Source organism: Hevea brasiliensis, chromosome 6 (genome assembly GCF_030052815.1).
Source record: "Hevea brasiliensis isolate MT/VB/25A 57/8 chromosome 6, ASM3005281v1, whole genome shotgun sequence".
Taxonomy (NCBI): domain Eukaryota; kingdom Viridiplantae; phylum Streptophyta; class Magnoliopsida; order Malpighiales; family Euphorbiaceae; genus Hevea; species Hevea brasiliensis.
In genome coordinates this window covers 39,701,164-39,773,252 of record NC_079498.1, presented here as the reverse complement: position 1 = coordinate 39,773,252, position 72,089 = coordinate 39,701,164, and the positions used below count along the sequence as shown (strand labels likewise).

Below are 72,089 nucleotides of genomic sequence, written 5' to 3'. Positions count from 1 at the left end.
TCACTACTTTTCCATTCTGCATCAAAACACACCCTAAGCCAACTTTGGAGGCGTCACAGTACACGGTATATCCTTCACCACTCGTTGGTAGTGTCAACATAGAGGCGGTGGTTAGACACTCCTTAAACTTCTGGAAACTCTCCTCACAATCATCTATCCAAATGAATGGAACATTCTTCCAAGTTAACTTAGTTAAGGGAGTTGCTATCCTGGAAAAATCCTGCACGAAACGCCTGTAGTAGCCAGCTAGGCCCAGAAAACTTCGCACCTTAGTGACGGTTGTAGGCCTAAGCCAATCATTTACAGCCTCAATTTTCTTGGGATCCACTTGAATGCCTTCACTAGAAATCACGTGTCCTAAGAATGAGATGCTTTCTAGCCAAAATTCACATTTTGAAAATTTGGCATATAGCTGGTGCTCCCTCAAAGTCTGCAACACCATCCTCAAGTGCCATATGCATTCTTCCTCGGTCCGAGAGTATACCAAAATGTCATCTATGAATACGATGACAAAACGGTCTAGGAATGGTCTGAAGACTCTGTTCATCAAGTCCATGAAGGCTGCTGGTGCATTAGTGAGTCCAAAAGACATCACCAAGAACTCATAATGACCATATCTTGTCCTAAATGTTGTTTTGGACACATCCTCATTCCTGATTCTCAACTGATGATGGCCTGATCGTAGGTCTATCTTGGAAAAGAATCTAGCTCCTTGGAGCTGATCAAACAGATCATCGATCCGAGGAAGTGGATGCTTGTTCTTCACAGTCACCTTGTTCAGCTGTCTATAATCAATACACAACCTCAAGGACCCATCTTTCTTTCTCACGAATAGAACAAGAGCACCCCAAGGTGAAGTGCTCAGACATATGAAACCCTTGTCCAAAAGCTCCTATAGTTGCTCCTTTAGCTCTTTCAATTTTGCTAGTGCTATCCTGTAAGGCGGCATTGATATGGGGTTTGTACTTGGTACAACATCAATGCAGAACTCTATTTCCCTTCCTGGTGGCAACCCTGGAAGCTCCTCAGGGAAGACATCCATAAATTCTCTGACAACAGGAACATTTTCCATGTTGATACCTTCTACAGATGTATCTCTCACTAATGCCAAAAACCCTTGACATCCACGCCTCAACATTTTTCTAGCACTAATTGCCGACACCAAATTATATGGAGCCACGCTCCTGTCACCATCAAAGCTAAACTCTTCCACACCAGGTATGTGGAAATACACCTTTTTATTCCTGCAGTCTAAAGTGGCAAAATGAGTTGCCAACTAATCCATTCCCAAGATTACATCGAAATCCATTACTGGTAGAGGAACCAAATCTGCTGGGAGGATCTTTCCATCCACTACTACTGGGCTATCCGGAAAAACCATATCTACATCTATGTTGTCACTAAGCAGGGTAGCTACAAACAAAGGACATTCTAAAGTTGTAGGGTTTCTACCCAATTCATGGCAAACACTGGGGAGGCAAATGAGTGCGTAGCACTCAGATTTATTAAAACACGAGCCTCATAGGAACAAACTAGAAGAATACCTGCCACAACTGCATTGGAAGCCTGAGCATCCTGGTGGGTCAGGGTGAAAACCCGAGCTTGACCCCTACCCTGAGTTGTAGAACCCTGATATTGACTTCTACCTCTTGATCTGCCTCCAAATCCACGTCCCCCTTGTCCTCGGCCATGTTGGCCACTGAACTGACTGCCTGCTACACTGGAAGCACCAAGATACAGCTGACGAGGAACATTTGCAACAGAACCCTGTGACCCCATCTGTGGCTCGCTAAACACGGGGCATTCCCTAGCAAAGTGACTTGGTTGGCCACACTTGAAGCATACTCTTGAACCCATCAGCCAAGGTCCTGAATGTCCTCTTCCACACTGTGCGCATGGTGCCAAGGAGGATTCTGAACCAAACCCAGAACTGCTGTATCCCGAACTGTGACCACTACTGGATCCGTACCCTGGTCTGAATCCTCGAGATTAGTGTCTAAAACCACTCCTCTTGTTCCTACTTTTTCCTCTGAAATTACTTTGACCTCTGTTGTTCGGAGCACCAATGTGGGGAACTGTAACACCCCTATGTTAGGTAGTGCGTTTTACTGTTCTAGTGACCAGTGTTGTCCGGACAGCTAGGATGCCTAGAACTACACTTAGATATGGATGAGGAGACATAAAATAATGAAATACAAGAAAAGAAAATACAAAAAAAATAAAGAAAAAATAATAGCAATGAAATGTAACCAAGTTAAATGAGCCGAGAACCCTGGCGATGGGTGACCGCACCGAGAAGTTGCGGCGTGGACCGTTGACTAGCCTGGACCGCAGGGAACCCTAGAAAATATTTTTAAGACATAATTAAAGACCTACTGAAGTATAAATATCATTGGAAATATTAAAGAAAAATTAATTAATTAGTACAAAGAAAAAACAGGAAATCGAGAAAACGACAAAACTCGGTGTTACCGAAAAATCAGGAATGCAATCCGAACAGGGGCATTGTGGTCATTTGACACCCCGAGTTATCTTTTGACCTAAATGTCCATTAAAAATAAATGATATTACACTTGGAAAATATCATGAAAAATTAAATTGGTGGTACATAAATTAAATAGCAAAAGATAAGAGTTAAATGTGAAAATATGGAAACTTTAGAATAAATAAACATTAAATCTTTACTTAGACCTCCACTAACCCCATTAAGTGGACCATTAAACATCATAGGACAGTAGAAATAACTCATCTTCCTCACCTTGCCAAAACCAGTCGAAACCAAGAAGAAAAGAATCCTCCATGGCCAAAGCTTCCAAGCTCCATGCAAGCACCACTCTCCCATCTTCAAGCCATGATCCTTACATTTACCTTCACTAAAGTTGTTCTACACAACTTGGGCAGTAGATAGGCAATAAGAAAATTAAGTTTTGGTGAGGTTTTGAAGAATTTCATAAGTGGTAAGTATGTAGTTTTAATTTTTGTTTCATTAAACTTTGAATGGGTGTTGTGGGTAGTTGATTTGTGGAAGGATTTTTGAAGTTTGATGAGTTAATGGAGAGGTACATTTTGGCAGCCATGGAACTTCAATAAGAAAAGTTTATACTTGCATGTAAATAGTGGTTTGAATGATGATTTATAGGTTTGATTGTATGGTACTTGAATTCCATGTGTAAGGTATGATTTTGGAAGCTTGGAAACTAATTGAAAGAGATGTACAAATCGGCAACTTTGAAGTATAGATCAAAATGTGTTGTTTCATGGTTTAGTTTATGGAATTATATTGTTGAATTATGGTGCTTGTTATGGCAGCATGTATATGTGTATAAAGGTTTGAATATGGACATTTAAATGAGCTATGTCATGTAGTTAAATTGTTTGTAATTGAACTTGAAAAATTATGTACTATAATGTGCATATTGAGAATGGTTATAAGCTGCCAAAATAACCAAAAATGAGTTGCTAAATGTGTTTATGTTATGGTACAAACCAGAAATGACATTGAAGAGTGACTTGGGAAGCATAGGATGTGTAATTGATGAGTGATGAACAATGTACAATAGGGCAGTGTATGTTTTGGCTTAGAACCTAAAGTGTGTGGCTCTAATTGGTATGAGACCAATTGGAGGTGAAATTAAGCACAAAAAGTGCCAACTTTCATGAAGGAAGCTTACCAAAATTCTGCTTGGAAGGTGACTTGAAAAATGACCAAATCCGGATTAGTGCTTTAAAAACCTGAAAATTGACCATTTGAGCAGCAGTTAGTATTTTAGCCATAACTCACTCAAAACAGGTCCAATTGACCTGAAATTTTTACCATTAATAGTTGAGACATATATCTACAATTCTTATGAAGACACCAAAGCCCAGAAATGGCCTGAACCAAGCCAAATAGCTTGCACAAATTTAGGTCCAAAAACTAGCCGAACCAAAAGTGACCTAAAAATGACCTAAACCTACCATTTTGGTACATTCTGTCCAGCATTGGTAAATTGACCATAACTTGGTCTACACAACTCAGAATGACACGAAATTTTTCCCCGCATGCAATAAGACATAGACCTATAAGTTTGTAGTTTTAACCGAAACCCGAAAATCGAGGAAACTAGGTCATCCGGCTAGGTCAAATTAGTATACCAGAATCCGAAAAATTGCAATAAAATGCAATATACATGAAAATGAATTGGGTCACATGTACCAACACTAAAAGGCTATTAAATATGACACATTGATAACATTAAAACCTAATTCACCTAGACTGCATCGAGGGTCAACATCTTAGGTTGACTAAAGAAATAATAGAATTCAATAAATTAAGTATTAAGCCTTATTTTTAGAGACGGTTTAAATGAGTACTGAAACACTTCAAATTGTGTATTTCAGTTAGCAAAGACTCAGGAAAGGGGAAGGAAACACTGAGTCAGAGCTAAGAGACAGTTATCAGAGATTTGTGCACAACAGTTATTTCTTTTAAATTTTTCAATTGAAATAAATTATGACTATTTATATATTATTGTTTTAAATTGTGAGAAATTATTTGAATGATATTTGATTGATACTTACTAATTGAAAAGCATTGTAAATGGTTTGAAACCATAGCTATCATGTATATTGATTGAATTCCTTGCTAGCTTGTCTAGTGGGATGAATTGAATTCCCTCTGTGGCTGAAGTATTGAGGTGTGTGCCTGTGAAGACGAATAGAATGAGTACTCATATTATTGCTAGCTAGCTATGTTATTCCTCACTAGCCATCGGCTTTTGGGATGAATTGAATTTCTCATTAGCCATCGGCTTTTGGGATGAATTGGACTTTGGAACATGTTAAGCTATGTGTATGATTTATTGATATTTATTGTGATATTGTGAAATGGAGTTTAAATTCTTATTGACATTCACTGTCTTTGAATTTAACTATTGTTTTAAGTATCCACTATTTATATGACTTATGATTGTGATTTAAAGTTGTATTTTGTTAATGTTGTGCACTACTGAGACATTGGCTCAGCGATAACTTTTCATTGTTGTCGCAAGTAGACAGACTGACAGGACAGCAGACTAGGCTGCTAGTACTACACTGAGAGATCATCGGGTATATTGAGTATACCGTATTTTGCATTTTGTATTGTAATGTATGTTCACTGTATGTATATAGTGTTCTTGGTTTTGAGCATTTGTAAATTAAAATTATACATTGAAGTTGTAAAATAAATTGTAAATTATTTTGGTTTGTAAATATTGTGATATAGTTCTTTTATCCTAGCCTTTGAAAACACTAAAAAATTATTGTGGATTTGAGTTGACAAATGTTGAGAAACATGTTGTGTTGATTAAATGTTGGAGTTTGAGATTGAGAAATATATTTGAAGTGCTCTTTACAGGTTTTTGAAAAACTGTTTTATTCAAAATACAGATGGCACTCCGCCAAAATTTTTACAGAAATTACTAATAATTCAAATGTGTTAGCTATTTCACTTCAATTCAAAAAAATTTTAACACCTGTAAATAGTGCTGACCACTGTAAAAAGAAGTAAGAAAAGTTTTAAAATCCCTTGTAGTGTATTTAATGAGTAATCAGTAGATGAAGTTGGTAATTCATTAGGTATACTATAGGATCATATTATGCCTTACAGAGGGGTAGTGTGTGACATGTTTTAGTGGTATCAGAGCTAGTTTTTAAATTCTATTTTAACCTGTAATTTGAATATTCTTTCTTCACAGTACAACTGCTCAATGTCATTGTTTGATGCATACAGTACATTACATTATAAATATGCACTAACAGGAGGAAATCTCCTTGTGTTATTTGTTCAGGAGGTGTAAGATCCTCGCATTGACTATGGAAGAGGGTGATCGTTCAGTCGATCAATCTATAGAGGCTAAGGTACAAGGGGATGCCCCAACCCTACACAATGTCAGTGGATTAGACGCACCAACCCTCTCAGTACCGCAGTTTTCTGCTTAGTTCGCTCAGCAGATGGCTGCAATATTCCAACAAATGGCTGGTAACATGCCTACTTAAGTCCCACTACAGACACTAGTAGTACAACTACAGTCTTCTGCTAGGCAGTATGATAAATTGATGAAATATGGGGCTATAGAGTTCAAGGGGACAGTAGATCCTCTAGAGGCAGAATAGTAGTTAGAGAAAATGGATAGGGTATTCAAGAAGCTACATTGTACAAAGGAGCTCAGATTTGAATATTCAGTGTCTCTGCTACAGGGGGATGCATATGACTGGTGGAAAACCATTCTCCATAGTCTGGTAGAACTTCAGTGCTAACATGGAATGATTTTCTACGAGAGTTCAGACAAAAATATGTCCCTGATGCTTATGTGGACCAGAAGCTGCAAGAGTTCCTAAGTCTGAAACAGGGGAGTAGATCGGTGGCTGAATATAAATGGAATTTTCCCGCCTTAGCCATTATGTAGTAAGTCTACTTGCTACCAGCAGGGAGAGATGTAAGAGGTTTGAAATCGGCTTGAAGCCCAGTATCATATTACAAGTGGTCGGATTCAAACATAACAACTTCTCTGAACTTATTTCTCAAGCACTAGAGTTAGAAAGAATTGAATCTGAAGCAGCCCTAGAGAAAAAGAAATCAAAGAAGACAAAAAAAGAAAAAGAGGGGAAGTCAGTAGAACAGAGTTTCAGTGGTCCTACTGGAAAGAGGAAGAATCCTGGGGGACACAGCAGAGGTGGTAAGAAGTTTGGTAGGGGAAGATATTCAGGACAGAAACCTCCTCTATCTGGTCAGCAGAGTACCAGAAGTTCCTACCCTCCCTGCCAATGTGAAACTTATGGAAGAAATCATGGTGGGGTATGCTACAAGGCTATTGGAGCCTGTTATAACTGTGGAGGCATAGGACACTTTGCCAAAGACTGCACCAGTACTCGCAGAGTTGGACCACCTCCTACTACTGCTGAGGGGTCAGTTCAGAGCCCTGTCACCAGAGGTACACAACCACCTAGTAGAGGTAGAGGCAGGGGTAGAGGTAACCCAGCAGGAAGCCAAGGCATAGTGAATCAATCAGAGCAAGGCAGTGCTCCAGTCAGAGTCTATGCAATGAGACAGAGAGAATGTAACACCCCTATTTGTATAGCTTGGTATATTTCACTGTTCCCGTGACTGGTGTCGGTCCGGACAATTAAGGGGATTAGAACCACACTTAAGACAAATAGATAAGCCATAAACACAAATAATTAGTAATTGTCAATTAGTTAAGTATAAATAAGAAAAACAGAACATAAGAAGTTAAACGAGCCGAGAGTCACAGCGATTGGTGACCTTCTCGGGAATGACTGCGAAGTTGATTTAAACTCAAATTTCAAACTGTAAAATGTGACGTCGCAGTCCTTAGGACCATTACAAACATAGTAGAAAAGAGAAAATCACGAAAAAGAATTGTTAAGCCAGTCAAATAATTAGGTCAGTGATCCGGAAGAAATATTGAATTATTTGCAAACCGGGTCGAACCGGCGAGGGGCAATTTGGTCAATTGACCCCGAGAGCTGACTCCTGACCTAACTATCAAATAAAATCAGAGAAAAGAAAATTTCAGGACTAAAAATTAAATTAAAGAACAAAGGAAGAATAGAAAAAAAAAGGAAAAGAAAAAAAAAAGTTAGTTACATCACTATTATGACATCAAAATGATGTCAAAATTAATTTTTAATTTCCCACAATTTATGACCCATTCAAATACATAAAGTAAGACCTAAAATACATAAAATTAAAACAAAAAAATGCTTCACTTTCTGCTCCAACCAGTTCGATAGCCCTCCTTCCCTAAGCTCCACTATTGTTTCCTCTATGAAAGCTTGAGTTCAAGCTTGTAAACAACCACATAACCCTACCTTGCCCCAAATTCTTCCATAAAAACCTGTTAACCTCACTTGAGAAGAAGATTGATCACAAAGAAAAGAAGAAAAGAAGAAAGAAATTGAAGAGCTAGCATCCAACTTGAGGTTAGTGATTTAAGTTGCAAAATTAGTTTATTAGTTGTGTTTATAGCTTAACTAACTTAGAAATAAACTTAAAATGAAATGAAATTAATTGTTGGAGGACTAATCATGGATTTTGGTTAGCTAGGGTTTGCTATGATAATGCATGAATTTGATTGGATTAAAAGTGTAGGCAAGCTTGTATGAATGTGGAAGTGAGATTGATATGCTTAGATTTGGTTAAATGCAACAATTTAGTGAGTTAGGGTTTTGGACACTTAGGGTTTAAGAGTCAAAAGTGTGAGAAATGGTGAAATGATGTGTTTGACCTAGTTTGAGGTGAGAAATGGTCATTTGTGACCAAATGAAGTGTGTTGGAGGTGTTGGAGTTGAGTTTAAATTCGGATTCAATGTCGTCATGCTGCTGGCAGCAGGACCAAGGTCCCTTTGAGGGACCAAAACTGAAAATTTACAAGCCTAATTGGTATGAGACCAATTGGGAATTAAAATGGACACAAAATGACACAATTTTCATTTAGGAATCATGCCCAAAAAGTGACCAAAACCTAGTGAACAAATTGACCAAATCCAGATTTTCTCAGTCTGACCTGTAAAAAAATGATCAAATGAATAGTATTTGTTCATTTGGCCATAACTTAAGCTAGGCAGATCTAAATGACCTAAAATTTTACCAGTGGATAGTTGAGTTATAGACCTAAAACTTTCATGAAGAACACAAGCCCAAATTATGCCATTAACTAAGTCATTTGGCCACCTAAAGTTAGTAACCAAAAACTGCCAGAACCAGAATTTGCCCAGAAATCTAGGTTAAGTCCAATTTGGCAGCCATGGTTCAATAGCTATAACTTGAGCTACAAAACTCCAATTGGAGTTATTCAAAAAGGAGAATAAATTTAAGACAATAGGGAACATTTTCTATGAATGAAGTTTTGCCAAATTCTAACAGAAAAATGACCAATGGAATAGTGCAACTTAAGACACCAAGACTGAAAATTTACAAATTTGCCTAAAAGACTTAGAATTTGAGTAAACAACCAAAACAAACAAATTTAGTGACCAAAATGTGGTATGTGAGTGCAATTGAAATTTCCATACCTATTAACCCTTAGAAAGTCAACAAATTGACTTGAATAGTGTAGTGAATAGTAACCCCGAAACACAAAATTTAAAGAATGTCAAGATTAGCACATTAGAGCTAGGTAAAAGTGAATTTAAATTTATTTTTGGATTTATGCTAAGTTATGGTACTGAAACACTGTGAAACTGTGTGTTTCAGTAGAAAAGAACACCGGGAAAGGACCCGAGGAATCGAGTCAAGGCCAAGAGGCGACTCGCTTAAGGTTTGTGCACAATGTATAATTTTTGTAAATTATCTTCGGCATATTGTTTTGAATAAATTGAGATATTGAATTGTGACATTACTATGATGAAGTATTTATGATGCTTTTGATTTAAATTGTTGAAAGTTATTTGTGTATATTTGAAATGACAATGTTTAGTAAATTGTTAAGATAAGTTTTGAAACCACAGTGTCATGACCATATATTTGAACACCTCACTAGCATGACTAGTGGGGGTAATCAGTTTCAAATTTGGATTCCTTCTCTGGCTAAAGTGTTGAGGTGTGTGCCAGTAGAAGAAGAAATTGAATGAATATCCATATATTTGAGTTAGCTAGCCTTGTGATGTGACTTCTCCTTAGCCCCTAGCTATTGAGATTATATTTGTTTCGAATGGCATGATATAACTGTGGGTTTTATGAAATGTGTTTTGATACTTCGAAATGAACTTGTTTGGATTAAAATCTCATAATTCATATTTTGTATTTAATTCTCATGTTCAGTCCAATTTTTGAATAAATGTGATTTAAATTTTGTATAAAGATTATTTTAGTATATTGTGCACCACTGAGTCCTAGTACTCAGCGATGGCTATTATTGCTGTCGCAGATTTAGAGACTAGAGGAGCAGCAGATTGAGCTACTGAGGACAGAGGAGCTACTTATCTTGAAGTTATATTGGGTATATTTTATACCCTGACTGAAGAAATTTATTTTGATGTATGTAATGTACGTAAATGTATGGACATGTAAAATTGGTCTTGAGCAGCTTGTACAAAGTTTGTATAAAGTTTGTAATAAACTTTAGTTTGGATTTTCCTAATGTAAATTTTTAGTATGATGTATATAAATTGTTTTATCTTTAAAGAAATATGAATGAAAATATTTTATTTTAATTTGAATGAAATTGATTGATAATATTTTGTTGATTACTGAATTTTTAGAAATTGAGAAATGATGATTGTTGAATTTTAAAACTTGAGAAATTGATTGGGATTGTTGTGGAGTTATTGAAATTGTTGAGATAAATTATTAGAAGTGCTTTTTACAGGTATTTGAAGAACTGTTTTCTCAAAATACAGACGGCACTCTGCCAAAATTTTTATAAAATTTGCGAAAAAATAAAATGGGCCAAAAATTTTAACTAGTTTTCAACTTTAATTAAATGTTTTAATACATATTAGAAAATGCTCACCACTTATCAAAAGTAAGAAAATTGTTTTAAAATCCCTTGTAGAGTACTTAATGAGTTATCGGTAGGTGAAGTTCGGTAGTTCATTAGGTATTCTACGGGATCATGTTATGCCTTATAGAGGGGTAAGGTATAACAGAGAAGAGGCCGAGACATCTGATGTTGTGGCTGGTACCTTCTCAACTTTTAATCAAGATGTGTTTGTATTATTTGATCCAGGTTCTACCCATTCTTATATGAGTACTAGCATCATTGATTGCATTGATGTTCCATGTACAAAAATAAACTTTGAGATGCTAGTAACAAGTCTGTTAGGACAAGAGGTCAGGGTTAATAGAATGTATAGGGATTGTCCTTTGGTGATCCAAGGACATACTTTTCTGTCTGATCTCATTGAAATGCCTTTCAGAGATTATGATATCATCTTGGGCATGGATTGGTTAGCCAGGCATCATGCCATGATTGATTGTAGACTAAAGACAGTCACTTTTGTCCTTCCTAAATACAGTGATGTGGTAATACATGGGGAGAGGCAGTTATTGCCATCAAACATCATTTCAGCTGTACCAGCTAGAAAAATGATCAGAAAGGGGTGTGAAGCATACTTGGCACATGTGGTAGACACCCAAGTGGGGAGTCCAGCATTGAGGGACATCCCTACAGTATATGACTTTCCAGATATGTTTCCTAATGAATTGCCAGGATTACCTCCGGAAAGAGAAGTGCAGTTTGAGATTAATGTTATGCTTGGTGTGGATCCAATCTCCATAACACCATATAGAATGGCACCAGCAGAGTTGAAGGTACAATTGCAAGAACTACTTGAAAAGGGCTTCATCCGCCCTAGTGTGTCACCTTGGGGAGCACCAGTATTGTTTGTTAAGAAGAAAGATGGCACCCTCCGCTTATGTATTGACTACCGACAGTTGAATAAGGTGACAATAAAGAACAGATATCCATTACCTCGCATTGATGATCTGTTTGATCAGTTGAAGGGTGCAGCTGTATTCTCCAAAATTGATTTGCGATCTGGTTATTATCAGTTGAAAGTGCAAGAGCAGAGTATTCCAAAAGCGCCGTAACTCGATATGGCCACTATGAGTTTTTGGTAATGCCATTCGGGTTAACAAATGCTCCAGCTGCTTTTATGGATCTGATGAACACTATCTTCAGACCATATCTCGACCAATTTGTGGTGGTGTTTATTGATGACATTTTGATATATTCGAGGAATGCAGAGGAGCATGATAGACATCTGTGGATTGTAATGTAGACTCTAAGGGAGAAATAGCTATACGCCAAATTATCGAAATGTGAATTTTGGCTGAAAGAAATCTCCTTCTTGGGACATGTTGTGTTAGCTGAAGGGATCAAGGTAGATTCCAGCAAGGTAGAAGCTATCCTTCATTGGAAGCCGCCCAGGAATATCACAGAAATTCGCAGTTTTCTGGGTTTAGCTGGATATTATCGCTGGTTTGTGAAAGGGTTTTCTATGTTAGCTTCTCCACTGACCAAGCTGCTTCAGAAAGATGTAAAATTTCATTGGACAGATAAATGCCAACAGAGTTTTGATGAGTTGAAGAGGTATTTGACTGAAGCTCCAGTCCTTACTTTACCTACACCGGGTAAAGAATACACAGTTTATAGTGATGCTTCTCACAATGGGTTAGGCTGTGTACTGATGCAAGATCAGAATGTCATTGCTTCTGCATCACGCCAGCTGAAACCGCATAAGAGGAATTACCCAACACATGATTTGGAGCTAGCAACTATTGTTTTTGCTCTGAAGATCTGGAGACACTATTTGTATGGGGAGAAATGCTACATTTACACAGATCACAAGAGCTTGAAGTACTTAGGCACCTAGAAGGAATTGAATTTGAGGCAGAGAAGATGGTTAAAACTGATTAAAGACTATGATTGCTTAATAGACTATTAGCCAGGGAAAGCAAATGTAGTGGCTGACACCTTAAGTCGCAAGACTATGGCAAGTCTCAAAGTTTGTAACACCCCTATTTGTATAGCCTGGTATATTTCACTGTTCCGGTGACCGGTGTCGGTCCGGACAATTAAGGAGATTAGAACCATATTTGAGACAACTAGAGAAACCATAAACACAAATAATTAGTAATGTTTAATTAGTTAATTATAAATAAGAAAAATAGAACATAAGAAGTTAAACGAGCCAAGAGTCATAGCGATGGGTGACCTCCTCGGGAACGACTGCGAAGTCATTTTAAACTCAAATTTCGAACCGCAAAATGTGACACCGCGGTCCTTAGGACCCTTATGAACACAGTGGAAAAGAGAAAATCATGAAAAAGAACTGTTAATCCAGTCAAATAATTAGGTCAGGGAGCCAGAAGAAATATGAAATTATTTACAAACCGGGATAAACTGGCGAGGGGCAATTTGATCAATTGACCCCGAGAGCTGACTCCTGACCTAACTGTCAAATAAAATCGGAGAAAAGAAAATTTCGGAATCGAGAATTAAATTAAAGAACTAATAGAAAAATAAAAAAGAAAAAAAAAGGAAAATGAAAAAGTAAAGGTGATGACATCATGCATGACATCATGCATGATGCCATAAGTGTATAATTAATAAATTAATTAATTAAATTTTTTTATGGTCTTCCATAAGCCAAAATGGATAAAAGAAAAGAAAAGAAAAAAAAAATAAAAACCTCTTCTTCTTCCCATTCTTGCCGCCTCCCTTCCCTCTCCCAAGCTCTCTCACAAAACCACCATGATAGCTCATTTTTGAGCTTGAAGAACCCAAAATCCAACCATAGAAAATTTTCCTACCATAAATAGACTTTGTTTGGGCAACTAGGAAAGAGGATTCAAGGAAAAGAAAGAAGAAAATTTTGAAGAAAAGGAGGAAGAAAATTCTGCTCAAGGTTAGTAATGCAAACTTCAATTTTTTTCTGTTTAATTAGTGTTTGTATGGCATCAAGAGCTTGTAAATAAACTTAAAATGAAATAAAAATATGGGGGGAGGACCAAACTGAATTTTCAGTCAGCTTGAAGGGGAGCATGATTTTGTGTGGTTTGATGCATTTGAATGAGTTTAAAAGCCTTATTTAGTTGAATGGTTAAGCTTGAAATTTTTAAATGTGATTGAATGCAACAATTTAGTGTGATTAGGATTTGGAGGCCTAGGGTATTGAGGCAAAATTTGGAGAAAAGAGTAAATGGTGTATTTGATCTATTGTGAAGTGAAAAATGGTCAATTGTGACCAAATAAGTTGTGTTTGAATTGTTGGAATGGAAGCTAAATTCGGAGGGTGTATGGTCATGCTACTGGCAGCATGACCAAGTCAATTTTGAAGGATCAAAACTGAAATTTTACAAGTCCAATTGATATGGCACCAATTGGGGATGAAAATAGACATAAAATGACACAATTTTCATTTAGGAACCATGCCCAAAAAGTGACTAAAACCTAGTGAACAAATTGACCAAAGTTGGATAAGTGCAGTCTGCCACTGTACAAACTGACCAAATGAACAGTATTTGTTCATTTGGTCATAACTGAAGCTAGGCAAGTCAAATTGACCTGAAATTTTACCAGTAGTTAGATGAGATATAGACCTAAAACTTTCATGAAGAACACAAGTCCAAATTCTACCAGCAGCCAAGCCATTTGGCCACCCCAAGTTGGTGACCCAAATCTGCCAGCACCAAAATTCCCCAGAAAATCTGGGTTGTTTCCAATCCGGCAGCCCTGGTTCAAATGGCCATAACTTGAGCTACAAAACTCCAATTAGGGTGATCCAAAAATGAGAATAAACTTAAGACAATAAGGAACATTTTCTATGAAGGAAGGTTTGCCAAATTCTAACAGTAGATTGACCAATGGAACAGTGCAACTAGGAGCACCAAAACTGAAAATTTGACAATTTTGCCAAAATGACTTAAGCTTTGAGAAAATGACCAAAACCAACAAATTTAATGACCCTAATTTAATGTGGTATGTGGGTGAAGTTGGAGTTCCCATACCTATTAAGCCTTAAAAAGTCAACAATTTGACTTGAATAGTGTAGTGAATAGTAACCCAAAATACAAAAACTTCGAGAACGTCGAATTTAACACAATAGAACTAGTAAAAATGAAGTGAAATTTATTTTTGAAATTATGTTAAGTTATGGTACTGAAACACTGTGAAATTGTGTGTTTCAGCTGAAAAAGACTTGGAAGCTCTGAGAGACTGAGTCAAGGCCTAGAGGCGACTCACGTTAGGTCTGTGCACAATAATTGTTGTTTAAATATATAATTCTTGAAAATTTGATTTTTCTTGAGTTAATTACGAATTGTGTTGCCATTTATGATTGTGGATATGACTTTGAAAATTTACCAGATTTCTAATAAATTGTTTTGGATTGATTTTGTGTTCACACTTAGCATGACAGTATCATATTATTCCTCCTCCATTTATGGGATTGAGATCGTTTATTTTCCTCCCTCTCTGGCTTGCTAGTAGAGGTTGAGATCGGATGAGTACTCATTAGCTAGCTAGCCACCTCCCTCATAGATTTCGATTAATGAGGTTGAGATTGCTTTGTCGTAGTGTACAACACGGCATTGATCGGAAATTTTGTGTCATGGCTTAAGTTGTGTATGATTTTGGCAACACTGTGTATAATAAATTATTTGACTAAATGGAGTTGTTATGAGCTTTGATATTTGTGAAATGTGATTGAGAAGTATTCAAATTGTGTTTCATCAATGAATGATTTATGTATTACATTTTAAATTTTTTTATTGTGCACCACTGAGTATTTTATACTCAGCGATAGCTTATTTTGTTGTCGCAAATAAGAGCAAGGAGAAAGCAGCAGAGTGAGCTGCTATCGAATTGTGGACCACATCGATCATTTTGTACGGGTATTATTTTATACCCTTGTAGATAATTTTGATGTAAATATAGAAATGTTGTATGTATCAATGTAAGTTGAGCAGTTGTAAAATAAATTGTAATAATATTATTTTTAGATTTTCTTCTGTAAATTTAATATTTGTACATATGAATTTCATGTTTTATGCCTTGTGAATGAAGTATTAAATATTTTGAGATGATGAATTTTGATTTGTATTGTGGAATTAATTTGAAGTAATTTGAATTGAGTTGATTGAGATTTATTGGAGGTTGGGAGTTGTGAAAAATTTTTGGAAGTGTTTTTCACAAGTATTTGAAGAACTGTTTTCTCTAATTACAAACGGAACTCTGTCAAAATTTTTATAAAATTTGCGGCAAAATTAAAATGGACAAAAATTTTTTATCAGTATTTAAACTTTGAATAAATGGTTTTTAATTCCTACCAAAATGCTCACCACTTCCAATTTGTAAGAAAATTATTTTAAAATCCCTTGTAGGGTACTTAATGAGTTATCGGTAGGTGAAGTTCGGTAGTTCATTAAGTATTCTACAGGATCATGTTATGCCTTACAGAGGGGTAAGGTGTTACAAAGCTTCTCCTTTGTCCATGGTACATGAGTTGAAAGCACAGTATGCCAGTTTGGAGATTGATGATAAGGGACAGACAGTAGTTGCATGGCATGTACAGCCAGTGTTAATTGATTAGATCAGAATGGCTACTCAGAATGATAATAAATATCAGAAGCTACTGAAAGAAATCCAGCAGGGCAAGAAACCTGAATTCTCTGTGAGAGATGATGGTTTACTACTACATCAGGGCAGAATGTGCGTTCTTAATAATGCTGACTTGAGACAGATCATTATGAAGGAAGCACATGAGTCTCCTTTTGCTATGCACCCTGGTGGAACTAAAATGTACAGAGGGCTGAAAGAACATTACTGGTGGATGGGTATGAAGAGGGATATAGCTGAATTTGTTTCCAAATGCCTAACGTGTTAGCAAGTAAAGGCAGAGCATCAAGTTCCAGCTGGTTTATTACATCCTTTGCCAGTACCAAAGTGGAAATGGGAACGGATAACTATGGATTTTGTTACGGGACTTCCGAGGACACAGAATAGTCATGATGCAGTATGGGTTATTGTTGATAGACTGACCAAGTCTGTTCACTTTTTGCCAGTCCGGATGGACTATAGCCTGGAGAGATTGGCTAGATTATACATAAATGAGATTATAAGACTGCATGGAGTGCCAGCATCAATTGTATCTAACAGAGATCCTAGGTTCATTTATAGATTCTGGGGTAGTCTTCAGAGAGCCCTAGGAACTAGATTGAACTTCAGCACAGCATTCCACCCACAGACAGATGGCTAGTCTGAAAGGGTAATTTAGATATTAGAGGATATGCTATGGGCTAGTGTGATTGAGTTTGAAGGTAGTTGGGATATACACTTGCCTTTGATTGAGTTTGCTTATAACAACAGCTACCAATCAAGCATTGGGATGCCTCCATATGAAGCTTTGTATGGCAAGAAGTACAGAACTCCCCTATGTTGGGATGAAGTAGGTGAAAAAAAGATGATTAGGCCAGAAATTGTTCAGCACATAGAGGAAGAGATCAGATTGATCAGAGATAGACTCAAGGCTGCATCAGACCGTCAGAAGTCCTATGTTGATCTAAAGAGAAGAGATATTGAGTATGCAGTGGGTGATAAGGTATTCCTCAAAGTTTCTCCTTGGAAGAGGATTATGAGATTTGGCAAAAAGGGGAAACTAAGTCCTCGTTTCATCGGACCATATGAGGTTCTGGAGAGAGTGGGTCCTTTGGTATATCGGTTGGCATTACCTCCGGAGCTCGAAAGGATACACAATGTCTTTCATGTGTCCATGTTAAGGAGGTAAAGATCTGACCCATCTCATGTACTATCAGTTGAAGAGATTGAGGTAAATCCAGACCTCTCATATGAGGAAGAACCCATAGAAATTCTGGCTTATGAGGTGAAGCAGCTGAGGAATAAACAGATACACCTAGTTAAAGTGCTGTGGAACCATCATTCAGGCCAGGAAGCTACTTGGGAACGTGAAGAGAACATGAGGAGACAGCACCCACAGCTGTTCAGAAACTGATGCTAGGTAAAATTTCGTGATGAAATTCATTTTAAGGGGGGGAGAATTGTAACACCCCTATGTTCGGTAGTGCGTTCTACTGTTCCAGTGACCAGTGTTGTCCGGACAGCTAGGATGCCTAGAACTACACTTAGATATGGATAAGGAGACATAAAATAATGAAATACAAGAAAAGAAAATACAAGAAAAACAAAGAAAAAATAATAGCAATGAAATGTAATCAAGTTAAACGAGCCGAGAACCCCAGCGATGGGTGACCACACTGGAAAGTTGTGGCATGGACCGTTGACTAGCCCTGGACCATGGAGAACCCTGAAAAATATTTTTAAGACATAATTAAAGACCTATTGAAGTATAAATATCATTAGAAATATCAAAGAAAAATTAATTAATTAGAATAAAGAAAAAACGGGAAATCGAGAAAAAGACAAAACTCGGTGTTACTGAAAAATCGGGAATGCAACCCGAATAGGGGCATTGTGGTCATTTGACACCCCTATTTGTCTTTTGACCTAAATTTCCATTAAAAATAAATGATATTACACTTGGAAAATGTCATGAAAAATTAAATTGGCGGTACATAAATTAAATAGCAAAAGATAGGAGTTAAATGTGGGAATATAGAAACTTTAGAATAAATAAACATTAAATCTTTACTTAGTGCTCCACTAACCCCATTAAGTGGACCATTAAACATCATAGGACAACAAAAATAACTCATCTTCCTCACCTTGCCAAAACCAGCCGAAACCAAGAAGAAAAGAATCCTCCATGGCCAAAGCTTCCAAGCTCCATGCAAGCTCTACTCTCCCATCTTCAAGCCATGATCCTTACATTTTCCTTCACTAAAGTTTTCTACATAACTTGGGCAGTAGACAGGCAACAAGAAAATTAAGTTTTGGTGAGGTTTTGAAGAATTTCAAAAGTAGTAAATATGTAGTTTTAATTTTTGTTTCATTAAACTTTGAATGGGTGTTGTGGGTAGTTGATTTGTGGAAGGATTTTTGAAGTTCGATAAGTTAATGGAGAGGTACATTTTGGTAGCCATGGAACTTCAATAAGAACAGTTTATACTTGCATGTAAATAGTGCTTTGAATGATGATTTATAGGTTTGATTATATGGTACTTGAATTCCATGTGTAAGGTATGATTTTGGAAGCTTGGAAACTAATTGAAAGAGATGTACAAATCAGCAACTTTGAAGTGTAGATCAAAATGTGTTGTTTCATGGTTTGGTTTATAGAATTATATTGTTGAATTATGGTGCTTGTTATGGCAGCTTGTATATGTGTATAAAGGTTTGAATATGGACATGTAAATGAGCTATGTCATGTGGTTAACTTGTTTGTAATTGGACTTGGAAAATTTTGTACTATAATGTGCATATTGAGAATGGTGATAAGCTGCCAAAATGACAAAAAATGAGTTGCTAAATGTGTTTATGTTATGGTACAAACCAGAAATGACATGGAAGAGTGACTTGGGAAGCATAGGATGTGTAATTGATGAGTGATGAACAATGTACAATAAGGAAGTGTATGTTTTGGCTTAGAACCTTAAATGTGTGGCTCCAATTGGTATGAGACCAATTGGAGGTGAAACTAGGCACAAAAAGTGCCAACTTTCATGAAGGAAGCTTACCAAAATTCTGCTTAGAAGGTGACTTGAAAAATGACCAAATCCGGATTAGTGCTTTGAAAACCTGAAAATTGACTATTTGGGCAGCAGTTAGTGTTTTGGCCATAACTCACTCAAAACAGGTCCAATTGACCTAAAATTTTTACCATTAATAGTTGAGACATATATCTACAATTCTTATGAAGACACCAAAGCTCAGAAATGGCCAGAACCAAGTCAAATAGCTTGCATAAGTTCAGGTCCAAAAACTGGCCGAACCAAAAGTGACCTAAAAATGACATAAACCTACCATTTTAGTACATTCTGTCTAGCATTGGTAAATTGACTATAACTTGGTCTACACAACTCAGAATGACCTAAAATTTTGCCCTGCTTGCAATAAGACATAGACCTACAAGTTTGTAGTTTTGACCAAAACCCGAAAACTGAGGGAACTAGGTCATCCGGCTTGGTCAAATTAATAAACCGGAATTCGACAAATTGCAATAAAATGCAATATACATAAAAATGAATTAGGTAACATGTACCAACACTAAAAGGCTATTAAATATGACACATTGGTAACATTAAAACCTAATTCACCTAGACTGCATCGAGGGTCAACATCTTAGGTTGACTAAAGAAATAATAGAATTCAATAAATTAAGTATTAAGCCTTATTTTTAGAGACGGTTTAAATGAGTACTGAAACACTTCAAATTGTGTGTTTCAGTAAGCAAAGACTCAGGGAAGGGGAAGGAAACACTGAATCAGAGACAAGAGACAGTTATTAGAGGTTTGTGCATAACAGTTATTTCTTTTGAATTTTTCAATTGAAATAAATTATGACTATTTGTATATTATTATTTTAAATTATGAGAGATTGTTTGAATGATATTTGATGGATATTTACTGATTGAAAAGCATTGTAAATGGTTTGAAACCACAACTATCATGTATTGATTGAATTCCTCGCTAGCTTGTCTAGTGGGATGAATTGAATTCCCTCTCTGGCTGAAGTGTTGAGGTGTGTGCCTGTTGATGACGAATAGAATGAGTACTCATATTATTGCTAGCTAGCTATGTTATTCCTCACTAGCCATCGGCTTTTGGGATGAATTGAATTCCTCATTAGCCATCTGCTTTTGAGATGAATTGGACTCTGGAACATGTTAAGCTGTGTGTATGGTTTATTGATATTTATTGTGGCACTGTGAAATAGAGTTTAAATTCTTATTAACATTCACTGTCTTTGAATTTAACTATTATTTTAAGTATCCACTATTTATATGACTTATGATTGTGATTTAAAGTTGTATTTTATTAATGTTATGTACCACTGAGACATTGGCTCAGCGACAGCTTTTCATTGCTGTCGCAGGTAGACAGACTGACAGGGCAGCAGACTAGGCTGCTGGTACTACACTGAGAGATCATCAGGTATATTGAGTATACCGTATTTTGCATTTTGTATTGTAATATATATTCACTGTATGTATATAATGTTCTTGATTTTGAGCAGTTGTAAATTAAAATTGTACATTGAAGTTGTAAAATAAATTGTAAATTATTTTGGTTTGTAAATATTATGATATATTTCTTTTATCTTAGCCTTTGAAAACACTAAAAAATTATTGTGGATTTGAGTTGACAAATGTTGAGAAACATATTGTGTTGATTAAATGTTGGAGTTTGAGATTGAGAAATATATTTGAAGTGATTTTTACAGGTTTTTGAAGAACTATTTTATTCAAAATACAGATGGCACTACGCTAAAATTTTTACAGAAATTACTAATAATTCAAATGTGTTAGCTGTTTTACTTCAGTTCAAAATTTTTTTAACATTTGTAAATAGTGCTCACCACTGTAAAAAGAAGTAGGAAAAGTTTTAAAATCCCTTGTAGTGTATTAATGGGTTATCAGTAGACGAAGTTAGTAATTCATTAGGTATACTACGGGATCTGTTATGCCTTACAGAGGGGTAGAGTGTGACAGGAACACCTGAAGAACCCTCTACTCTATTTTTCTTTGCTCTTCCATTGTCATCTTCGGTGTAGCTAATCTCAATCTATCGGGCTTGATCAACTACCACATCAAAAGACTGATCAGACATCATGACCAGGTTTGCATACCTATTGTCCAGCCCCTTTAGGCACATTTTCACCTTCATACTTTCAGTAGCCACTGCTGTAGGGGCATATCTGCTCAATTCCAAAAATTCTGTAGCATATTCATCTACAGACCTGCCATTCTATCTTAAGGCCTTAAAGGCCCACTGCTTTTGATCTTTGAAACTTTCTAGTATAAACTAGTTGATAAACAGTTCCATAAACTAGGTCCATGACAAACCTTCCATCCCAGGTAATATGTAGTCATTCATCCATTGTCTAGGCATAGGCCCCATGACATGCTGCACACACTCTATGAGCCTCCTATCAGTCAACTGCAACTCCATCGCTGCCTGTTTGCAGGAATCCAAAAACCGATAGACATCGTCTGACACATCATAAGTATCAGGCACCAATTTCTTGAAATTAATTATCTATTTGTAAGGTTCCCCCCTTCATGCAGTGGACTGCTGCTATTGGGGAGGGTGAACCATATACTGTGCCATCATATCGATGGTTCTCTGCAAACCAGCTAGAGTAGTTGCTATAGGGTCCATGGGACCTGGGGCCACAAAAGACTGTTCCTGAACTGGTGGCAGCTGCTTTTCTACTTGAGCAGCTCTAGGCCTCCTACCCCGCCTCCTCGGGGTAGGCGCCTCATCCTGTGCCGACACCTCGTCAAGCACATCTAGTTCTGGTGCAGTGGCAGCTTTCTGCTCTTACGTATTTTCCTGAAATTCAGCAGCATTAGCCCACAAAATTTCAAAACGGCATGTTACATAACTCTATAGACTCATATTTACACACAATATATGAAGCAGAAACTAGAAGTAAAGATGACAATGCAAGACGAATGTGGACCCTATTTTCTGCATGTGACTCCTATTAGACTCTTCTCAACACTTTATACAATTTTTCCCTATGAATCTGAAGCCTAAGCTCTGATACCACATTTGTCACGACCCAACCTATGGGCCGAACAGGCACTAGGACCTGGGCCAGCCTAAAGCCTCTGAGGCCCGTAGTAAGCCTAATTATTCCTCAACCCAACTCTAAGGCCCATTTGGGCCCAATTTCAAGAATTCAACCGGACAGAGTCCGGTCATAAAATGGACCTTTCAACAAGGAGTTTTTGAATCACTGGACCTGTAAACACAATATATAATCAATTAGGGAGCTCAGCTCACCCTCCACATACTCAAATGTCACAAAAATAAATGGAAGCTCAGCTCCCTCATCCAGTCCAACATACATGCATATAATAAGTTTACAGGTCCAATATGGTAATTATATTACAGACCCAAATTAAATAAATATTTCTAACACATGCGAAAATTTTAGGAGTTAATAGAATTATACAAATATTAATAAATGACCTGCGAAGAAGAAAAGCAGGTTAACCACAACAAATATCCTCCTGCAGCCTGGAAAAATAATGAATAAGAGTGAGCATTCAACTCAGAGAGTAAAATATCAGTTTTAACCATAATCTCTATAGCTATCTAAAGCTAATGCACCTGTAGAGTGAAATGCAACATCGTCAATATTTTCACATCATACAGCAAAAAGGTAATCTGGAACACTCACATACCCAATAAGTTCAAACAATACATATATGGGAGCTGATCCCCTATACAGCCCTCTTAATCCAAACTGTGCTAGCGAAGAACTCAAGCTCAGACTTTCGCTTAATAAACCAAATCGGGGTCCCAGTGAAGAACTCAAGCCATGTCTACCCCGAAGGACCGGGTCCTAGCGAAGATCTCAAGCTGTGTCTACCCATTCTGTCCATAGCCAACACCACACCACACACACGCCAACTCACGTACACTGCTCCAAATTACCACAACAATATCCATGGCACTTTAACAATTATGAATGCAACATAAAACGTGCCTAGTGTTTAACTATATAGATACATATTTATAAGTGATGCATGGGCATGCTTGAACATATAATAATATCGAAATTACAATTAAAATTAATATTTTACTCACAGACTCAACCGAAGTCACTGTGGCGACTGGGTGGAGGAGGAAGGTTGTCTCAGTTCACCTGACAATTTTTATTACAATCATTTAATAAATTTGACTTAATACAAACTAAGAAAAAGACCAAAGATATCCTAAGTCGTGTTAAAAATCCGGCAGAGTCTTCCCTATACCTAGGACCTACCAAACCTAAAAAAGGGCTTAAAACACACTTCTATATCCACAAACCATATACTCACAACTCAATCACATCACACAGCCCCTCCTGGGCCCATCCAAACAGTCATCAATCACAACATGTAAAATTACAGTTTAGTCCTCATAATTTAACCCTCTTGCAAAAACTACCCAAATGAGTTCTTAAAATTCTAAAGCTTTGCCCTGCGGTCCTTAGCAATATTACTAAGCTATTGCAAAAAGAATCATAATTTTCTGAGCTATCACGAATATTTTATGGATTTTTAATCCCATTCAAGCACTAGAAAATTAAGAAAAAGTGAGGTTCGGGTTTACCTATGCCGATTCTGATCTCGGAAACGCCCTCGGGACATCTGACAACAGTAGGGTAGCCAAAATCTTGATCCAATTCCAAGAATTTTTCGGTAGCTGATCTGTTTGGCCGAAAATTCATAGACCGAGGTAACTGTCGAATTTCCGCGAATTGAAGGTACCTATACGAAGCCCACAACACAGGGGTTAGTATATAATTTTTACGGAATTTTCTACGCTCATTTAATGTTCAGAAAAATACTATGAAGTTTAATGGGACCCACCGAAAAAAGGTGTCGAAAAATTTCCAAATTTATATTGCTGCAAAGCTCTCGACGAGTGGAGCGCTCTGGTACTCTCAATTTTCTCATTGGGTTTTGGTGTTCTTGGTGTCTATTGAAAGCTCTCGGGATGTAGATGGTGTTTGACACAAGACTCGCCCAATCGGTGGCCGGATCGGCCGGATTTCGATCGGGAAGCCGAAACAGTGTGCGCGCAGGTGAGTTTTCGTGCGCGTTTTCTAGTCGCCTGGAGCGTCTGCTGGCCGTGGGGGAAGGCTGGGGCGGCGCGCCGACGAGGTGGGGAGGAGGAAGGAGGAAGGAGGAAGGAGAGAGAAAACGGGAGAGAGGAAGAGAGGTCAGGACGTGCGGGGAAGGGAAGAAGAAAAAAAGAAAAGGACGGTCCGATTCGACTGGTTTGATCTGGTCTGGTTCGATTCAGCCGATACAATTCAGGATATAAAATTTTAAATTTTTACTCTGCTTTGGGACCGAAAACGAGGCCTAAAAATTTCAAAAAAATTCTACGAAACTCAGAAAAATTCGTAGAATCCAAATATATTTTTAGTTTTGCCACGTGGTCTTTAAATTAATTTTTAAAAATTATCAAAGTTTTATATTTTTGGGAAATCAAACCCGATTTCTAAAATCTAAAAAATTTTAAATAATTTTCTAAAATTTAAATAAAATAAAATATTAATATTACTCACAAAATAATAAATTTAAAAATTTGGGGTGTTACATTTTAAATATTACATTTAATAATAAAAGGTCTTAATTTTTAAAAATTTAATTTTAAAGAAAATAATAATAATAATAATAATAATAATAATAATAATAATAATAATAAATATTAAGATAGTATTGTAAATAATAATGATAATTAAAAGAGAAATTAGAAATTAAATAATAATTAGTATTTATAAAATAATATAAATAATTTTAAATATTACATTTAATTATAAACTGTCTTTAATTTTTAAAAATTAAATTTTAAAAAAAATAATAATGATGATGATGAAAGAACATTGATTAATTTAAAGATAATAATAATATTTAAAAATCATAATTTTAAAGATAATAATAACAATAATGATGATGAAAGATTATTGATAGCAATTAATTTTGAAAAATGAATCATTAATTTATGAACTCATAATTAACTATTATATAATTTAATGGATTTTAAATTATTTCATATTATTAATAAATAATTTTATTATATTGTTATATTTTCTATAATTTTTATCATGAAATATTTATTAAAAAATTTGAAAGACAAAAAATATAGTCTAGATTAAAGTTTTAAAAATAAAATAAAGAGATTTGACTTATTTATAATTAGTATGTATTATTTTTTACGTTAATAATTTAATATTCTTTTTATTTCATTTTTCTAAGATTAATTAATACTTATTATTATTATTATTATTATTATGATCAATTTATGACCATTTAATTGAAACGGCTGAATAAACGGGAAACATTTTACTGTTATAATAATTAAATTTAAATACTTTTATTACAGTTTTTTAATTAAATAATATTTAATTATAAATTAAATTTTTATGTAAATAGTTTTTATTTGTTTGTCTATGTATGATATATTATATGAAATATTTGATACACATTAAGCGCTCTCCATTCATCAAGTATTTTCATTTTAACTAAATGCTCTTAAATTTTTTTTTAATTTACACTAATTTTTTATTATTTCTTTTAAAAAATTATTAATTATCATTCTCAAAATTTATTTATTTAAATATATTTAATTAATATTTATTTAATTATTAATTTTTTACAAATTTTTTATTTAATATTTTTTAAACATTTGAATTTTTTATTTCATTATAATTAATTACAAATAAAGATGATTAAAAAAAAGAATTAAAATTTCAATATTAAAATTATGGAATATATCTTTGAAAGAATAATATGTATTTTTAATATTTATTATATTAATAGAAAATGTTGATATTTTAAAATTTTAATATTTATGAAATATATTTATTTTATATTATAAATTTATATAAATTAATAACATTTTTGACAAATAATTATTTTATAAAAAATATATCAAATTAATAAAAAAATTTACACAATATAATATTCTTTTTTAAAAAATAATATAATAAAATATTATTTTTAACTAATAATAATGCTATATATTTTTTTATTATTAAAATTAAATAATTCAATTCACTATTAGTAATTTAATATTTTTTTATTATATTGATAATAAAAAATATTATATTTATATATTTTTAAAATAATATTATTTTTTATTAATATAATATATTTTTTATAATTTACAAAAAATAATATTAATTTATAAAATTATGAGATAAAATATAAATATTTTGTGAAATTTAAATTATTTTTTTAGTAAAATACTTTTATTACATTTTAAACCAAATAATCATAAAAATTTTTATTAATATATTTATAAAAATAATTAATAAATATTTTAGTTAATTATATTATAAATTAATTAAAAATTTATTATTATAATAGATAAAAATTTATTCAAATTAAAATAAATAAAAAAATTTTAATTTAAAATTAATATAAAAATAATAATTTATTTTATTTAAAATATAATTAAAAATTAAATTAAAAAATAAAAATTATAAATTATCTATATATACCATGAGCATTATATTAATGGTATATAAACCTTTAAAAGATGAGGTTTAAGTTTAACATTAAATTATGTCATTCTCTTTATATATATTATTAAATTTAGATAAATGCTTTCATAATTATTATCTTACTTATTATTATTTATTTATCCTATATGAATTAATTTGTTCATATATTAAATAGAGAAACACATGAAACTTGATTTATTAATTAACAACAATAAAATATAATTTGATAAATTAAATAATTAAATATTCTTAATCATTTTAAACTTATTTAAATAAACTAAATATAAAATAATAAAAATACTCAAGTTATAATATATTTATACAAATAAATTAATACATTAATTATATAAATTAATTAATAATTTAAAAAGTAATACATTTTATTAGAATAATATTAACAAAAATAAAATAATAAATTTCAATTATAATCAAATAAAGTTAATACAGTTATTACAAAACTACGTAGTTTAGATCAAAACTACGTAGTTTTGCATTAAAAAAGGAAAAGTAGCCCTAAAATCATAACCCTGCCATCTCTCTCTCTCTCCTCTCTCTCTCTCTCTCTCATTTTATGTTTTTTCACTCTTTAGCATGTGGCCCTAGCCGCAGCCCACTTCGTCTTCCATTCTCGCATTTCTTCGGTTCCATCGACTTGCTGTTTTGATTTATCTTCTCCTCGACTTTGTCTGTGATGGAAAGAGGAAGAGCTTGAAAGCAAAAGCAGACCTCACTTGAGCAATTTTCAGGTAATGGTAAATAACGCCCTTGTAGCTGCTCTTCTCTTAATAGATCCTCCCTCCTCTCACTTCCAGAAGAACCCGGAGGAGAGAAGCTAAACTAACAGCCACGAACAATCCTTTAACCACTCTCCTCTTCCACGCGGTTTTAGTTGCTTCTTCTGCAACCCATGTCCGACCACCGCTAGAAGGAGGGTGACTCTGTTCCTTTCTACGCCAACAAGGTCAGCCCTGCTTACTACCCCAGGTAATTCGATCGTTTGCCTTCTTTCCTCTTTCCTTTCCTTGATCTGTCTTACTGATTTACTGGATCTGGGTTCTTGATTTCGCATTCGAATTCATATGGCTCTCTTTGGATGGACGTTGATTATTGGGTTAGGAAAGTGTGAATTAGAGAATGAGACCCGCAATGGATATTTGGCTTTTAAATTTTAGAAATTGAATAGAAGAATGTTTGTTTAATTTCAATTTCGATGTAGTGGTGTTTCCCGCACTTTTGAGTTATTGATTTTGTATTGTTAATTGGCTGATTTTTCAGTGAAACTTATAGCTATTTCGATATGCCCTTCTGCGTTCCATGTTCTTATCTTAACCTGATTATAGATTGGATTTTGTTGAATTTGTTTCATTTGCTGCACTTGGTTGCTAATAAGTTGGAATTCAACTTTTTTGCTCTTCTGCATTTCACACTTGATGAATCAAAACTACTTTGAAACCTTGAGGTGTTGAACAGTAAAAAGATGTGACAATTGACATTCGACTTTGCTGTTTTGATTTTCGTTTCACTAAGAGATTTGTTTCTTATTTGTCTCAACAGGCAACACAGAATGGAATTTATGACTTTTTGGGGTTTTGTTACTTATGCTAGAATGTAGAATCAACTAGAAATTATACCGAGGGGCATTATATGTGAGTTAGATAATTAGCTTTGATGGTGACTCTAAAGGTCTAATTGCTTTTAATCTAGAAATTCACATTTGAATTCTGAAGAGAGAATGCAATATGGCAATGTGTAAATGATTGGCATTCTACTGTTACAGTATGTAGTCTAATCTAGTAACAAGAACATGTGTTTGGGTCCCATTTTGCAAGATGCATATATAGTATACCATCAAAAGCCTAGGAATATTATTGTAGTGGTGTACTGGTATGTTTTCTCTTGGCCCATGGAAAAACTAATTTGATCCTTTGGTTTCATATATTGAGCGGGATGTGGGGCTATAGGGATTAAAATTCAAATTTCATAATGTATGGCCAAGTAGTAATTAATTAATTAGTTTCTACTTGAAAGATGATAAACATAATTTTTCTTTTTCCTGTGAAGCTGGTGCTGCTAATGCTAGTTAAAGACACATTCCATCAAGCTGTAAATGCAAATGCCAGTACTATCTGCTATCTAATTTTTGTGCATATCATGTATATTTTGCCTAGGTAGTGGGTACCAACTACCAAGTTCTTAACTACTATTTTAGGTTACGTGGTCTTTCTTATCTTCTTAACAAAGCAGACCAAACATATGTTGCTTTGGACAGCCTCGTAAGACAGATTTTTTTCAGGAATGCTGTGGGATACAGGAGAGGAGAGAGATGGATATATGTGTGAGATAATTAAAGCTTTTGATGCATTTGAGTAACTTGAGAGTTTTCCACTCTCATCTTGCTTTTTCCTTGGAAATTTGCTTTTGCCTTAATCAAGAAACACGATAAGCAGTGAACAACTGTATTAATTTCCTTGTATACTTTTCAAGAATAGATCAAGACTAATTTATAATGCTCATTTGGATTGGAAAATGTCTTGGAATTTGCTGATAGCATTTTCTATGATGCATGAAAATAAATAGTTTTCCCTGTGTTTTAGTAGGGAGTGGAGGTGGAGGGAATGGAAGATATAGATTAAATGAAGGTTGCCAAATTTCTTCAATACCATTGTCGTTGTCTGAGACATGCTATGAGTAGAAAATAATGATAGCTCTAGTGGAATGAAATAAGCTTCGCTAATCTCCATTGGACGCCACTGTTGCAAGCTTCCAACTTCCCGTTGATTGTCAGTTGGGATTCTTGTCTAGAAGCGTGTTGTTTATCACAGGGTAATTGAGATATTGGGGAAGAGGGAAGCAGGTATACTATTGAAATGGAGGAGAGTTAGGGCGATTAGTTTCTGCTTGGTGTATGTGGCGAGGCTTAGGAGAAGGCCTTATAATATAATGGGACCTCATATGTATTGGGCCTACTCATAAGCTGAGCCCATTTGATGCTACTTGACCCATCTCAACAATTTGTGTTCTTAGCCCTAGCCCAAACACAACCATTGTCTTCTTTCTCAGCCTCCCAACCACAGAACAATGTAATGCTCTGTTCATCTCCACCCCTAGAATATTGCGGTCCCTTTCTTTGGTTAAAACCCACGAACAATATTCATGCGATATCAACTGTTTCTTTTTGTCCTTGTGCAATCCCGTCGTGGAACGATGATAGTGAGAAGGTGAGAATTTTAGTTCCTTTACTGCATTAGTCACAGAACCTTCGACCCAATTTGTTACCAAACCCATATGAGGAACATCTGTAAGATTTCCACAGGAAGTGCCGTCTTTATCTTCACCAAATTGCTCCAGGACTCTATTTTGAAGTGTTCCCATGAAGGACAAGGGAATTATTGTGGAAACCCGCAAAACCATCGGAGAGAGGTTTCCTCCATGCTATTCCAAACAAAATAGATTTGAACATTCTCTCGGGTTTTATAGAACGCGAATTATTGGTCTGCATGAGTGACCCATACCTCCGGATCCACTCCATCAAACTTGGGCATCTCCATTTTTCGAATGATGGCTGGTGCTTCCTCTAGCAACAGTGCTTGAGCGTTCTTATGAGCTGTCGACAAAGCGCCATTGTTTGGTTGTTGAAGATGCAGAAGACCATTTCGTTCTACATAGGGAAATTTCTCTTTCACTAATGAGGTCAGTAATTTTTCAATTGAATCCAATCTATCTAGTTGCTTGAGGTCACGGGTCGTCTACAAGCCCAAATAGCAGCTCATACCCATTTTCAGAGGTTTCACATCTTGACAAACAGAGCACCATCAAGTCTCTGCTTCTTCACAAGACACACAATCACCGTCCATTGTTCCTGTTGAGATTGCGAAGAATCGGAAATAGCGTGGCAGAACTGTTCCATTCCACCAGTTTACAGAGCAGCTCTTATTGACTCATTTCGATGCTGTTCATAATTTTCTATAGGGAAAGTTTACTCGGGCCCCAGCAGGTATGAATCGATACTCGACCTTGTCATTCAACCATTTCGCTTAACATTGGCCTTATTGTGCTCTGGTAGTGGAAAAGGAAGTGGGTTTGTTCTTATTTTCCCAAACGCTGTTTTTTGATTTGTTAATCTATTTGTGTTTGTGTTTTATTCTTAGCTTCTTTATGAATCTGTAACTGCTTTATTATTGTTACATGCTTGGAAAGCTTAAATACTATATGTCTTGCTCTTTACTGTTGAACTAAATTTATTTTCCCGGCTATGATTCTGTGATGTGAATGAAATTGGGTTGCATTTCATTGAATGCTAGTTTTGAAGATTCTTTACAATCTTCTGCAGTGATTAATGCACTATTATATTGTAGAAGTGCCTTGAATTCTTTTTGGCTGATGTGAGGTTGAATGATTGATTCATTTTATTCAAATTTTATTCATAAGTTGATTACTTGCTGTGGTTCTTATTCTACTGTTATAAAATGATGTTTTGAAGAACTTCACTAATATTAGTTGCTAGTTAAAGGGTTTGAAGCCAATTTGTTCATGGATACTGTGTGTAGGGCAAGAGGGGGCGAGGCGTGAGGCGAAATATCATCCATTAAAATTATATAAAATGCACCAGGTAATGCCCAGGAAAGATGGTGGAGTCACAATGGTCTCACTTAAGTACCACCTCCTTAGACAGCATTTCCTAGACATGCATTTCATACAATCCTAATAGAATCAAACCACTGGTAAGTACCGTCTTCCCATAACACTATCACGGTACTAAGGATTTATGCCACGAAGGCATAGATAGACAGGAGTCGCCACCCGGGTAATAACCGGGACATATTCAGTGTTTCTTCCGAGGGTCATGGATGGCAACTTACTCCTTGCAGAGTTTCCACAATCGTCATTACCATAGCCCAATGTCTAGGTTCGGGATAGTGGGTACGTAAGGGGAAGGTGTTAGGCACCCCTTACGCCTGGTCTAACCTCGTTAATTCGAGTGCCAGTCCTCTACTAATGTTTCTAGAAGTCTTGTTTATTATTCCTTTATTAAACTTTATTCTAAAAATGCAATTCTAATCCTACACACGCAAGTAATTCACAAAAGGATTGTTGTTTACACACAATTTTCATGCACAAGTAATTCCTATCTATGGGGTTGCTAATTATTTAAATGATATTTACCAGATGACTAAAATTAATTTATTATTGAGAATTTAATTTACAAAAAAATTCAATTTCCTATAACCTTACGATTTTATTTAACCTAATTAATTAATTTTCACCAAGTTACCCTAAGGATAATTAAACTAAGTTAATTATGTACATGTGTAATTTATTCTAATATCACATAAGGCCCAAACAATCACAACCTAATAAAGATTTCTAACATGCAAATTTATTTTACAATTACCAAGTATTAAATTAAATTCATTTACATGCCAATGTTAGTTTAATTTACAAATAAGATTAATTTTAATTTACAAAGTATTTATTTAAAATAATTACATGCAAAAGTCAGTTAAATTGAAAACAAAGTTAATTTTAATTTATCAAATAAAAGTTTTATTATTACTACAATTTCATGCCAATGGTTATTCGAGAAGTTTAGGGCTACTTACCTGTTGGTAAATGCAGTTGCCATTGGGGCAAGCTACCCTTAAAAAAGGGTATTCTCTTCTCGTATGGCAATGATATCCCTGGCTTACTCCCGTTTAGCTCCATATAAGCTCCACGCAAATGCCCTCTTTGGTACTTACCTTAGAGCTACTTACCAATTTTGTTTGTAATAAAAAAAAATAAAGAAACTAAAGAAAATAAAGAAAATAAAAGAAATAAAGAAAATATTAATAACAATTTACATTGGATTATAACTCTAGTTTCCTAAAGGGTTAAAACTCCTAATTAGTTACAACTACCTAATAGTCTAAGTCTTCTAACATGATCCAAACACTTCATAACACTTCTTGAATTAAAAGAACACAGAAAAATAGATCAAATATCAATTAAAACCTAAGAAAATACAAGAACATGCATAAATATGTAATTTCTAAATTATGGTGGATTAATGGTAGCAAGAAATCCGATTTTTTAAAAATAGTTATACATGCTTAAAAATCATAAAAAAATTACAGAAGACAGCCTACATATCATAAAAGATCATAAAATTTATAAATCAAACAAAACCCTAGCCGAATGGTCTACATAAATCGTAACTTTTCTAAGTGACAGAATCGTACTATTTTTTTGTAAAATTCATAACTCATTAATCACAACAGATATGAATGCAAAGCCAATTGGAAAAGATTCATAAGATTCTGAAGTTAATTTTAGACACTAGATTTGCACAAAAATATTAAGGAACAAGGGATATATGGGCTCCACAAGTCGGATATCCTGCAAATCAGATTTTACAGGAACCCTAACTTCAAACAGTCATAACTTACAAAATATTAAAGCTTTTTTAGTGATTCTTGAGCCTAAAATTAATGGAATTTCGTGTAGAATATGAATATAATTTTTACAAGTTTTTTACAGATTCAGAAAATAAAGAAAAATAATAAAAATACGAGAGACAGAAATTAAACATGTGCAGAGTTGTGTATCCTCTCAAATTAAACATGATTACATGATCAATATGAACATATAAAATAAATTGAAGACAAGGAGCACAGAATTAAAATATTCTGTGGCATAGATCTTGAAAAGAAAACAATAAAAACTGACCTTTCAGAAATCTTGTATGAAAATCTTCTTGAAGAAAAGAAAAAATAAGGAAGAACTCAAAGAGTCTTGAATATCTCTAAATTTCCTATAGCTTTGAATTTTCTCTTCCTCTTTCCTCCCATCGTCCCCTCCTTTCTTCCTTTCTCTAGTAGGGTATTTATAGGGTTTTGGGAGAGAGGTGTGATAGGGTTTGGAGTCTTAGGGTGATAAAGTTTAGATGACTTAAACAACTACGATTGCAGAATTCGAATAAGACTGGGATATGGGTGAGGTGTTTCAACCAATAGGAAGACAGAAAAAAAATGGAAGGCACCAATAGGGAGTGAGGACGAGGTGTGGTAAGGTTTGGAGTCCTAGTATGATAAAGTTCAGATAACTTAAATGACTAGGATTGATGAATTTGGATGAGACTGGAATATGGGTGAGGTGTTCCAATCAATAGAAAGAGAGGGAAATGGGGTGACACCAACAGGGAGTGAGGAAGAGAGTGGGGCCAAGGAGGAGAGAGATATTTTGTTATTTTAATTTTTAGAAAATAATTAAATGGGTCCCATTTAAAATTCCTAACTAGGCTTCCTTAGGCCCATGGAGCCCAATTAAACTTAATTAGATCCATTTAAGAACTACCCATATTAAATTTAAACAAAATAAAATTTTATTTAAATTTAATTAAATTAATTTCCCCAAAACTTTATTATTATTTTTATTTTTTCAAGATCATACCATGGAATTGATAATTTAGCTCCATGCCTTCACTTATATCTTACAGTTATACAATTTTTCATCATCGGGTTTCCCACGGCCTCAATGCACATACTCATCACAAAATAAGGGTCTACGGTCTCATAACACTGTCTATTGTTTGTGTATTGGGGTGTTTTGAACATTTTGGAGAACCAGGTTGTCTGTTATTAAGTTAATAATTCCTTCTTGCGGTTATGTGAGTGAATTCCATTTATTGGTTATTATGAACTCTTCCTTGGCAGCTTATATATTGGATGTTACTATCCCACCTCTTTGAATGAATATGTGGGAAATTGAGGATGGGATATTAATCCTGTTATGTAAATTTTAAAGGTTAGATCCATCAAAATTGCACCTTTGTAATTTATAACTATTTATAGAGAATGCCAAAGAATGTGTTCTTTCTGTAAAATATTGGCATAACAACAGAGATCTATAATAAATTGGTACATTTCTGTTTTGTGTATTTGGGCCATGCTTCTTGAAAATTGCTTCTTGAGTTTTGGTGTACAAGAGTTATTGATCTATGGATTTTCTTTCCATTTTCCTCCAATGAATATTCACATGAAGAGTTGTGTTAAGTTAAATAGGGCAAAAGGCCTTTTTTAAAAAGCGTCCCTTGAATTACATGAATAAAAATCCTTTTATAAAAATTTGTTGCTTTTATTTTGAGGACTCAAAGGGGAGTCCCTCTTGAGTCATTCCAATTCCTTTTGTTTTTAAATTCCAAAACGATTTTAGGATTTGAAGGGGAGTCCCCCTTAAACCATCCTTATTCCATTTAAATTACATTCCAAATCAATTTTAGGGTTTGAAGGGGAGTCCTCCTTAAACCATCCTTATTCCATTAAAATTATATTCTGAATTGGTTTTGGGTTTGAAGGGGAGTCCTCCTTGAGTCTTTCCTAAAATTTCAATTTTGAAAGGCAATTCCTTCTAGAAGGGGAGTCTCCCTTGAACCTTTCCTAAAATTTTAACTTAAAACATAATTTCTCTTGGTTTTGGGTTTTAAGGGGAGTCCCCCTTGAGCCTTTCGTAATCTTTAATCCAAAATACGATTCCTTATTGTTTTGGGTTTGAAGGGAAGTCCCCTTTTGAGCATTTCCTAAAATTTTAATTGAAAATATATTTTTTCTTTGTTTTCGGTTTGAAGGGGAGTCCCCCTTGAACCTTTCCTAAAATTTTAATTTAAAATACAATTTCTCTTGATTTTTGGTTCGAAATGGAGTCCCTCTTGAGATGTTCCAATTCTTTGTAAAATTTGTTTAAAACATATTTTTGATGATTTGAAAAGAAATTCCCTTAAATCACCCACCTCTCTTTTAAAAAAAATATGTGTATACATCTATATATTTTTCTAAACTCAGCTTTCAACCAGTGTTATTAAGGCGAAAGGTGAACTTAGGAGACAGGATACCCTATGGCCTTAGGCAAAAGGCGAGAGCCTTTTTGAAGTGAGGTGAGCAAGAGAGCTTCGAATTTTCATTTAGCCTAATCAATTAGGGGGAATTAAAATAAAATTGTTATGATATTAGCCTAAACATAAATCATATCACAAATTTGCAATACTCATCTAGCAAAATGCATATCACAATACCCATATAACAAAAAATTAAACAACAAATTAAAATAGGAAAAATTAACAAATCAATTAAAATAAAAGAAAATAAAAAAATAAAACTGCTATGTTTTTAAAAATGGCATAAGTGAGAGGGAAAAGTACAACATAATTGAAGAAGAGAGAAGAAGAGGAGAGAAAAGAAGAAAAAAGTATAAAAAAAGAGGGAAAAAGATAAGTTGTAGGGTGTTGTCTGTTGTGTTAAGAATAGAAGAAGAGGAGAAGAAATAAAGGATAGAAGAAGAAGAAGAAGAGGAGAGAGAGATAGAGGAAGGATGAGCATACCTTAGGATTGACTTGGTTGTTACTTGTTACTGTGAGAGAGATAGAGAGAGGACTTACTGTGATAGAGAGGTCTTTTTAGAGAGACAAAGGAGGTGTGACAAAATAGGAGCTTCTGTCTTAGGGTTTTTTAATTTGTTGTGTTAAAAAATAATTAAGAGGTGACTTCACTAAGGCATTGCCTCATCGCCTAGGGCCTCTATTGTTGGGGTGATCACCTCTCGGAAGCTAAGCTAGGCGGTGCCACGCAGGGCGCGAATTTAACAACACTGCTTTCAACAATTTCTCACTTTTAAAACTGCTCTATGCAAGTATGGTTTCTAATTTTGAATATGGTTTAAAAGGTTGCTTTGATTGATTGTTCCTTTTTTAGAATAATTAGATGTATGATAAATAAATAAATGAATGAATGAATAAAGGAAGTAAAATGTAATAATAAGCATAATAATTGATTGAAGAGAGAATTGAATATTCTAAAACAATTAAAAGTTATTTGTCCTTTACTTCAATGAAATTGAAACCTTTTGTAGTACCTAGGACCACTTTTAGTGGAGCCTAATTTTGTTTATTACTTCTATCTATGATGTTTGAGTTGAGGAAGAAGATGTGTGCATAGATGTGGAGGCCAGAATGATAATTTTTATCTAGGTTGTGTTTTGTTAAAAATTGAGAAAATATCTGGTTTTTAGGAGAAGCTTTGCGGGATTTTCAGCAAATCTGAGTAATAAATTGTATGCATATTTACATCAATATTCACTTGTTAGATTGAATTAATGTGGATAAGGATTGTTAGTTAATTATACCTATGATGGGATTTTGATTTGTTGAGTGAGAGTTCCTATTAATGAATCAAACTCTCTAGGTATTAATTTACACATTACTTTTGAATTGGAGTCCCAATTAAAAGGAGTGAAAAAATTAAGCCCATGTTAATTCTATTTCATTGATAAAATTATATTCTTTGATTGTAATTGCATTTTATATTGGGCAAGTATGTACAGTGTGTAGTTATTTATTATTCTTAAATCTTGCTCTAAAGTGCTTAGTGCTTACTTTATACATCACACCTTCTATTGTTCGGATATCGATGATGAAATTAGTGATGGGTGAGCTAGGAGTTCTCAATGCTTGTCAAAAATCTCTAGGAACTATATGATGTCTCTTCAAGAATGAGAGTCCCAATTTTGTTAAGGGAGGAAGTTAATGAATAATAATTCAACTCAATTCAACTCAACTAAGCCTTTATCCCAAAAATTTGGGGTCGGCTATATGGATTCGCTTTTTCCACTCTGAACAATTTTGGGTTAAATCCTCAGAAATGTGTAATGCTTCTAAGTCATGTTGTACTACTCTCCTCCAAGTCAATTTAGGTCTATCCCTTTTTTTCTTTCTATCCTCTAACCTAATGTGCTCTACTTGTCTAACTGGAGCCTCCGTATGTCTACACTTCACATGACCAAACCACCTCAATCTCCCTTCTCTCAACTTATCTTCAATTGGCACCACTCCTACCTTTTCTCTAATACTCTCATTACGGACTTTATCTAGTCTAGTATGGCCACTCATCCACCTTAACATTCTCATCTCTGCAACTCTTATCTTAGATGCATACGACTCTTTCAGTGCCCAATACTCACTACCATATAACATAGCCGGTCGTATGGCTATACGGTAAAATTTTTCTTTCAATTTATTGGGAATCTTACGATCACATAAAACTCCCGTGGCACGTCTCCACTTCAACCATCCGGCTTTAATCCTATGACTAACATCCTCCTCACATCCCCCATCTACTTGAAGAACTGAGCCTAGATATTTAAAGTGATCACTTTGTAACAGTACCACTCCATTCAAACTAACTCCTTCATTATCACCAGTTTGGCCTTCACTGAACTTGCAATGCATGTATTCTGTCTTCGTTCTACTTAACTTAAAACCCTTTGACTCTAGAGTACTTCTCCAAAGTTCTAGCTTTCTATTGACTCCTTCTCGTGTCTCATCTATCAGAACAATATCATCTGCAAACATCATGCACCAAGGAATACTCTCTTGTATATGTTTCGTCAGTTCATCTAAAACTAATGTAAAAAGGTAAGGGCTTATGGCTGATCCTTGGTATAATCCAATTGAGATTGGAAAATCTCTTGTGTCCCCTCCCACTGTGCGCACAATAGTAGTTGCTTCTTCATACATATCTTTCAATACTTGTATGTACCTAATAGATACCCTCTTTTGTTCTAACACATTCCATAAGACCTCTCTTGGAACACTATCATAAGCCTTCTCCAAATCAATAAAAATTATGTGTAGATCTTTCTTCACATCTCTATATTTCTCCATCAAACTTCTAATGAGAAAGATCGCTTCCATAGTTGAACGACCGGTCATGAAACCAAATTGATTGAGAGAGATAGAAGTATCATGACGTAGTCGATGCTCCACAACTCTCTCCTACAACTTCATAGTATGGCTCATGAGTTTAATTCCCCTATAGTTTGAGCAACTCTGTATGTCTCCCTTATTTTTAAAAATAGGTACTAAAATACTCTTCCTCCATTCATCAGGCATTTTCTTTGAGTTTAGAATCTTATTAAATAATTTAGTTAACCATGCCACTCCCATATCTCCCAAATACTTCCACACTTCAATTGGTATTTCATCGGTTCCACAGGCTTTACCCACTTTCATTCTCTTAAGTGCTTCCTTTACTTCTAAAGATCGAATCCTTCTAGTATAATTTACATTCTTTTCTATTGTTCTATAATCTATATTCACGCTATTACCATTTTGACTATTATTAAAGAGATCATTAAAATAATGTCTCCATCTTTCTTTAATGTTCTCATCTTTCACTAACACTTTTCCTTCTTTATCCTTAATGGACCTAACTTGATTGAGATCTTGACATTTCCTTTCTCTACTTCTTGCTAATCTATAAATATCTTTCTCCCCTTCTTTAGTTTCAAGTTTCTCATATAACTTTTCAAAGGCCTGTGCTCTTGCTTGACTAACTGCCTTTTTTGCCTCCTAAAAGAAAACTGACATGAAGACTTTTACAGTAAAAATAAAATATTTTTTTAAGATCTATTTTATCATAGGCTTTTCAATAAAATAATCAATTTTTTCCACAATATGTAATATGAATTAAAATTTTGAATTTATAATTTTTTTCCTTTTCCAAATAATACTATGGCTCTTTTTTAATAAAACTCTTTTTTCTCCTAAAAGAAAACTGACATGAAGGCTTTTGCAATAAAAATAAAATACTTTTCTTAAGATCTATTCTATCATAGGCTTTCCAATAAAATAATCAAATTTTTTCACAAAATGTAATATGAATTAAAATTTTGAATTTAAAATTATTTTCCTTTTCCAAATAATAGTATGGCTTTTACTGTCGACAATGTGACAAAAACAATATTTAATTTTGAGCAAAATTTAAATTACAAGTTTATTTTCTTGTCTGTCCTTTTAATTTCAAGCAGATTTAATTTTACCTAACAAAGGACTCAAGGTGCATATTTTATTTTTTGCCCATCCACTTTTAATTTTATACAAATTTAATTTATAGTAAAGGACTCAAGGTCAACTTTATTTTTCCAGTAAAAATCAATTCTTAGGTCTTACTTTATTTAAGATTTTAAAATTATAGTTATCTTTCATTAAAACTTGTCTATTGTCAAATTTGGAAGCCTTATTATTATTATTATTATTATTATTATTATTATTATTATTTAACTATAAGACATGTTTTTATTGTTCTAATATTTCCCTTTTTCAAAAATTAATAATATTAAACCGGCATTTATTTTATTTAAATAATTTTTTAAAAAATGTTTTAAAAAAATAAAATAAAATAAATTTAAATAAAAGTGGAGTCACAATTTACTTTTAGGTCGTTTCACTTACTTTTATATATGGCTTACCCTAATAGTGAGATTTATGTGTTTCTATGATACATCTTATCTATTTTTATGAACAAGCACAAAAGAACTAATATCATAATTTAAACTCCAATTAAGATTATTGATATTATTTCATTTTGAGCGTATCATTAAATCTACTTACTATTTAGAGACAATTGTTAGGTGTCTAATACCTTCCTCAAATGTACAAGGATCCTGAATCTGGATCGCTAGATTAGAAGTGATAAATATTTTCTTTTTATAAAATTTTCAAAATAAATGATTTTCTTTGGTTGACTCGGTGTGAATCAAAGACTCCAAAAACCTCTTCCCTTCCGTTGATTTCAATCCCCAAAAAGATTCTAGAAATCAATCCCATTTTCTCCATTTCTTCCTGTTGGGATCGTAAGTCCAGTCTACTGGAAATTCAAGGACTTGCCCTATGTTCTTCTTGTATTTCTTGATAATAAGGCAATTACAGTATAATTCTTTTGTTTGATTCCTTTGGCTTCTAGCTCATATTCTAATTAAAAAGTGTTAGTTTGGATCAAATGTTCAGTTTTGAGTCTTGAGTTGCATAGAATCGAAACAGAATATGCTCTTAGTTGAGCACTTGAGCTGCTTAATCTCTTTTATTTGTTTATAAATTTTATTTAGCAGCAGTTCAATGTGATTTTAGCCGTGTACTACGCAATCTTGGATTTTATGCAATTTCTCTATCTATTTTTTCCTTGGGTTTGTTCATGTATTTTGGATTGGATTTGTGTCTAAGATCTACCCATAACAGCATCTGCATTTGACCTCAACTTGTTTATAACAGGAATTATGTCAATATGCAAGGACCTAATTATAATTCACTCAGATTAGGAGTTTTGATTTCTCTTTCCATTTTACTTTTAATCTATGAACTCTTTGGCCAACCAAACTCGCTTTTTTTGTAGTGATGGATTCTCTTTCTAAGTCTTTCAATCCAAACAAACGCCTCAAAGAAGAGTAATCTCTCTCTCTCTCTCTCTCTCTCTCTCTCTCTCTCTCTCTCTCTCTCTCTCTTGTTTTTTTAATTCTTATGATCTTATTACTATGGTCAGATTTGTAAGCAATTTGACTGGATCTTCCATGCTTGAGATCGCTGTACTTTCCACTGCTATCCCTGTATGTAATGTTACCCTTCACCTTCTTTAATGTTAATGAACAATTTAATGCTTCATTCACTTATTCTTCTACTTTTGCTCTATTCTACCATTTCAGCTTATCTTTGTTTTGCGACACTCCATCTGCTTTGGTTACAAAACTGGTAACCCATTTTACACGTCTTTCAAATTTTGTTTTCTTGGGGTTTATTGATTAAATCTGTTTGCAATTTATTTTATTTTATATTCTTATATGGCCTATGTTATGCTCTTGCCCTCATATTCTTTGAGTAATGCATGCATTTTTTTTATTTTTTTATTTATTTATGTGCTATAGTATTTATTGCTTCGCTGAAATTGAAGTATAATAAGTTTTCTTACATTTTGGTTCCTGTGAAGAAACAATAATTCCGGTCCTTCCTGTTAAGATTTCAAGTTGAGCTCATAATATATAAGCTGTTATTATTAATGTTCCATATTAAATTTCTGTTTCTACAGGTTCTGATTTCGGTAGGACTTCAACCAAGAAAGGTGGGGATGCACTTTCTGCTTCCAAAAGTTTGGGGAATTGCGTGGCTACTGTAACTGTGGATTTTCTGTTCATTGTCCTACCCATACTTTTCTTTTTAACTGTAAGTGCTCAAGCGAGATTCTACGTTTTTCTCCAGAGTGAAGTAATATTTGTTTGAGCATTACTTTATTTGCCTCCTTTTCTTTTGTAAGGGATGTGTATTTTTTTTTAAGAGGGATATGTGATTACTGATTATACTTGTGAACCTTTTAGTTTTTCACATTACAATCAATCTGTTGGTTGAAAATGGTTGGGTTAGTCAGGTCACTCTTGTGCAGAATCTAGTTGTGTAATTTAAACTCTGGCATGAGCATTATTTACTGCTTTTGAATCACTGATGGCAGGTTTTGGCAGAATGGACATTTATATTGTCAATTTTTTGGGTGGTACTCATTTTCTCCATTACAACTAAAAGGTAGAGCTTGTAAGTCGCACATTTTCCTCATAGGTATTATTATTGTTATATTTTCTGGATGTGCTATTTTCAGTGCTACTTTTATGGTTATGTAGAACACTGCATGGGAGGCTGATTCTTACGTAATACATTGATTGAGCATTTTTTGCATTTCAATGCAGGGTTGTAACATCTACTTCTTGTTCTGAAGGGTCCTTTTCTCTCAGGACAGTCATTTCCTCATACAGGGTTGTTGTGGTATTGTTTTATCTGCATACTTTATTACCTGATTATTGGGTAAACGATGTTTTTGCTATACTTTTCCTTCCGAGTCTTATGAGGTTTATTTTGGCAGATGGTTGTGACTTGCCTTTGTATCTTAGGCGTTGATTTTAGAATATATCCAAGAAGATATGCCAAGACTGAGACTTATGGTACTAGTTTGGTAAGGTTCTTCATATTGCTTCTTTTACACTTCAATGCATTATCTGAATTACAATGATATTTCCTTTTCTTTCTGGTTATGACAGAGTTTTTGCTTACTGATTAAGCATATATTATTGCTTTACATTGACTGTTTTTGGGGAGCTCATCATGTAATTTAAAATTCTAGATGCATCATATAATTTAAAATTCTAGATGCATTGTTCAATTTTATTTATTATGTCATACGAACTCGAATTCTAATTCTCTAGTCATGTGTGGATGCCAAAAGATGAAAAAAAAAAAATCAAGTTAGTTTTTCTCTCAACTTTTTTTTTCTTATATATAATTTCTTGCTGGGGACGCCTATTGATGCCTTGGTTGGGCGCCTAGGCGGTGTGCTAGGCAGCACCAAATTGAAGGCGCCTCGCCTGGAGGCTACCTAGGCGAGGTAACTGGATTTTGCCTTGGCCGGGTGCCTCTTGATAACACTACTTTGGTGTAGATTTTTATTAGGATTCGTAAATTGTACCCAAGTAGGACACTAATGATCTTTGGCTTGTATCCCGGTGTGTATCTCGGGATCCTTATGACTGATCCATGCAACTAGGAGTGTCCGAGCTACGCATGGTAGCTCGGACCCTGACCAGGTATCCATCTCCAGGGCTGTTACTTGGTACTCGCCCATGAGTACCATTTTGGAGGTAATAGTATCATTTACTAAGGCGGAGAGAAATTTACAATGTTGAGGATAAGATATTCTCGAAATCTAATGAACACAAAATGACAAGCAACATATGAACACGAGGACATTTAAGCATAACGGTAATGGAGAAGAAAAAGAGAAATGAAGAAGCCATTATAGAGCCCCAATTTGCCATGGGCAAATCATTGCTCAAGCAAACATGCTGGAGCAGGCCTTATTTTGTGATCCTAATGATTAGTGCTGGTTTGTCTAAGTGTTGATATGGATCTTCGTTTCCTCATAGAACCTTCTTATATAGGATTTAACTATCGCGTTCTTCCAGATTTGAACTTGCAATTCTTGTTAGACTTTTACCATTATTTTTTGATGATGTGAAACCTATGATGTGTGGACATGGATACGGTAACATGGATACAACACAACTCGCTCCTATATGGATAAAATTAATCTGTCTTAGAATTCTTAAAAAAAATTTTCATCTATAATAGGAAGAAAATTTTCAATGGCAACATGTAATAAATTATTTAGCATCAATGTTAAATTTAATAGCATTCATTAAGAAACATTATTTACTGGTTCGTACTAAATTAACAATGATGATTATTAACTAATCATGAAGAGAATTTGTCTACCTTGCTTCAATTAGTTAAGTTGGTATTCTTCTAATATAATTTTGATTATTTACTACATTAAAAAAGAAAAAAAATTTCAATGATTGTTTTATTAATATGCACACAAATAAATGACCAAATATAGTGTATAATACGTGTTTGACATGTATTAAAATTATGTTGGACATGTGTATTGAACATCTTTTTCTTTTTTACTTTGGTTTGATGGGCAAATGTTCAACATTGTGTACCCCTCCTTGGAGGCGTGTTAGTGTTTCATAGTGCAAAATTGTTAGAACTTATTTTGATTTCATTTCCCTTTTCATTTTCTTTGAACTTATTGATGAATAATAAATATAAATGATGTCTATAATAAATTTAACTTATATATTTTATTTTCACATGTTAGTTGCATTATTAAATTGTAGTCTAGTTCTTGCAAATCTATGTGTTAATTTAATTTGTTAATCTTAAAAAAAAAAAGTTACAGCATGATGGCTATTATTTTTATATTATGTCTATGGCAGGCTTAGTTTGCACATGCAACTTTAACTGAAAACTATGTGCACCACCCCTCTATCTGTCCCGCCAAAAAGAATGCCAATAACTAAATAAACAAGGACATACCTATAATAAAGCAAATAAATGTAGTATACTTGTTATGGCTATATAAAAATCATATTTGTCTGAAAGTAAAGAGTGTTTTAATTGACTCTTTATTTATTGGGAAACATTTTAAGTTAAAAAAAGATAAATTTCCTCGGTGTTCTTTAATATGGTTGTTTGGGTTTTTTGTTTATTAAAAAATTTGTATTAGTTGTTTGTCTATGATAATGTCAGTTCTATATGCAGATTTTTATTGCTGCTGCAGAGTGCATTTGAATATTTTGGTATTGTTATTGCTACTGTAGAGTGCATTTGAATATTTTGGTCCTTTCAGCTTCTTTAATTAGAGTGTTTTGTAAATGCTACATTGTACATTTTTTTGTTATGGATCTTGAAATAATGCACCTTGACTCAACTTAACTATGTTTCAATCCCAATTTATCTCATTATATGGTTCCCTTTCCTCCAATTCTACTTAGTTTAGGATCTTTCTATAGAAATGTGTAATACTTGTAAATCCTTCTATATCATTTCACCCCAACTACAAGTAATCCTACGTCTACTTTTATAGATGATAGGATGTTATTGAGAATTTGTAGTTTTGAAACTTTTTTGTAATTTTCTTCTGGTTCTTCTATTCTCAATCTTCTTTATTCCTTATCATGAACTAAATCTTGAACAGTCAATTAAAATTGATTTTTCATCCTTAATCACTAAGCCCAATCCCTAATAATCTCTAATTTCTTCCATGTTGAATCCTAACTTGTTTCCTATCTAAACTGCTAAAACATGATCATTTTTAGGGTTCTTCTAGTCCTATGTAAAAATACTGTCCTCCCAAGCTTTTTTAGATTAGCAGCTGTACTGAGTTTAGAATCCTTTTTTTGTTGGATTATTTTTATTGTTTTACTGGGATGCTTTACTTGTTGCAGGCATACAGAAGTGTCTCTCCCCCTTCTCCCCTCTAAAATTTAGTGCTATTTTAAGTAAAATTTTATGTGATCATTATTTTTGCTAATTTCTACTTATGAGTGTGAGCTTTGTGTGATTATATGGCAGATGGATCTTGGGGTTGGCTCCTTTGTACTTGCAAACTCACTGGTTTCACGACAAGCACGAAATGCCTCTTTGGTGTAAGTCCTTCTATGCTTTATTGCTCTTTATGTGCTGGTGTTAATCTTTTGAATAGGTAGAGCTATAGTTGATCATTTCAATGTATGATTCCAAACAAATGATTAATTATAAGGTGGCATTCCTTTTGTAAGTGCTGTTTATCTACAATATAAAGAAAGAAAATTGGTTTTCATTTGAATGTGATAGATAAAAGACCACTAAACTGTAATGTTTAATAGTTGAATTGAAGGATAATTTTAGTGAAAAAAAATTGAAGGATAGTTTTAGTGAAAAGAATTGATCACTGATCATTTAGTGACTGATATTGTTTGAGTTGGATAGGAGATCCTTAAGTCTGTTGGCATGCCGCCACCATGTTTCTCCTAGTAGCTTCTAGATTTTTTCTTGTGGATATAATGATAAGGTCTTCTTTAGTTGGTGACTTGCCAGTTCCTTTTAGCAGCAAGTTCTCAGTTTTCAAGACGCCAATATAACTAATTGAGCCTGAGTTTGATTGCATACACACTTTGGTCCTCCATCTTTTCGAAAACAAATGTTTTCATCCTTGTATTTAAAATTTTCAACATTTTGGTCTTTTTTAGGCTAAAATTAGGTCCAAAAATAATGAAGTTTAGGTTAAAAAATGTTATTGGTCTATGAAAGGATGTAGGTGTTGAATTTATTAAAACCTAAGGATCAAAATGTTTGATTTTGGAAAAGACAGACCAAAGTGTGTATTAAACCAAAGGCTCTATATTTTTTAAAAACTTTTTAACCATGCACAGCTTTGTGGATACAAAAAGATCCATGGAAAAGCATATTCTGGGAATCAAGATTCCTAGTAATCTTTTAATGAGGGGTCTCATTGACCAAGCTATTTTGGTCTTTGGTCTTTGTTCTTTTTACCCCAATAGTTGATCATTTGGCTTAATGTTTTGTTGTGTGTCTACTTGATGGTTTTGTCAAATTCAGTGGCTGCTGACTAGCCCAATAACAATGCTAGCTTTATTACAGAGTAGTCTTAAAATTTTTCTTTGACAAGGTTGTTTTGTGTCTTGTCTAGAAAACAGAGTAGTCTCAACGTTTTCTAGGTTTGACGCCTGGGATGTTGTACCTCTTTCTAATTATTTTGATCTTATCTTTCTCTACTTTACAAAATCTAAAAGTAGCGCCCAGATAAATAGTTGTTATTTGTGCAGAATGACATTTCATTGATTGTATTTCAAATCGGTGTTCTTCAGTTGGTGCAGTGATAAAAAAAATCCTTATTGTTGTCTTTCATTTCCATGTATAAAAGTTGGAAAAATGAAAAGCTATTGATGTAGAACAAATAAGAACAAAGAACAAAAAAAGGACTAATTCTTGAAAAGAGAACTAATTCTAAATAATTTGATTAATCTCAATAATAATTATGGTCTAAAACTTACTAAATAATATAAAGTTAGCTCTATTTGTGAAGCTTACAGCTCAAATTAATTTAGGAATAGAAATCCTAATTCAACTCTAATTAGGAATACTAAATAAGATAAATTAGAAAATAATAGACCTAATAATAATAAAATTCCTAAACAATAAAAATTTTTTAAATTTTCTAATTCTATAATAATTAAAATTCTTAAATAAAATTCTAAACTTTCTATTCTGCATTATTCTCCCCTGGTTGGAGAAAACTCGACATTGAGTTCTAAAGTGTTGAAGGATCAAGAACTAAGAAAGGAGAACACGCAGTGTGATCTTCTTGGACGGTAGCAATAAGAATGACTTGAAGAAGTTTGCGCTCGCTTTTGTATTCTTGGAAATATCTGAGTAGATAAAATCAATTAGAACAACAGTTGAAATGCATTTTAACGCAATAGGATTTTCAATTTTCATTGATGTCTTCATAGAATCTTCTTCATTCTCCAATATATCTTCCTCAAGCTTTGGTTGTGTAGTTTTATCAGTATCTTGCTCTGGAAAAGGCTCTTGAACATGTGAATGCTCAAGACTTGAATCATTGTATTCTTCAATCTCATACTCTTCAACCTTTATTTCTCTGGGTTGCTCTTTCTGTACCTCATTCTCATCTTCAAAGCTACTCCTTATTTTTCTTCTTGTTCATCTTCAATGTCAAGCTTCTTTCCTTGATTTACAATTTGAATTTCTTCTTTAAGTTCTTGCACAGCTACGTATAACTTATCAAGCTCTATTTTTGATAATTCTTCAACGTGTACTTCTACTTTTGATAACTTATCAAGCTGTGTTTTCAATTTTTTCACATCTAAAATCACAAGTTCTTTCCTGCATTTTTCAAGCTCTCTTTCTTTAACTTGTAAAAATTGTTGTAAATTTTCATATTCCCTAAGATCTAGTAAAATCTAACTTTTCGATATTCACCATGTAAGAAAGAACACTTTTCACAATCACGTCTATAGTTATAATTATCTATCCAATGCCATAGAGATAGTAATTGACCCTTGTAAAATCTAATGTCATGATTAATTTTTTTGAGAACATTTTTGTAGTTACTGATCTCCTTTTTTAGCCTTTCAATATAAGTTTTCGTGGCATTTGAAGTAAGAAAAAGTTCCTTACGTGAAGAATAAAACTCAAAATTCAGCTTTCAAAAGTTGTTTTGCTGAAAACAAGCTATAAAATTAGATGCAGGATGTTGAAATTAGCATGGAAAAACTCTTTAAAATTTTGCTAATGTGTCAGTGATGACGTGACAGTGATGGTAGGTGATGTGGCATTAAAGTGACAAGCTAATGTGGCTATCTGATGTGGGTTGTTGTTGGTGCCAAATCCATTGCTTGTAGGCTCACAATAAAGCTGGGTGAGCTTGTTGGTTGTGGAAGCTGATCCAAATACCCAAGCCGTCGAGTTAAAGCTCCAGGGGCATCGGACTGAAGTTTCGACAACGCGAAGAGACAGATTGACTGACGGCAAGTTATTGGGTTCTGGTTTTCGACTTTTTTTTTTTTTTTTTGAATTGTAGGCAGCAAAGAAAAATTTCGAAGGACAAAAAACACTGGTGGGAATCTGAAGAATGGGGAGACTTGAATTGAAAGGCTGGTAATTTGCGAAAAGCGATGAAAATTTGGCTCGATTTTAGGCTTGGATACCAAATTGATGTAGAACAAACAAGAACAATGAACAAAATAAGGACCAATCCTTAAAAAAAGAGAACTAATTCTCAATAATTTTATTGATCTCAATAATAATAAGTCTAAAACTTACTAAATAATATAAAATTAGCTCTATTTATGGAGCTTACAGCCCTAATCAATTTAGGAATAGAAATCCTAATTCAACTTTAATTAGGAATACTAAATAAGATAAATTAGGAAATAATATACCTAGTAATAATAAAATTATTAAACAATAAAAACTCTTCAAATTTTCTAATTCTATAATAATTAAAGTTCCTAAATAAAATTTTAAGCTTCCTATTATGTATTAGCTATATTTATTCTTTTTTTTTTGAACATTGTATATTTATTGTTCAAAAAATGCTCTCCTGTGTATGGAGATATGCTTGAACTTCCTCGAAATAATATTATTTATTCTTCCCTTAGTTTTCTTTTATTGTTGTGCATAAATGGTGATTCTTTTGTTTGCTTGATTGCTCATGCTATCTTAGGAACTTGAAGACCACTGTTCGATCCACTAGTCCACTGCTGGTACTGGGGTTTGGTCGACTTCTATCTACAAAAACTGTGGACTATCAGGTATATAACATTCTGTTAATTTCCTTAAATGCTAAAGTCTGATAAATTTGGTTTAATTTTGAAATTGATGGACTGGTTATAATGTCAACATGCACACTGCTGATATGGGGGAATATCATGTCTGTTGAGTTTTTAAAAAGAAAGAAGAAAAGGGAGAGAAAGTGAGAAAATTGGAATGAACCTAAAAGATTACATTTTCATTGGCATAATGCATAAGAGTCCATATTTATAATGGAAGATATGAGATACATGACATTCCTTAAATCACTCCTTAACACAAGCACGAATTAAGCTAATCAATCATAAGATTTTCTTATAAGCATATCCCATAAATTAAAGTAAAATCTCATTAATTCCAACACTCTCCTTTGATGAGATTTTCTATAATTTTTTGTAGGCTCAGCCGTGTTTAATTTGGAGAGAGTGTTGGTCAAATTATAATTAATTTCATTTTAATTCGAGCTTATATAAGTGATTAGATTGCTTTACCTATCAAAATGACTAGACTAATCAAGTCAATGTTACAATCTAGCCACTTATATTTACCTTTTTATGTTTATCTTTCCCGATGTGGGATTTATAATCCTAATACTCTCTACTTAAGTGCAACAACATGTTTGTCGCTTGACAATTAATTTGTATTTTAACTCAATGCCGGCCCAATTGTACAGCCTTATGGATGGTTAAATTCACAGTTCAGTCTGGGCTTTGATAGATGTTAAGAAAATAGGCTCAACCTAACTCACCCGCAAAAGCTAGTTCAAGGGGGGAGGAGTGCCTTAAACCATATAAGGGACACATTACTCCAATGTCAAACCAACGTGGGATCTCTGCATACTCTTCTCACGTTCAAGACTGAACACTTGGAGCATGAAACACTTAAGGAAGACCCAAACATTGATTGAGGAGGCTCTGATGCCATCTTAAGAAATATAGAACTATTCTTAGAGCTCTCATCTACAAGCTTAAGCTTTTAGAATGAGTGGTTCCTTGATTTGGTATAAGAGCCTTTTAGATCAAAAAGTTCAAAGTTCGAATTCTGGCCTCCTTTTTTATTAGTTGAATATTTCAGCATAAGACAAAGTGGGCTTGTGCTTGTTCACGCGTCAGTCCTAATGGACTTTCACTTGCGGAGGTATAACAGAGAGATATGAAACTATTTTTGAAGCCCTCATTTACAAGCTTAAACTTTTAGATTGAGTGGTTTCTTAACAATTTCTATAATTAGCAACGCCTAAAGCTTTCTTTCTTGTTATAACTTGAATAGAATGAAAAAGGTTACAAACTATGACAGTTAAGGTTCTTTACGGGGTAAATCCTCCATATTTTTAGGTTTTAACCTTATCAAGATTCTTATCCTATCATAACATTTTGTCTGTCACCACATAGAGAATCCATCCCTGCAGTACAAATGGTTCTCTTCCTATAATAGGGATGTTAAATATATGGGGTTTGTTTGTTGTTGCTGCTGGACTTGTTCTGGAGAAAAACTTTTTAAGTCTATTGAATAGTAGCCATTAAAAGTTCTTTTTAAGGTACCTTTGATATATTTTACTTATAAAAACTCAAAAATAGCTAAACAACAGTTTCATATTGTTTTTTACAACATCTAAAAGCACATCAATGCCAAACATTTTAATAATCCACTTGAATTTGTATTGGTACAGTAGTTTTTGTCAAGCTTATGCCCCATGAAATTTTATGATTTGAGTGTAAGAGAACAATAGATCACATTTTTCATTCTTATGTTGATGTGTTTACTTGCCATTTATGTTTAGTTGATTCTTTTAAGAATTTGTGGAGGAATGCCAATAAGGCAGTAATAATGTATGGAGTTTCATACTTTCATTTATAAGCTTCTTTGACAAATAAACTAAGTGCCCCTTTAGCATTGTGGTGGGAGAATCTAAACTGCTTTTCAGTATAAAGTATCATTTTAGATGTTGCTGAAAAAAGCAATTTAGAAAAAGTTATTCTATTATTTAGTGTTCTTAAGACTAAAATTTATCAAATTTAATTTTAGATCTTTTTTTTTAACACGCTTTAATTAATATATTTAAATTTGTAGAAAGAGATGATTCTCCTTAATTTCAATTAATCTGTACATGGGTATATATATACAATTGATTCCTATAATTGTGTTCTACTAATTAGGAAGAAATCCTAAATAGGAATACAAAATACAGAATATACAGAGAAATAATATAGTAATTGACTTTTCATAACACTCCCCCTCAAGTTGAAGTATAGATGCTAATCATGCTCAACTTGTTACAAATGTAGTCAATCCTAGCTCCATTTAGAGCTTTTGTAAAAATATCTCCTAACTGCTCTCTAGTTTTGATGTGTCCTGTTGAGATGATCTGTTGTTGAATCTTTTTCACAAACAAAGTGACAATCAATCTCAATATGTTTGGTTTGCTCATGAAACACCGGATTAGAAGCAATATGAAGAGCAGATTGATTATCACACCACAATTTCGCAGGCAGGGAGGTCTTAAAACTTGCCTCATCTAGTAATTGAAGTATCCACATTACCTCACATACTGATTGTGCCATGGCTCTGTATTCGGATTCAGCACTAGATCGAGAAACTACACTCTGCTTCTTACTTCTCAAAGACACAAAATTTCCTCCAACAAAAACGCAATATCCAGTAGTTGACCTCCTGTCAATCTTAGATCCAGCCCAGTCGGCATCTGAAAAACATTCAACATTCAAATGCCCATGATTACCATATAACAAACCTCTTCCTGGAGCGCCCTTCAGATAACACAAGATTTGTCCCAAGGCTTCCCAATCAACAACAGTTGGGGAAGATATAAACTAACCTACCACACTAACGGCATAAGCAATGTCAGGACGAGTGACTGTAAGGTAGTTTAATTTTCCTACCAATCTCCTGTAACTCTCTGGATCTTCAAACAACTCACTATCCCCTGCTAACAGTTATAAATTTGGAGTCATTGGTGCACTACAAGGTTTAGCACCTAATTTTCCTGTCTTTGTCAATAAATCAAGGACATATTTTCTTTGAGACAAGAAAATACCCTTCTTACTTCTCATAACTTCAATACCCAAGAAATACTTTAACAATCCCAAGTCTTTGGTCTGAAACTGGGCTTGGAGGAAGGTTTTAAGAGATGAAATACCTGCAGAGTCACTCTCAGTGATGACAATATCATCCACATAGACTACCAGGAGAATTAGACCAGCCTCAGATTGCTTATAAAATACTGAGTGATCACACTTACTCTTTTGCATACCAAATTCCTGTACTGCTTCACTAAATCTCGCAAACCAGGCCCTAGGACTTTGTTTCAAGCCGTCAAGAGACTTCCGAAGCCTACGAACTTTGCCCAACTCCCCCTGAGCAACAAACCCAGGTGGTTGCTCCATATACACTTCCTCCTGAAGATCACCATGAAGAAAAGCATTCTTGATATCCAATTAGTGTAGGGGCCAATCATATGTGGTTGCTAAAGAGATAAACAAGCGAACATATTTAAGTTTAGCTACAGGAGAAAAAGTGTCAAGAGTAATCAACCCCATATGTCTGAGCATGTCCCTTTGCTACAAGGCGTGCTTTTAACCTAGGCACAGAACTATCAGGATTTATCTTTACTGTAAATATCCATTTGCAACCAATAGCTTTCTTACCAGTGGGCAAAGGCAACAGTTCCCATGTACCATTAGCATTTAAAGACTCAATTTCCTCTTTCATAGCAGCACACCAGTTAAAATGAGGCAATGCCTCACGCACAGTATTAGTGATAGGAACAGAGTCTAAAGAAGTAACAAAACACCGAGAACAAGAAAACAATTGATTATAAGAAACAAAACAAGAGATAGGGTAAGTACATGAACGTTTACCTTTACGAAGAGCAATGGGTAAGTCTAGATCAGAATCATGATCAGTATAAGGTATAGCATCTCCCAATGGAGTAGCTGGTGGAGGATCTGAGTCAGGAATCTCCAATCTCCTGGAATAAACATGAACAACGGAAGGTTGAGTAGGTTTAGAGACAGAAGGGATAGGCTGTGGGAGAGGACTAGACATTGGTTGGACAGTATATATTAAGAGATCATCATCCTCCCCCTGACTCTCATACACAGATGATTGAGGAAAAAATAGAGTGGACTCAAAAAATATGACATCTGCAGAAACAAGATAACGATTAAGAGTAGGAGAGAAACAGCGGTACCCTTTTTGCAGCCGGGAGTACCCAAGGAAGACACATTTGAGAGTTTTTGAATCCAATTTAGTAACCTGTGGATGAACATCACGCACAAAACAGGTACAACAAAAAATACGGGGTTCAACAGGGAACAAAGATTTTGTAAGAAACAAAGCAGTATAAAGAATATCCACATTAAAGACAAAAGACGGCATACGATTGATAAAAAAATATGCCATAGAAACTGCATCCGTCTAAAAGTGTTCAGGAATTTTCATTTGAAAAAGAAGAGCACGAGTTGCCTTAAGAAGATGCCGATTTTTTCTTTCGGCCACGCTATTTTGGGATGAGATATCCACACAGGAAGATTGATGAAGAATGCCATTTTATGTCATATAAGACTGAAATTGTGCTGAAAAGTATTATTTGGTGTTGTCACTTCTTAATATGCGCACAGAAATATTAAATTGAGTTTTGATTTCATTGCAAAAGGCACAAAAGATAGAAAACAACTCAGAACGATTCTTCATTAAATATAATCAGGTAACACGAGAGTAATCATCAACAAAAGTAACAAAATAACGAAATCCAGTTTTAAAAGTAACAGAACAAGGACCCCAAATATCAGAATGAACTAACTCAAAAGGGGATGAAGCCCGTTTATTGACTCTAGACACAGAAGGCAAACGGTGATGTTTTGCAAAGTGACACGACTCACATTCTAGTACTGATAAAGACTGAAACTAAGGACACAGCTTCTTCATGGTAGACAAAGGAGGATGATCCAATCTACAATGAGTTTCAAGAGGTGTTAAGGTACTGGAGCAAATAAGCAACCGCGGTACATGATTATCCATAATGTAGAGACCACCTGACTCACGTCCTCTACCAATAATCTGTTTCGTCGTAAGATCCTGAAACAAACACTGGTCAGGAAAAAAGGAAACAGAACAATTTAAGGTACGAGTAAGTTTACTAACAGAAAGTAGATTAAAAGAGAATTTTGGTAGATACAAAACAGATGACAAAGAAATTGATGAAGTCGGGTTCGCAGTTCTTGAGCCCATGACACAAGAAGTAGAACCATCAGCTAAAGTAACTGTAGAGGAAGTGAGATTAGACTGAAAAGCAGATAGAAGACTAGAATTACTTGTTATACGACGTCGCACCAGAATCAATAACCCATTTGGATGAGGAAGACACAAGGCATGTAGTGGATTTACGATTCGTGATCGCGATGTGAAGGCTGGTAGGCTTTAGAGATGCCTGATACTGGGAAAACTGTGCAAAATCCTCTGTAGATACCAAAATAGTTTTCTCAGAGGAAGATACTGGAGAATCCTTTGCTGCCATATTTGCTATCTGTGATCGCTGATTTTTCCTCTGAAGTTGCGGATAAATTATATTTTGTATGGCCAGGCTCATGGCAATAATAACAAATAACTCCTCTTGAGTCCTGATTAGAATTAGCCTCTCAATTACGCTGATTACTTCTATTGCCTGTAATTCTTCCTCTACTTCCTCTTCTATTACCCTGTTGTCCATTTGGATTACGGTTAATAAGAGCACTACTGGCAGGCTGTGAAGATTGGGTACTCTCTGTGCGAAGGACCCGTGTGAACGTTTCATGCAAAGAGTAGATCTCAGAATTGGAGAGAATTTGAGATTTAGCAGTCTCATACTCTGAAGGAAGGCCTGCAAGAAAATTCATAACAGCCAGTTGCTCTCGTTGGGCCTGCTGAACTTTCACATTAGGACTAAAAGGCAATAATACATTAAGTTCTTCATATACCCGTTTAAAATCCATAAAATAAGCCGTGAGAGACTTATCCTCTTTCTCAGCACAGTAGAATGCCTTACAAACATTACAAATACGGGAGATATTCCCTTTACCAGAATACAGAAAATCTAAGTAATCCATCAATTCCTTAACAAATTCACAGTGATTAATTAAACTAATTACCTCACTGTGAATCGAGTTATGAAGCTGCAAAAACAACCGAGCATCATCCTTTAGTCAAGTTTGTCGTGTATCATCCGTAGATGGATCTTTAGTAAGGTGATCATTCTTATCAATGCTATGCAAATAGACCCTAAAAGTCTTACTCCACTCTAGGTAATTCGAATAATTAAGTTTGTGTTCCGTGATCTTAGTCATCACCGGAATCACATTAGAAATAACATTCTTATTGTCTGCCATTTGTTGAGACAAAGAAAACTGACCGAAACGTTAATCCAAAGTGCTTACAGCAGCAAAATAACCCAAAATTACAAATCAAGCAAATACTGAAATAGGATCTGAGAGCCAAACCTTAGAAGTCCTTTAATGGTATATTGGATCAGGCAACAACACACAGTGGTGGAATGAGGGGGTTGAGGCGACGCTGGCGATGTTGATCGGAGTCGAAACGGCTCGTCGGTGGTCAAGGTCTCTCCTGAGCTGGGTGGTGAGAACAAATAGTCACCCTAGATAGATGACCTGCTCTGATACCATGTAGAAAGAGATGATTCTCCTTAATTTCAATTAATCTGTACATGGGTATATATATACAAAATTGATTCCTATAATTGTGTTCTACTAATTAGGAAGAAATCCTAAATAGGAATATAGAATATACAGAGAAATAATATAGTGATTGACTTTCCATAATAATTTTTTTTTTAACAACTCTAATAGTAATGTCAAAAAAACCTTAAGTAATGTACACAAGAAGTAGTACTGAACTTGTATGCATCTTTTTCCTAATGATGTATGTTTTTTCCGCTTTGCTACAAAAATTGTTAGTCAATGTTATGTTCTAAATCTAAATTTGCTTCTTTTGACTGTTCTTATTCATGAGTTTGTTTCTTTTTCATTTCCTTGTAGGTTCATACAGGGGAATATGGAGTACACTGGAATTTCTTTTTCACACTAGCTGCTGTGTCAATCCTTACATCCATAATTAATGTTCCTCCACAATATTCAGGATTTCTGGGTTTGGCAATTCTGATTGGTATTATTGCAACTGAACATATTGTCTAATTATATGTGCTAAATATTTTGATTGGCTTTTCTTATGAGCTGAATTTGATTTGTCAGGTTATCAGTCTTGGTTGATTAATGGATTAAGTGAGCATCTGCTTTCTGATATAAGGGCAACAAATATCATAAGCAAAAATAAAGAGGGGATATTTAGCATACTTGGTAAGTATAATTGGAAAATTAACTGAACAATTTCTTAGTTTATTATGCTATTTACATTAATGTTTATAGGACTATGTTGGACAGTGATTTGGGTGTATTTGTTGTATCTCTCAATTATATTGATAGAATACATATGACAATTTATATACAAGAAAAAAAATTCTAAAATAGAACGCTAATAGATATAATTAATTCCTAAATTAACTCCTAAAGATAATTTCTTAAAGCGTACATCCGTAAATTAACATGATTCCAACACTCCCCCTCAAGTTAGTCCATGATTATTATACATGCCCAACTTGCAAACTAGAGTGTAGCATACTTTACTGCTTAAACCCTTGGTGAACATGTTAGCCAATTGGTCTTTTGAAGTCACATGAGAGACACTCAACTATCCATCCTCAATTTTCTCTTTTATAAAGTGTCGGTCAATCTCTATATACTTGGTCCAATTATGTTAAATTGGATTGTGAACTATACTAATAGTAGCTTTATTATCATAGAACGAATATGGACCATTTGTTCCTAACAATTTCATTTCTTGCATCAACTTTCACAATCATAGCAATTCACAGACACCTTGAGCTACGGCTCTATATTCAGTTTCTACATTGGATGTAGCCGTCACATTTTGTTTTTTGCTTCTCCAGATGACTAGGTTACCACCAATAAAAGTACAATAACCTGATGTTGACCTCCTATAATCCAAGAGATCCAACCTAATTTTTATCTGTAAATGCTTTTATCTGAAGTGATCCATGCTTTGTGAAAATAACTCCTTTTTCAAGAGCAAATTTCAAATATTTCAAAATGTGAAAAACAACTTCTAAATGGGGTTCATGAGGATCATGTATATAATAACTCGCTAGACTTACCACACAGGCTATACCAGGTCTAGTGTGTGAAAGATAAATTAATTTGCCAATTAACTTCTGATATCTGCTTAGGTCCACTGATTCTCCAATTCTAGTCTGCAATCTATGATTTATCTTAATAGGAGACTTTGTTATTTTACGGCCCAGCATACCTGTTTCTTTTGGAAGACACTATATACTTTCTCTGAGAGATAAAAGATCCCTTTATCTAATCTGTCGACCTCTATTCCAAGAAAGTATATCAATTTATCTAAGTCTTTAATTTCAAATTCTTGTGCCAGGTGTTTTTTTAGGCGGACAATTTCTTTCTTATCTTCTGTTACAATTATATCATTCACATAAACAATAAGCAATGTGATCTTATCTCTACGATGTTTTATAAATAGAGTGTGATTAACATTGCTCTGACAGAACTTGAAGGAGATCATGGCTTTGTTGAATCTGTCAAATAATGTCCTAGGAGATTGTTTTAGACCATACAAGCCTTTTTAATCTATAAATATTCCCTTTGGTTTTCTCAATATCAAAACCTAGAGAAATGTTCATATATAGTTCTTCCTCTAAATCTCCATGCATAAAAGCATTCTTGACATCAAACTGTTATAAATCCCATTCAAGGTTTGTTGCACTTGACAATAAAATTCTGATGGTGTTCATCTTTATAACAGGAGCAAAGTTTTCTTGATAATCCACCCCATATGTCTGTGTGAATCGTTTTGCCACCAATCTAGCCTTGTATCTCTCAATCGAACTCTCTGCTTTATGCTTTATAGTGAACATCCACTTGCACCAACTAGTTTCCTTTTGGTTTCTTTCCAATAGGGAGAGTAACAAGATCCCATGTTTCATTTTTTGCCAAAGCCTTCATCTCTTCAATCATAGTAGCTTGCCATTTTGAATCAAGAAATGTTTCCTTCTAATCTTGTGAGATAGACACTGAAGAAACAAACAAGACAAAGGCTCTATAAGATGGGGATAAAGAATTATAGGACACAAAGTTAGATATAGGATGTTTGCTATAAGTTCTGACTCATTTTTTTAGAGCAATAGGGATATCAAGATTAGAATTAGGAGTTAAAGGATCAGAATTAGGAATCAAAGGAGACTGATTACATCTAGGGGTTCTTATTGATTAAGAGTATCATGCTTAATGGCCTCATTTGTTTTCCGATGAGCATAGATTCTCAAATTCAACCTATTCAATCTCTCTATAGGCTGAGGTGAGCTGTGCTGAATATTTCTAGGTGATTGATCTTGAGCATCATTAATCTCCCCTAGAAGAATTAGAAGAAAGAAGATGCAGGGCTAGTCACCTCTTCCTTCTTATGCTCCCCTGAAGAGGTGTCTCTCCCTAAAAATAAGGTTTAGATTCCCTAAAAGTGACATCTATGCCCACAAATACTTCCTGAAAGGTGGTTGATAGCATTTATATCCTTTTTGACTGCTAGAATACCCTGCAAAGACACATTTAATAGCATTTATCTTATGAAAAAAACACAACCAAAGACTTTGGGTGGAACAGTATAGGAATTTTTACTCTGCAAAACTTTTAAAATCTAGGGTTATAAGGAGCATCCTATTAATTAGATAGGTTGTAGAAAGAATAGTATCCTCCTAGTTAGGTATGGGAACATTCATAGTAAACATGAGAGCTCGAGCTATCTCAAGTAAACGTCTATTTTTCCCTTCAGACACCCTATTTTGAGCACTAATGTTGGCACAACTAGTTTGGTGCAAGATTCCATGCGAGTCCAAATAAGCCTAAAACACTCCATTCATATACACTATACCATTATCAATTTTTAGTGTCTTAGCTTAACATCAAATTATGTACAAATCATTTTATGAAATTGTTGGAAATAAGAAAACAACTAAGTCTTTGTTTTCATTAAATATTCCCAAGTTAACCTAGTACAACAATCAATGAAAGTGATAAATCATTTATATCTAGATAAAGACAGTTTGAGTGGTCCTCATACATCAGAATGAATAGTTATGAAAGGAATCAAGGTTTTTTTATTTATTGAAAGATAAGACTGCTTTGTGTGTTTAGCCAGTTCACAAGCATTGCAAATTAGAGATTCTATTTTGCATATTTTAAACAAAATGGGGTATTAGTTTTCTAAAACTGAAAAAGAAGGATGTCCTAATCTCTTATGCAATTGAATGATCTCTTGGTTGGTACTCACAGAGTGCCCTAATAAAGCTTGGTTTGTACTAGGATTCAAGGAACCACTATAGTCATCTAGCAGATATAGGCTATCTTACAATCTACCATTGCCAATCGTTCTTATTTTCAACAATAAGTAGGCAAAAAAAAAAAAAAGAGATTTTACAGTTAAGAGCTTTGGTAAGAGAGCTAACAGATAAGAAAATTAGGCACAAGCAAAATTGAGGTGAGGTTTAAAGTAGGAGTGCATTCAACAAAATCTATTCCTAAAACACTGGCTAGGGAACCATCTATTATGCGGATTTTTTCCTTTCTTGAACATGCTGAATAGGTTGTGAATTGGTTTTAAGAGCCTATCATGTGTTTGTTTGCTTCGGAGTCTATAACCCAAAAAGTTTTTTCAAGATTGGCAAAAAGAGCATTATTTGATTTAACAAAGTTAGAAGAGGCAATCACAGTAGACTGAGATTCTAGCTATGATAGCAAACGTCTCAAGGATTGTACTTCCTTATTTGAAAGAATTCTAGTTATAACTCTATGCTCATAAAATTTCACTATCTCAGATACATTTCCTTGTGGTCTTGTTGAGCCTATCCTTTTTCCTCCATTTCCCCTTAGTTGGGCTGCCATGCAATTTCTAGTAGTGTTCCTTGGTGTCAGGATTTTTCATAGTAGTCACAGTGCAACTGATCTTTGTCTGATGGACCAGAGCTATGTGACTGTTCCTTAGAGATAGTAGCAACAAGTCCCGATTTGTGAACAGGTGTAGCATAGACTATGACACTTTTTCTGTTCTCCTCCTGTTGAACACAAGAATCTTCTTTTTTGTTGTTTTCTTCTTTGTGGTGATTCAATCTTATCAAAGGAGTTTTCATCACCATTCTATCTATCTTCGACCCTTCTATTCTTTGTTTTGTGTTGTTTTCCATAAAAAAACTACGTAAGTTTCATCTTGGCCGAAGTTGTGTCCTGGTGTTTTAGTGTGTTTTTGCATGTGTCCTTAAGGTTTTATTTGTTTCAAATTAGTTCTTCTTGGTCTTTTCACTATTGGCGTGTCTAGTTCTTTCGTTTGCCAATTTTTGTTCTTTTTTAGTCCTTTTTTCACTTTAACTTTTACTGCCTTAAAATCTAGTTTGTTTGTAATTCATTTAGTCCTTTTTGTGTTTTTGCTATCAAAATGATCTTCTTCTTATGTTCTTTTGGGCACATCAGAATTTCTCTTAAATTTTTCTGATTCTTTTCACTTAAGTTTCATATTGGCCGAAGTTGTCTCTTGGCGTTTTGGTGTGTTTTTGCATGTTTCCTTGAGGTTTTATTTGTTTCAATTTAGTTCTTCTTGGTCTTTTTAGTATTGGCATGTCTAGTTCTTTCGTCAACAATATTTTGTTCTTTTTTAGTCCTTATTTCAGTTTAACTTTTACTATCTTAAAATCTAATTCGTTCGTATTTCATTTAGTCTTTTTTGTGTTTTTGCTATCAAAAAGATCTTTTTCTTTTTGTGTTCTTTTGAGCATGTTAGAATCTCTTGAATTTTTCCTATTCTTCTCACAAAGTAATATCTTTCTTGAAAAGCTATAAAAATCAAGGAAACACCCAATGCATGTGGCTTTTCTTGAAATTGATTTCTCCATTCCCTAGCTTAATCTTGAAATGAAACACAAATCCTTCACCCCCACACTAAATCCCACTTGAATGAATTTGCTTTGGTTATTTGCAGTTCGTTGGAGGCCTTTAGGTTGCTTGATTTTTGTTTATGTCTTTCTTAACCATATAGCTATACATCTACAATTAATCTTCCTGCATATTAAGCTTTTATGGTCAAATATTCTTGTTGGGAAAGAGATTGGATACATATTTGTTTATTTGTTTGTGTTTTCACTTTCTCATTGTATGTAAATGTAAAGGAAGAGAAGAAAACATTTTCTTAGAAACACAACAAAAAATGAGTATCAATTTCTTGTTTTGGGGAAAGTAAAACAAATAAAATACAATGATGCTAGACAATCGCATAATATTGAAGTAGTAGGTGAAAATCTCAGTCATTATGTGCCTTCCTGCCTTAAGAAAAGCAGGTTCTGACAAATGGTATTGACATACGTTCAACATATATCAATTGTGCTGGTTTGTCAAATTGATTAATGGAAAATAATATATTGAATATCCCAATGGAGATGAAAAATAATCTTTGTATATTTGCTAGCATCAGTTCTATTTGGAAAATTGGTCACTGTTTGATCTTGTCTACACTGTATTTGAGAGTTTTCTTATTTATCTTTTATATTTGAGGGCTTATGGTGGCCTTTCTATTTGGATTTGCATGTTGGGCATAGTTTTTTCTTGTTTATATTTATGGCATATAAATATTTGTATTTACTTTCTGTCATTATTTTCAGGATATTGGGGCATGTACCTTATTGGTGTCCAGTTGGGCTACTACCTATTTTTTGGTAACCATTCCTCTACTAAAATGAAAAGCAATAAGTGGGCAAGGATCAGAGTCTCATCTCTATCTCTTGTTTTTTGGTATTCTGCTATCCTTGAAGAGATAATGCATAATGTGTTTCCAAAGTAATAGATTACTTTGAGAATTACGTTCAATTCCCTTTTGTCAATTTTTTGCAGGCTGATAACTGCGATTCTAAATAGTCACATTGAAAGAGTTTCCCGTAGGATGGTTGGATATGATTCCTTTTGTCAATTTCAGTGCTATATGAAATGACTTTTTGTTGGTAAAATTGCTGACAAAAATCTTTATGCAGTGCAACATGGCTTATGTTACGCTGGTCTTAGCTCAAAACTTTCAGGTAATCCAGCGGTCCTACTTTTGAGGTGTTTGTTTTATTAGCTAAGAATTATGAACTTCTTAGGAAGTAAGTGGAATGTTATGATTGGCCGACCATGAGGTACAAAATAAAAAAGAAGTTTGACATCTTTTTGGATGCTGTACTTCTTGAATTTTGGCTTAGTAAATTTTGGAGGTAGTTGACAATTTCATTTTTTTTTTTTTAGCAAAAGATCAAATTTAGTGAATTAACTGTCTATGATATTTTACGACATTTTCTAGGAAGTCGGTAAGTGAACCAAATAGAGCCATTAAGGAAAGTGGTGAATGTTCTAGGAAAAATACGTAAGCCAAACAATAAAAATTATTATTTCCTAGCAAATAATTTCCCCAGCAAGTTGGCAACCAAGTTCCTAAGAGTTTGCATATTTGGATCAAACAAGGCCTAATTATATCTAAAAATTGATAAGAATAATCTTTATTCATCTTATATGAAGTTTATATTGATATGTGGCAGTATAACAAACAAAAAGTCATTACATGATATGAAACAGGGCCATTACTTGAATTATCATTGCAATGCTGCTTGTTTTTCATATAGGCATGTCCATTGAGTTTGGTTCCCAAAAATTGATTTTGAGTTGTACTAAGATGTATATTGAATTATTTATATCTTTTTTGCCTATTTCATTCTTAGGATCTTTGTGATAATAACAATCTAGAAGGCTTTTGGGGGCTGCGGGGAGGGAGCGGGTTGTGTAGATTGCCAAATAAAAACACTACAATGATCAGGTTTCTGGATATTGGGTACATTACCCTAGAAGCATCATGGAGAATCAGGTTAAGGATTCCTTGGGGAGGATTGCCAAGAATATGGGTCTCAAGGGAATTGAGCAGATATAATTGACATATTAGTCAAGCTAATTTCTATTATAAGTTGTACTAGAAATTTTGAATTAAAGATCTTAATTTCAAAATTAAAAATGAAATCAAAATAATTTCTCAAATACAAGTACTATTGTTTAATATCTTTTAGAGAATTTAGTTTTTTTTTTTAAATTTATTTTAATAATATTTAAAAAGAAACTTACCTACCTTGTAATGAGCCAATTTGCTTTGTGTCTAGCACATAAAAAAATGTGTGAGAAATGGGTCACCTGTGTGTGTATATATATATATATATATATATATATATGCACAATTAGCCTATAATTCTATTCTGATTAGGAGATACACAAATCCTTACAAATAAGGGATTACTAATGCCACACTATCCCAAGTAAGAGGGATATAGGTACCTCACAAACACTTAGTTGACTTTCCTTCATAGAAACTCCCCCTCAAGCTGGAGCATGATGTTAATCGTGCCTAACTTATTGCAAATGTAGTTAACTCAAGCTCCATTTAGGGTTTTTGTGAAGATGCCTCCCAAGTGCTTTCTAGTTTTAACACGACTTGTGAAAATAAACTTTTCCTGAATCTTGTCATGAATAAAATGACTATCAATCTTAATATATTTAGTTTGTTCATGAAACACGGGATTAGAAATAACATAAAGAGCAGCCTAATTGTCGCACCCCAACTTGGCTAGCAACGAAGACTTAAGACCACCTTTATTCAATAATTAATACAACCACATTATCTCACACATAAACTGTGCCATAACTTTATTGCGATTCTGCACTATATCTAGAAGCCATATTTTGCTTCTTGCCTTTTCATAATACGAAATTTGCTCTCACATAAACAAAATACATTGTAGTAGATCTCTGATCAACTTTGGACTCTTGCCTAGTCCGCATTTGAAAAACAACAATATTTGAGTGTCCATGATTCCCATACAACAGACTTCGTCTTGGAGCTCCCTTCTAGTAGCACAAGATTTGTTTTAGTTATGCCTAATGATTGCCTGTTGGAGAGGACATAAACTGATTTATAACATTAACAGAGTATGCAATATCAGGTCGGGTCATTGTAATATAATTCAATTTATCAACCAATTTTCTATTTTGTTTAGGGTCCCCAAATAATTCATTGTCTTCTTTTTTAAGTTGTACTTTGGGAGTCATGGGAGTACTAGAAGGCTTAGGACCCAATTTTCCTATTTCTAGCAATAAGTCAGGAACATACTTTTTTTGGGGGAAAAAAAACCTTTCTTACACCTTGTTACTTTAGTACCTCGAAAATATTTCAACAACCCCATATCCTTTGTTTGAAATAGGGTATGAAGAAAAGATTTCAAATATGAAATTTCTATAGTGTTGCTTCTACTAATAACAATATCATCAACATATACAACCAATAAGATTATGTCACCCTTGCACTGTTTATAAAAAATTGAATGATTACATTTGCTTTTCTGCATTCTAAATTCTTAAACGACCTTATTAAACCTTCCAAACCAAGCATGAGGACTATGCTTTAAGCATATAGAGATTTGCAATGCGGATAAACTTTCCCATACTTCCCCTTGAGCAACAAACTCAGGTAGTTGCTCCATATAGACTTCCGCTTGAAGATCATTATGTAGAAAAACATTCTTAATATCCTGACTGGTATAAAGGCTAGTTATAGATGGCTGCCATAAAAATGAAAAGGCGAATGCATGCCATTTTTGCCACAGGACAGAAAGTGTCAGAATAATCAACACTATGAGTTTAAGCATATTCCTTAGCAAGAAGACGAGCTTTAAGGTGAGCCACAGAACAATCAGGATTAACCTTTATTGAAACACACATATACATCCAATTGCCTTCTTTCTTGCAAGTAAGGTAACCAAATTTCAAGTGCCATTATTATCCAAGGCCACCATTTCCTCCTCCATGGCGGCTCGCCAGCTAGGATTAGATAGAGCTTCATGAATTGTTTTAGGAAGTGAGCAAAATCTAATGATGCAATGAAGGAGCAAGGAAACAGGTGACTATAAGAAACAAAGGAAGAAATATGATAAGTATATTAACGTTTACCTTTCCGAAGAGCAATAGGAAGATGAAGACTAGAATCATGATCATTGGATACTGGATCTGACAATGAAGTAATTGGTATAGGTCTTGTGTCATGAGTCTTTGGTCGGTAAGAGTAGACATGAATATAAGGTGATCGGGTAGGTGTTGGAGTAGCTGCTAGGATAATTGAAGAACTGACATGGTTGCAGTGTAAACAAGTATATCCTCCCCCTAACTCTCCTAAATGAAAGAGACAGTTAAAAAAAAATGCAATGTTTTCCCAAAAAAGTGACATTTGCAGATATCAGATTTCGGTTTAGGTTAGGAGAATAGCAGAATATCCTAGGAAAATATATTTAAGAGATTTAGGATCTAGTTTGGTGATGTGAGGACTGACATCACGAACAAATCAAGTGCAACAAAAAAATCTTAGGTTCAATGGGAAACAATGACTTAGTTGGAAAGAGAATAGTGTATGGAGTTTCACAATTAAGAATTGAAGAGGGCATTCTATTGACTAGAAAACAAGCTGTGGAGACAACATTTGCCTAGAGTTGTTCAGGCACTTTCATTTGAATAAGGGCTCGGGCTACCTTAAGAAGATGCCTATTTTTGCTTTTTGCAACCCTATTTTGAGAGGGCGTTTCAATACAAGAAGACTGATAAAGAATGCCATTTTGTGTCATATAAGATTGAAAGGTTGTAGAAAAGTTTTCTTTGGCATTATCACTTCTTAATGTACATATGAAAACATTAAATTGTGTTTTTGTTTTAGCACAAAAAGCACAAAAGATAGAAAACAATTCAGAATGACTTTTCATTAAATATAACTAAGTCACAGGAGATTAATTATCAACAAAAGTGACAAAGTACTTAAATCTAGTTTTGGACACAATAGGATAAGGACCCTAGACATCAAAATGATCCAATTCAGAGGGAACATAGCCTATTTATTGACTCTAGATACTTTAGGAAGATGATGATATTTAGCAAACTGACATGACTTATAATCTAATGAAGAAATGTTTTGAAATTGAGGGCTCATTTTCTATAAGGAAGATAGAGAATGATGTCCCTGTCTATAGTGTACTTCTAAAGGAGTCAAAGCACTAGAACAAGCAATAGACCTCGTCACCATTGTATCCAGGATGTAGAGACCATCGAACTAATGACCTCTTTACCAATAATTTGTTTCGTTGTAAGATCCTGAAATAAACAATGATTAGGAACGAATGAGACAACACAATTCAATGCTCAGGTGAGTTTGCCAACAAAATTTAATTAAAAGAAACCTCAAGTAGACTCAACGTAGAAGACAAAGAAATTGAAGTTGGATTTATAGTTCTAGTCCAACATGATTGGACCAAGCATATAGAGATCGTTCAACACTTCATAAAAGAGAAAATAGTAGATGGAATTTTTGAGTCTCTCTCATGTGTCTTCAAAAGAACAGTTAGCCAACGTGTTTACTAAGGACTTCAGCGGTACTTTGTTTCATGCTGTAGTTTGCAAATTGGGCATGTGGGATATACATGAACCGACTGGACAGGGAGTGTTGGAATCCCTGATTTGTTGTAGTAGCAAATTATTAGGATCTTATTTGATTATTTTTTCCTATTATACTATTATTTTCTATTTATCTTAGTTTCTTTGTTAGGATAAATCATTTGTATATAAATAGGAGCATGTACAAATAATTTTATATATAAAAAATGTAGAGATTTCTCTCAAATACATTAGTTTCAACAAAAATCCTAAATAATATAAACTTCCTAATTAATAGAATCTAAAGTTCCTAATTTCACATTGAAAAATCAAATTATTCCAGAAGTATCACCTTCCTATGCTGCATCACCTAATTTATAACATGGGTTATTTCTTAGACCCAATACCTAATGGCTTTCACTTCAATTCTTTATTAGATTATAACTTTCATACAATATATAATCAGGAAATTTATTTAAAAATTTAGTGCGAACTATTGGAGAAATAGTAGTGTTATTGCAAGGGTCATTTTTGTAAATGCTTGAGTTCTAAATTTTTCACGACACTAAACTGACCCAATTACCCCTTTTTTTTTTTTTGAAATGAAACTCCAAGTTTACATCATGGTACAAAAAATGGTTTATTTCCATATAAATTTCGTTCAGTCTTCTTAAAATAATGGCACCTCATGCCATTGTTGATGCTGAACACCAGAATTTAAACTTCAAAGATTGTATTTATTGTCATAATTATGAATTTTATGTTTGTAATTTGTATGTGGGCTCTTGTTCACATAAAAGATACGGAAATTAGTCATTCTCTAGAGAATTGCTAATTGAACTTTCTATGGTGTATGATAGAACATGAGCCTCTTGGCTTTGGGCCCTTTTTCATCTCCATCGACATGTAATTCTTGGTTTATTTATATATGTAGAGGCAATGTCCATCTATTACTTTCTTCTCATATTATTGTTGCAATCATAAATGATAGTATGATAAGAACCTATTTAGCTTATAAAGATTGTACAATTTCGATGAGGAATAGCCTTATGCTCATTTCATGAGCTTTCTTCCTTTTTTTTTTCCCCCTTAAACTGAATTTCATCACTATGGAAATTGACAATGTTTCTTGTATTGATAAATACAATATGTGAACAAACATGTAGGTGCATAACATAAATACATAGCTATTAGTCTACCGTTCACCACTGATAATCCTTGACCATCGGCAACCACCACTGATCGCCAGTGTTTGGTGGCTGCCACAATTTACCATTTAATGTATTTGTTTCTTGTATGCCACAATTTACCATTTTATGTATTTGTTTCTTGTATTCAATAATAAACAATAAAAAGAAGTTTTTATCATCGATACATTTTATAGTATTTAAACTAAAAGAAAATTAACATTTGCCAATACACTCCTAACACTGGAAATTAACTTCCCTTCATTCTTTAGCATTGCAATCAAATAATGGAAAATAAGTTATTTTTCTCCGAAAATATTTTCCAATATTTTCATTAGATAAGTTTTTTTACACAAAACAAACAGATTGTTGGTATAATAATTTTTTTTTAAACAATCTTTTTGAAGATAAATGATTTCTTTGATTTCTTTTTTCATTATAATGGACAAGATTGTAGTGATATTTAATTCAATCCTTAATTTTTTATTTATGTTTTTGCTAATCGTTTAAAAAATTCACGAAATCTTTGGAGTTATTCTGTCTGTTTCATGCTGATTCAATCTAGTTGTGTTGCATTCTAAAACATTTTCAATTCAGTTATTTAAAACCCTGCTGAGATGTGGCTAGACATTTACAGTACGTCTCCATGTTCCTTGACCACTCAAATTCCTCCCATTGCATGTTGCTTAAGTGCTTAGTTGACAGCTAATAGGTTTTTCTTCCCCCATTAATATTGAATCTGTTATTAAACTAAGCAAGCTCAAAGATATCTTGTTTTTCAGGTTCTGGGCATACTAATGCTTTCTGATTTCATTTCTGGAAGTAAAATTTCCATGCTTGAAGAAGCATTAGACCGGAATTTACTGGGCACATTTCTTCTGGTGACAAAACATTCTGAATTGACTTTCCCGCTTTAACATGCTTTCATTATTGATCCACCGAACTCCTTTAATTTTCAACGCCCTTTTCCTTCCTAAACAATGCAATGCGAGCTCATATCAGTAATGTGTTTTCTTTTGTTGCAGGCAAATGTGCTTACAGGGCTTGTAAACATTTATGTGGATACCCTGTTCATCACATCGTCGACAGCCCTATTCATCTTGCTTGTTTATGCTTATGTTTTATCTATCATCATTGGAATTGCACACTTTTATTGTGTAAGGTTAAAATTTTGGTAGTGGAGCTGTGTATAAAAATTTTTGTGAGAAACAATTTGGCAAGGCAATCAGAATTTCCGAGGGACATGGGTCAAACTTTGTTGCTATGATTATGTGGTAGGTTTGAAGCATTTAGGAAATTGGCACGACCTTATCTATTTGCGTGGAGGCAATTTGTACACAGGATTATGTCTTTTTCCCCCTTGTTTATATATATATATATATATATATATATTTGTTACTCTCCATTCCCATTATAATCTCTCAATTCTATCAGAACCAGATACTGATGAGGGAAGTAGTGATGCGATATCAGTAAAGCATGCAAATGGGTGTATCCAGAGGTGTGGCCCGATTTTTTTCATTTGCTTAATATTGAGATTCTTCTTGATAAGAGAAAACTTAATAAAATACAAACTGCTGTGTTTTTAAAAAAGGCATCTGATGAGAGTGAAAAATACAACAGAATAGAATAAGAGAGAAGAAAAGGAGAGAAAAGAAACAAAGAGTATAAAAAAAGGAGGGAAAAAGATAGGTGTCGGGTGCTGTCTGTTCTGTTGAGAATAGGAGAGGAGAAGAAGGATAGGAAAGAAGAAGAAGAAGAAGAAGAAGAGGAGGGAGAGATAGAGGAAGGATGAGCATACCTTAGGACCGATTTGGTTGTTAGTGTGAGAGAGTTAGAGAGAGGAACTATTGTGATGGAGAGGCCTTTTTGGAGAGACAAAGGAGGCGTGACAAAATAGGAGCTACTGTCTTTCTTTGTTTTTTTTTTTTTATTATTTTTTTTAAATTTTTTATAACTTGTGTTAAAAAATAATTAAAAAAGAGGTGACTTCACTAGTGATTTAACTATGGCATTGCCTCATCGCCTAGTGCCTGTGTCATTGGGGTGTTCGCCTCCTGGAAGCTAGGCTAGGCGGTGTCGGGCGAGGCGCTAATTTAACAACAATGCATTCAACAATTTCTCACCTTTGAACCACTCTATGCAAGTGTGGTTTCTAATTTTGAATGTAGTTTAAAGGTTGCTTTGATTGTTTGTTCCTTTTTTAGAATAATTAGATGTATGATAAATAAATAAATAAACAAATGAATAAAGGAAGTAAAATATAATAATAAGCATAATAATTGATTGAAGAGAGAATTGAATATTCTGAAATTGAAACCTTTTGTAGAACTTAGGACCACTTCAGTGGAGCCTAACTATGTTTATTGCTTTTCTCTAGGATGTTTGAGTTGAGCAAGATGTGGAGGCCAGAATGATAACTTTTATGTAGGTTGAATTTTGTTGAAAACTGAGAAAATATCTGATTTTTAAGAGAAGCTTTGCGGGATTTTCAGCAAATCTGAGTACACGTATTTACATCAACATTCATTTGTTAAATTGAATTAATGTTGATAAGGATTGTTAGTTAATTATATTGACGATGGGATTTTGATTTGTTGAGTAAGAGTTTCCCTTAATGAATTAAACTCTTTAGATATTAATTAACATATTACTTTTGAATTGGAGTCCTAATTGAAAGGAGCGAAAAAAACTAAACCCACGTCAATTGTATTTCATTAATTAAATTATATTCTTTGATTGTAATTGCATTTTATATTGGGCAAGTATGTACAATATGTAGGTATTTATTATTCTTAAATCTTGTTATAAAGTGCTCAGTACTTGCTTTACACATCACATCTTTTATTGTTCGGATACCGATGATGATATTAGTGATAAGTGAGTTAGGAATTTTCAATGCTTGTCAAAAATCTCTAGACATTCTCTTCAAGAATTAGAGTCCCAATTTTGTCAAGGGAGAAATTTAATGAATAAAAAATGATAAATAAATTATCTGTATGACAGTCACAGAGGAACCTTGGCTCCTTTTTACTAAAACTCTTTTTACTCCTAAAAGAAAACTGACATGAAGGCTTTTACAATAAAAATAAAATATTTTTCTGAAAATCTACTCCATCATAGGCTTTTCAATAAAGTAATCAATTTTTTTCACAATATGTAATATGAATTAAAATTTTGATTTTAAGATTTTTTTCCTTTTCTAAATAATAATATGGCTTCTACTTTTAACAATGTGACCAAAATAATATTTAATTTTGAGCAAAATTTAAATTACAAGTTTATTTTCCTGTTTGTCCTTTTAATTTCAAACAAATTTAATTTTATCTGACAAAGGACTCAAGGTGCTTGCTTCTTTTTTTTTTTTTTTTTTTTTTTTCTGCCCATCCACTTTTAATTTTATACAAATTTAATTTATAGTAAAGAACTTAAAGTCAACTCTTTATTTTTTCGGTAAAAATCAATCCTTAGGTCTTTCTTTCTTTAAGATTTTAAAATTATAGTTATATTTCATTAAAACTTGTCTTTTGTCAAATTTGAAAGCTTTTTTTTTTTTTACTATAAGACATTATTTTATTGTTCTAATATTTCCCTTTTTCAAAAATTAATAATATTAAACCAACATTTATTTTATTTAAATAATTTTTTATAAAATTTTTTTAAAAAATATAAAATAAAATAAACAAAAAAATAAAAGTGGAGTCGCAATTTACTTCTCTTTCTATTTCACTTTTAATCTATGAACTTTTTGGCCAACCAAACTCGTTTCTTCTGTAAACGGCATACGATTAATAAAAAAACATGTAAATTTAAGTTGACTTTATTTTATGAGAAAATAAATTTTAATTCTTACACTAACATTATATTAATGAAATATCAAACTTTTATCTAATTATAATGAAAATATAATAATGTTTATAAAATAATGTGTACATACATTATTTTTATATACAAATCTATTAATCAAAAAATAGTGTAAGGCTTTTTTACAGATAGATTAATTAATTTACTTTTTTAATTAATATTTTTATTATCTTTTAAATAATAAGTGTTATATTATTAATATTACTTGCTCTTGAACTAAATTGTATATATATATATATATATATATATATATATATATATATAT

General features: G+C 33.8%; 1 protein-coding gene across 7 annotated transcripts; it reads left to right on the top strand.

Moving 5' to 3' along the window:
* Positions 1-27,187: 27,187 nt before the first annotated feature.
* On the top strand, positions 27,188-69,298 carry LOC110663313 (uncharacterized protein At4g17910). 7 transcript variants are annotated; one of them, XM_058148555.1, is made up of 19 exons: positions 27,188-27,382; positions 27,526-27,620; positions 29,234-30,630; positions 40,832-40,883; positions 40,979-41,042; positions 41,139-41,184; positions 41,519-41,652; positions 41,936-42,006; positions 42,168-42,243; positions 42,341-42,430; positions 45,391-45,464; positions 49,067-49,154; positions 56,199-56,325; positions 56,412-56,516; positions 61,955-62,084; positions 62,184-62,235; positions 62,321-62,365; positions 68,743-68,841; positions 68,986-69,298. In XM_058148555.1, the coding sequence occupies exons 4-19, from the start codon at positions 40,834-40,836 to the stop codon at positions 69,136-69,138; spliced, it is 1,404 nt and encodes a 467-aa protein (XP_058004538.1). In that variant the 5' UTR covers positions 27,188-27,382; positions 27,526-27,620; positions 29,234-30,630; positions 40,832-40,833; the 3' UTR covers positions 69,139-69,298. The 7 variants fall into 7 exon arrangements, 6 of the variants coding, with proteins under 6 accessions (XP_058004538.1, XP_058004537.1, XP_021678265.2 ...); XM_058148554.1 differs by having other exon boundaries at positions 27,188-27,620; positions 29,234-30,326; positions 30,442-30,630; XM_021822573.2 differs by lacking the exon at positions 29,234-30,630.
* Positions 69,299-72,089: the final 2,791 nt, after the last annotated feature.

Excerpts from the sequence above, each read along its gene's own strand:
- LOC110663313 (XM_021822573.2), top strand. The coding sequence starts at position 40,834 with ATGGATTCTCTTTCTAAGTCTTTCAATCCAAACAAACGCCTCAAAGAA. Across the intron at positions 45,465-49,066 it reads GCACGAAATGCCTCTTTGGT|GAACTTGAAGACCACTGTTC; the intron begins GTAAGTCCTTCT and ends ATGCTATCTTAG. Across the intron at positions 49,155-56,198 it reads CAAAAACTGTGGACTATCAG|GTTCATACAGGGGAATATGG; the intron begins GTATATAACATT and ends ATTTCCTTGTAG.